General features: G+C 41.8%; 2 protein-coding genes across 2 annotated transcripts; one reads left to right on the forward strand and one right to left on the reverse strand.

The window, feature by feature from the left end:
* The first annotated feature begins 9,084 nt into the window (after window positions 1–9,084).
* Window positions 9,085–44,074, forward strand: SSC4D (scavenger receptor cysteine rich family member with 4 domains). Its single transcript, XM_087927070.1, has 11 exons — window positions 9,085–9,325; window positions 11,957–11,992; window positions 16,158–16,463; window positions 22,016–22,087; window positions 23,230–23,544; window positions 27,028–27,111; window positions 28,780–28,857; window positions 30,608–30,922; window positions 32,126–32,203; window positions 33,861–34,190; window positions 40,737–44,074. The coding sequence occupies exons 1-10, from the start codon at window positions 9,208–9,210 to the stop codon at window positions 34,175–34,177; spliced, it is 1,719 nt and encodes a 572-aa protein (XP_087783196.1). The 5' UTR covers window positions 9,085–9,207; the 3' UTR covers window positions 34,178–34,190; window positions 40,737–44,074.
* A 13,155-nt stretch (window positions 44,075–57,229) lies between these two features.
* On the reverse strand, window positions 57,230–63,280 carry LOC148127512 (uncharacterized). The gene is made up of 2 exons (XM_087927111.1): window positions 63,159–63,280; window positions 57,230–60,264 (listed from the first exon to the last, which is right to left on the reverse strand). Exon 2 carries the CDS (start codon window positions 60,060–60,062, stop codon window positions 58,875–58,877), a length of 1,188 nt encoding a protein of 395 aa, XP_087783237.1. The 5' UTR covers window positions 60,063–60,264; window positions 63,159–63,280; the 3' UTR covers window positions 57,230–58,874.
* Window positions 63,281–72,089: the final 8,809 nt, after the last annotated feature.

Here is a 72,089-nt window from a genome sequence, read left to right on the forward strand (position 1 = left end):
GTAAATCCCAATCTGGTAGTTAACCCTGTCGTATCCCACCCCTGGTTAAGTGATTTTTGCCCTGTTTTTGCCCCTTTTTTTGTACCACAGTTGTTAAGTCAATCAGTGCAATTATTAAGTTAGTAACATGGTTAAGTGAATTTGGCTTAACCAGTCAGAAGGTGGCAAAAGGAAAACACATGACTTCAGGACAGTGCAACTGTCATAAATAAATACCATGTGTTGAGAGTATGAATTTTGATCACATGACGATGGGGGGGGCGCAACAGTCATACGTGTGAAAAATAATCATAAGTCACTTTTTTCAGTGCTGTTGTAACTTCAAATGCTCGTAAGCTGAGGACTATCTATAAAGAGGGGGAAATGGCTTCTTCATCAAATAATGGTAAAAAAAAATCTATGAAACATAAAAGAATTGTTTTACAATTCTTTTAAAGCCTGGAAGAGTTACCTTTCTCCCCTAGAAATAAATATTTCTTCTTTTTTTCATATGAATTATTTTTGGTTTGAGAATGCTGTGGTACATTAACGGTCTCCAATATTTATGGCTTGGTAGCCTGCTGAGAGGGGAGAGGGGAACTGGCCCTTGCAAGTGGTGGGCTGGCATGTGTGAGTATGTGTGCACACCCTGGCCCACTGCTTGTGCAAGTTGAGCTGTGCATGTTGGCCCAGCATTCATGTGAATCAAGCTGCATGCGTGCAATGTGTGACCCACTTCTGAACCAGCTGCTAGTGGGTGGTGGGCCAGTAGGGGTTGGAGACCCCTGTGATAGACAATAAAACAAAACCAATTTTTCCAATATATTCCTATGCTAAACCCCTTTAATTGCTCTTTTAAGCAGCTTAGTCTGAAACTATACAGTACTTGTATTGTGCAATTAAAAGCATTAGCAGACTGAGGGCCACCTACCGGTGCACAAGAAGCTAATCAATGTTTTTAGAAATGTTTAAAGATTTCACTGTCTCTTGAACTGACAACTATCCTCATGTGATACAAACTTGTGCACTGGGAGAATTTAATTTTCATCAATTAGCACTGAGATTTAAAGTAAATTAACCATTTGTTCTCAATATTTTGTCAAATGCATTATAATCTCTGAACATAATTTATTTAATCTATTATGCATTTATTTGAGCTACATTCCACCTTTCCAATTGTTGGTTCCAATAAAAAGCATAGGAAGACATGAGCCATGAAGTTGCAAAGACTGATACTGTGGAGTCCTTGGTGCTCTATTCAACTTGCAGATATTTCATTACCTGACTAGATACTATATCATCATCAGTGTTAGTAGGTGTTGGATGTGCTCCCTGATGATATACAATAGGTTGCCTTGGCAGTGTTGATATTGACGTATGCAAGTTCAACCATGAGTTACATATATTCTCTTCTATTGAAAGCCGACATTGGTTTAAACTACAGTAGCAGCAGCCTATAGCAGCTCTAAAGATTGGGGAGAAGGAAGATAAATTCATATTATCACAACCTTCTTATATTAATTGTGTTTTATATTCTCTATCATATTCAGTGTTGGAATAAACAGATTGAGGTATAAAGCTATTCATCTACTAGATTCACTAACCACAGTATGAGCAGAACAAGTCTGCTGCCTAGCACTAAGCCATGAAGTGGAGCAGGAGGACAAAATGGCAGCAGTAGCATGGCTTCCATTGACCTATGCAGAAAAAGGTTGCCAACCCAACTGCCACTTTAGAAGATCTTGCACTCAGTGCAGTTTTGGGACACATGGCCTTTGCAGTGTTGGCACCTCAATTGAAGGCAGGAAAAACCTATCTAGTGGAGAGAGAAAAAACTAGGAACAACCCCACCCTCCCAATAAAAGTCAGTTGGGCAGTAGCCAATACCTCCCTTCTAAACTGTTAAATGAGTGCAGATGAGGAAGGAGCAGGACTCAGGAGTGCGAAGAAACTCTTTATTTTAAACCCGGAATCACAAAGCCAACAAACGTGGTAGGCGCTGGCTTTTATAGCCGGTGCTGTCCAACACTTCAGCCACTGATAGGATTCAAATCTTCCCGCCAGTGGCTGAACCAATGAGTGGAGTCTGACATCAGACTCCACTTTGCATATCACGTAACACATGTAAATACAGCGTCATGCATATTTAACATAAACATGCTTCATTCCTATAGTACAGAGCTATTAAGATAATATGATGGAGAATACGCTTGATGTGCAGAAAGACCTAGGTTCAGTTTTCAGATTAGGACAGGAAAAAAAGATAGCCATCTGATACCTGGGTAACAGTAATCACAGATGTCTGCAGAATCCACCATTTTTATAAAAAAAATTAAAAGTCACATTGTGCCATTACAAGACAAGCTCCAACCCTTTTATTCATGCATGCATAAACATGAAGCTCATACCAGAGTTAAATAGCTATCATTTGCCTTTCCTTTCCTCCCTCTGTGGACCTCACTGGTAGTGGGCACTCAGGGCAGATGATGCCTGCTTGATGGAGCAATTATTCCTTTTGCTGCAAGGCAATTTCTCTTCATCCTGAAACTCCTCCACATACCCTTTTTCATTTTTTAATATGGCTTACAGGAGCATCAGAAACTGCACGTAGACTACACTTGGCAGGGGAAAATGCCACAAGTACTGAGAGAGGGGGCGTTAGTGGCGGAGAAAGGCTAACCTTATTAACAAACTAGAAGTGTATTTTGACTTTTTTGCAATGTCATGTAACTGGCAGCTATTCCAACACCAGAGGAAATATTCAGGATTTCACAAGCAGAAAAAAAGAAAGTAAAATTTAAGCAGGAATTTATCAACTCCCCCTGACGTCCATTCTGGTTAAGAAAAGCCACTTGGCCTACCCAGGAGCCGCAGGAAGTATTTCTTGAAAAACGCTTTTATTTAGAATGTCTCTCTTCTTACCTTTTTTCACCCTGATGTAAAACTGGGACAGACCATAAAATTGAATGGCTAGAATGGTCTAATTCTATGCTAATCTGGTTCATGGATGATATTGTGGCAGCCACTGCTAGAGATAATTATTTTACAATAACAAGGAAAGCATGGAAAACATGGCTTCTGGAACATTTCTGACCCCTTAATAATAGCTCTGCTGTAGGAACAAAGCATGTTTAGAAGGGAGGTATTGGCTTCTGCCCAACTGACTCTTTTATAGGGAGATACTGGGTTTTTTGTTCTGTAGGAACTTAGCACCCACCCCTCTCCTAGAAAATTGAAATAGCCTAGGAAATATTAAAAAGGCAGAATATTTCCTCTAAAAAGAGTAGAAACTCAGAAGCAGAAACTCACCTCAGAAGCAGAAACTCACCCCTACCTTTGTTAATGGGTGGGCCATTAAGGCCTGGGCCAGAATACTTTACATAACAAAAATCTCCAGATAAAGCTATAGCAATTGCCAAAAGCCCTTTTAAGGGCATAATCATACAGCAAGGCTCAACCAAGCCTGGAACTCAGGACAGCCTTCAGAGTTGCCCCTGCATGGCCCCATAGGAGTCTGACAACCAATCAGAATACAAGCTCAAATTCAAATCCCAACAGAGGGTATAAAACCCAGGCACTCTCAGGCACTGTCCCTTCTTTCTTGATCTCTTCCTTTTCACTCTGAAGCTCCAGGTCATGTGGTCCTGATATTAAACCTTCCAAAAAGCCTCCGTGTTTCCAGTGTCTTTTTCCCCACTTGGAACTGAACCCAGAAGGATATTTCTTTCAATAGTTCCTATTTGTTGTTCTCCACTAGGTAGGTTTCTCCTGCCTTTAATTGTGGTGCCAACACTGTGAAGGCCACGTGTCCCAAAACTGCATTGAGTGCAAGATCTTTTAAAGTGGCAATTGGGTTGGCAACCTTTTCCTGCAAAGGAAATGGAGGCCATGCTACTGCTGCCATTTTGTCCTCCTGCTCCATTTCATGTCTTAGTGCTAGGCAATTCTGCTGATGCTGAGGTAGTTGGTGAATTCAGAATAACCACTGAGGAAGCAACAGACTGGATGAATATATTTCTTTTGGGGATTATAGACCGGATGATTTTAGATGGCAGACCAGATGTGAGCCATGGATTGCTGACCACTGCTTTAAAGTGTTCTAAGCATGGTCTCCCAGCTGATTTTAGCCATTGGTGCAAAGTACAGCAAACTGCATGTTAATTTCCACAGGATAGCATGAACACATTATACCTGTGCAATAGGCCCTGCACTGATTCCCAATTGGTTTTCAGGTGTCCCGTGTGATTTGATGCTTTCCCAGCTAGCTTCCAACAAGCAATGAGGGAAGCCAGATTTGCTTAATAATTGTATGATTCACTTAACAACTATAGCACAAATGATCGCAAAATTGGATGTAACAACCCACTTAATAACAAACAGAAATTCTTATCAACAGAAATTCTGGTCCCAATTGTAGTTGTAAGTCAAAGTTAGAGTAAGTATTAATCAAAAGTCACATAATAAAAAAATAGATTACAAAAAATAAGATCTATTCACCACTATTGCAATGTTTAAATCCTTGTCGGCTCCAAATTTCATAATCTCTTTCTATGTTTACCCATCATAGAGGCAGGCAGTCTAAGTGAAACAAAATAAACTCCCAAATGAAAATAGGAGGTCTCTCTTTTTTTTTTACTGGCATGAGATTGGTATGCAAGAAATTTCAGCCAAGCTGATTGCAGCCAAATGATCATTAACAACTTCCTCCCAATTTAGATTTTCTTCCTGTTTAAAAAAGATGCCTCCGCCCAAAACAGCAACAGTACCATCAGCACCATATTTTTCTCCAAAGAATTTCTAATCTGGCATTCACTTTCTATCAATAGCTTTGAGAAAACACCTCTTGCATTTCTTTTGCCCTCTCTGGAAATTTGACCCATTCATCAGAGAATTATGTACCTTTAGAGATGTCTCTGCTGAAATATTTCCCAATCACTGCCTCTTTGCTTATGGTTATGGCCTTTTTTTGAAAAAACTAAAATGAAGATGGCTTCCTGCGTAAAGAAAATGATTGCCATACAATTTAATTTTAAGCCTTAATTAGCCTGCTTTTCCACAAGAGAGACTGGAACCAGGCGATTAATAGATGAGACTTTTTTCTCCATGCTTCTTCAGAATTTGCAAGGAAAGAAAAAGGACAAAGAAAAAGGGGTTGGTTTCTTTGGCATACAGACTGCCCTTCAAGAATATATTTTTATGAGTTGCTTTTTTCCCTTTTCCTTCAATCTTCATAGATTTTGGGATGTAACCCTGATGTTGTTTCGACAGTGGAAAACAGAATAGCAAACAGGTAGGTGATCTTTACAAATTTTTCTTTCAAAATGTACATTTGTGGAAATACTACCTTATATAATATAAGAAAAAGTAGCCATTCTGCATGTCCTGAGTACAAGGTATATCTACTGCTAGAGTTGGACATAAAAGGAATAGAATGGATATGCAATATTTAGCATGGGTATTTATTTTCCATAATCTTGGACTATATTTTACTTTTCGAAAAATATTTTAAACATAATAATTGCAAATAAGTATTGAAAAATACACTGGTGACATTTCATCATAGGAAAACATTGTTCACTTGTGAAATAATTTGTCGCTGGAGGTGACATTTAACAGGTCAATCTTATCAATTTATCCTGTATTGCACTTGATCCCAACAAAGCAATTCTCACTTTCTAATAGTTGAGTATTGGTATAGTTTAGGAATGTTTATTGGAATTCTTAGAATCAGGTTCTCAATTCAATTTTCCAAGAATGTTAAATGCGTATGTGTTGAATTTTCATACATTTAAAACCATTTAAGGCTTAACCAGCTGACTAACTATAGAAAGGTAACAAAAATATTGAGAAATCTGGAGTCAAGCCTTCTGAGGCAAAACTGAAGGGCTGGATCTACCAGTATGAATCTTGAAGGTGAGATCATCTCTAGATGTTTATGTATACTTGTATTTGATTAGTTGTAACCTAGACCAAATCTATTTGTTTAAACAGTTAGGATTCCTCCCTTTTCTGATAGGGATAATTGAGCATTTAACCCTCTGACTGCATTTTGAAATGGAACAGAAAGATTGAATGCTTAATTGTGAATTATGCTTAAATGCTTAATTACATTACAGCTAACATTCTTACCATCCTCATTACCTGTGAACAGTAGTGACTGGGGTTGAATGGGTTTTGAAATCCTTATATGTGGGTGTATGATGTATGTATGGTATGTGTGTACTTATACATATATGTAAACATATACACATACAGACATATGCTCCTTTCAAATTACCTACTCAGGATTGGATTAGTAATTCACCTAAACCCCATAAAGCTGTTTAGAGTTCCATGATTTAGAGGATTTTAAAAATTGCAGAAGGGTCAAAACTCAGCCAATAGAACCATTCCCCAGAGAATCACACCCTGTCACTTAAACCTAGATTGACTTAATAAGACATAGTTGACTGGGTTTTCACACAACAAACTGAATTATTTATTAGCAGATTATCAAAGTTCACGCAACACACTGAGGCAAAAACAAAGAAAGCTTATGATGTGCTATCACAATTTTAGCATCTGCCAGCCACAAACCAAAAAGACACACAACAAGTTAAAATGTAGTCTGAAACTAAAGAACTAAAAATCAGGATAGTCACATTCATCCAGAAATTCTAGAGTTGTGTCATTTACCTGTTAATTATGTAGTCAACTTGTATGAAAACAGATACACATGGATCTGTAATTATTCAGGAGCACCCTCCTCTATCAAGTGACATAGCTTGAACTAGAAATCGGTTTTGCTAAGCTTTCTGTTCATAACCAAAAACTGTAATTGTGTGATTCACCAAAATGTGGGTCTACAGATTAAATAACAAATTCATTGCAACAGATTCAGTCCAACAAAGAAAAGGGAGTCTCTTCACAGAAACATGTTTTTATCTCAAAGGTGCTTTTTCAAAAGGCAACTGGACTTTATTTTAAAATAAACAATAAAAAACAATAACAAAGTCCAGTTGCCTTTTGAAAAAGAACCTTTGGGACAACTATGACCTGGATGACTGAGAATCTCCATAGACATTAAACATGTTCTTAGATATTCGGTGATGTATAAATCAATAGCATTTTTATCACCCTATCTTTCACTTGAAAAAAGATCTTTGGAGTGGCCTATTAAAGATCAGATGTTAGGATTACCAGCTAAAGGACATGTCACAAACCAGAAAATATTAAAAGGTGGATAAAGAAAATCTGAGTGTTCAATCTCAGTCCCAGAGGACAGAAACTTCAGGCCTTCTAAAGATTTCATTCTTATCTTCCCTGAGGTACCTAGATAGTAATGCAGCTTGAAGCCTTGGTCAGATTTTGTAGATTTTTTTTATCCTTCCTGCTGTAGCACAAAACTGAAAGGCAGAAAGGGGAAAAGAGAAGGCATCAGATGCCTGAAATATAATTCAGGTCTGTATATTTTTGGCAGATGCTTCTTCTACTTAATTTGCCTGAGAATTTGGCTAATTCCGTTGAAGTCCAAACATGCCACAATAGTCATAAGTATGAGGCCCAGTCGTAAGTCACATTTTTAGTACCATTGTAAGTTCCAACAACAGTAAAGAAATGGTTATAAGTCGAGGACTACCTGTACCTTAAAAGATATACCTATATACAGTATGTATGCATTGAACGATTCCAAAATAGCTCCCTTTGAAATCTGGTAAAATATGCAGATCATGCAGTCAGTTCACTTGCATTTGGCAAGGTGAAGATGCTTCTCCTGTTGCTATTCTGAAAGGGAGGCAGGTGAAGTAAAACATGAGGCCAAGCCACACACTTTCCTTAAGCCAGGACAGGTTCGCGCCGCTGGCTTGAGGCCAACTCATCTGCCATCACTCAGTCTTTCTCAGTGGCCAGGAGGAGAGGGAAAGGCAGGTAAGGGCCCTGCAGGACAAAAGTCGACATTATTTGCAAAGGAGAGTCCACCGTGTGAGGGATGAATAGAGCATTCAAACACACACACACTGATGAGGTAGATTGTTTTTCATTCTCAGGTGCCATTGGTCTGCCAGTGTGCAGAATTCAAGAATGAAGAAAGTGCGTGTGAGAGAATGTGTAGGCGGTGAGGGGGGGATTTCTTGCTTTCACGCTATCTAAAATAGTCCCTGTGAGGCTGGATTAATGGAAGTTAAGAGGAGGTGGGAAGCTTTAGGGTTAGAGCAGTTTTTCCCAGCCTTAGCAATTTAAAAATGTATGGATTTCAACTCCAGAATTCCTCAGCCAGCATGCTGGCTAAGGGATTCTGGGAGCTGAACTTCATGTATGTTAAAAGTAGCCAAGATGGAGAAGCACTGGGTGAAAGCAACCTTCCCAGCAAAAGTCTGTACAGATTCTTAGTCATCCAGGTCATGGTTGTTCCAAAAGTGCTTTTTCAGGAGGCAACTGGACTTTCTTGGGTTCTTTTTCTTTCTTTGAAGACGTTTTGCTTCTCATCCAAGAAGCTTCTTCAGCTCTGACAGGAAACACTTGGAAGTTATCTCTGTCCTCAGGGTCACCTGAGTAGATGAACACCCTTTGAATGATGTGGGAGTAAGAATGGATTTCCAGGGGGAAAAATACTGCAGACTACAGGAACTATTTGCCCTACTCAGGTGACCCTGAGGACACAGATAAAACTCCAAGTATTTCAGTGACCTTCTAAAAGGATGCAAATGATCAGCTGTCTGCAAGGAGTATAAATCCTTCCATTCCCCACTATCCTGTCAGAGCGGAAGAAGCTTCTTGGATGAGAAGTAAAATGTCTTCAAATAAAAAAAAACAAGTCCAGTTGTCTCCTGAAAAAGTACCTTTGGGACAACCTTCCCAGCAGTTTTTCACGGTCCCAGAGATTGCTCCGTAACTTTTTTGAACTGTGGAATTGCAGAGATAAGTTAGATAGATGTTGGGTAAAATTGGTGCATTGAGTCCCACCAGTGATGTCCCACCATCATACAATCTGCGATTCTCAGAAACGGAAAAATGACTGGGCGGGGGAGATTCCAGATTGGGGAAGATTGGTGTATAAAGAAATTAATCTGGATTAATTTGCATTAAAATACAACCTTCATATATTTCTCTATCGTGCCAAGTTTCATGTCTTTTACATGATGAGAGAAGGGTGCCCTGGCACTATTTTTCCCTCTTCCTGGTGTGGCTTGGCAGACGTCCCTTGGGAGAACATCAAAAATCTTCCACTTAATCCTGCAAGAAGCAGAAATGAACTTTGGACCTTGGCCAGGTTACAGGAAGAAAGATCAAAAGCCAGGACTCTGCGTACCACCTGCCTTACTGACCCTGCCAACACTGGCTCCATTCTTCTTCCTTTTACTAACAGGTGAGTAATCCCCTCCTTTTCCTCCTTTTCAGCTTATTATTATGCCATCCATAGTTATGAAATTAGATAGCATACAGATGACTGTAAATGGACAAATACAGGCAGTCCTTGATTTATTACCATGATTGAGACCAGAATTTCCAGAACATTGTACCCATATTCGGTCGCTACTATATAAAAAAGATGTTGAGAAATCAAATTCAAATTGTTAGTCACCTTCTCATCCCCTTGCTTTTCTTGTTGCTTTCAAGATTAGAAGACAGATTTCCATTTCTACTTTTATATGAAATTCCCAAATGCAGTATCTTTATTTAGAACTGGGGCAAGTTAGCTACTGTGGAAATGTTTATGCAAATCTCAAGCATCTAATCTGTGTTTCATGATCTTGAATAGGCACAGAACCGTAAACCTAATTCTCTTCCCCAAAGAATGTAGAACTCAAATGTTGGGGGCTTGATGATGGAACTGGGCACTTGATGTACCTGTATGGCAGATCATGAGGACTTAGAAAGAGGATGAATGATGTGCAAGAGCCTTTTCCTCCTATGGTACTGTAGCTATGGTAGACTTTGGTTCCCCAAATTCCAGTGAAAGGTTAATCAAATGCAATTGTACGCCAGTATCTGGTTCTTCTCCATGTAGATGTTATTGCTTCCTGCCCACCAAACAGCTGTTGGGAAGACTGTGGGAGAGCAGTCTTTCTTGGCTAAAATAGAGGAGAAAATACTACTCTTATCTTAATAGCAAGAAGTTTTAGAAACTGAAAAAGCAGGTGTGTATGTGTCCTTGAATTAGACAGCATTTGCTGTTCTCCAACCGTGGCCTGAAGTTTTTCTTGAGCTCAGCACAACCAGAAGACTGTGAAATTCTAGTCTTGCCTCAGTCATGAAAGCCAGTGAGCCCAACTCAGCTCACAGAGGTGCTGTTGTGGGCAAAAGAATATCATTATGTTTGCTGCCTTGAGATACTTAAAATGTTAAAAATGAATACATAAATGCACTGGAGGAAAATATGTTGCTCAGTCTTGGCACTAGGCCAGAAGTGATGGATGTTTGCCTAAATCCCCTTTTTGCAGCCATAGAGCCGCCTCTCACCATCATTGCAATAAATGATAGCATAATTTCTTACCCACATTAAGCTCAGAACAAAACATGAAAAAGATAGCATAAGCTACAAAGTAAGAAAATCACAGTTAGAAAGGGAAAAAAAATCCTAATATATCTTTGGAAACCCTAGCCTCACACATTTTCTGGCATTTATGCCTCCCTCCCACAATAATAAACCTAGTCCTTGACTGTGAAAAGATTACCTAGTCCTTTGTTTTTTAAACTTAACAAGATGCAGCAGAATAACAGAGTTGGACGGGACCCTTGGAGGTCTTCTACTCCAACCCCCTGCTCAAGCAGGAGGCCCTATACCATTTCAGACAAGTGGCTGTCCAGTATCTTTTTAAAAGCCTCCAGTGATGGAGCACCCACAATATCTGGAGGCAAGCCATTTCTCTAGTTGATTATTCAGTCAGGAAATTTTTCCTTAATTCTAGGTTGGTTCTCTCCTAAATTAGTTTCCATCCATTGCTTTTTGTCTTGCCTTCAGATGCCATGAAGAATAGGCTGACTCCAGGGGTGAGATTCTACCAGTTCTCACCTATTCACTAGAACCAGTTAACATTCTAAGCAGTTCAGAGAACCGGTTGTTAGAAGAAATTACTGGCCTAATCCGGTAAGGAAGGCAGGAAGGAAACATTCTGGTGTTGCTTACAGAAACTGCCTCTCCGTTAACCCTTATTACATTCTTGGCAGGACTAGACTTCCTGTCTCTGGAACATCTCTGGAGGTTTTTTCCCTCCTTTGCTGGTACTTTGCTTGTGTGGAATGACCATTCAAAGTTACAATGGCACTGAAAAAAGTGACTTATGACCCTTTTTCACACTTACAACTGTTGCAGCATCCCCACAGTCATGAGAGGCCAGGGGAGGAGATGCATGTCTTGATGTGAGTGATATTGAGTTGGCCACACCCAGCCAATAACATGACCACCAAGCCATGCCCACCCAGTCACATGACCACCAAGCCATGCCCATCATCTAAGCCACACCCACAGAACCGTTAGTTAAAAATTTGAATCCCACCCCTGGCTGACTCCCTCTTCTTTGTGGCAGCCCACCAAATATTGAAACACTGCTATCATGTCGCCCCCTAGTCCTGATTTTCATTAAACTAGACATAACCAATTCCTGCAACCATTTTTCGTATTCCCTGAAATATGAACGGTTCCCTCAAGGTCATCTTTTCCCCCATATATGCATACATACATAGTTGTGTGGATTTCATCTCCCAGAAATCCCAACTCAATCTTGTTGCTTTCCACTGCGCTTTCCCTGTCATCCTACAGCATGGGGATTCTGGAATGTGAGTTATTAGAATCCTAGAGGTGGAAGGGAACTCCAAGCTGGTAAGACTGCTTGGTGGAGGATTTGCTAAAGAATTTTAGACAAATAGTTATACAGCCTGTTGCAAGTCTTGGCACACCTGAAAGTCAGCAGATGGAAAAGGTTATCCAGGTTCAATTTCCTGATGTGGGGATATGATTGAATTTGCATGAACTTATATTATTCTTTTATTGTTGCAGCTGGCAGCACTGGGGCTGCACCGATGACCGTTCCAGGTGAGACTCTTTTATATGGAGATGCATATAGAATTTTAAGGCTCTTCCATATCTCGCCTCTGTGCTGATTTAACATCAATACCATCCCCTTCCAGCTCTGTTTCCTACTATATCATTCTTTCAGCAGCTGATTTTCTTCCTCCTTTCCTGAAGGGCAGCTAACATAGCAAGCTTTCTATTTTAATATTTGCAACCTGGGACTCCCCAGTTTTGTTGGTGCGTATGTGTGTGTGTGAATGTGCCATTTGCTATTTCTTAGAACTCTAAGAAAATCTATTTCCCCTCTACTTGTTTTAAGGCCCTTATTAGATTTCACAGGAAACTTTTATCAATAAATTCCGTGTTAAGTCCTTCTGCCAGTTTACCAATATAATGGCTAAAATTCAGCACAACTTGATATCCCATAATCCATCAATTACATTTTGTCAATTTCTTAACCTGTACGGGTTTAGTTGGAAGCTCAGGAATTTTGATCAAATGAATAAAAGCTAGTTTATCTATATAGATGCCAATTAGGAAATAGTTACAGTAATTCAAAGTAAAATACGTTTCATCAAAATAAATGCTTGACTTGTGCACTTAAAGCTCAGCCTGATAAACAGGTATTAAAATAGCATTCTTATGGCCCTTTATCTTGAAATTGGGCTTAGAATAGAAAGCTCAACTTAGCAAGAATTGACCCTTAACAAGAAAGTGATGGTTCATTACATCTGAGCGCCCAACTTATTCATAATGGACATAATGTACACCTAAAGTTAGCAGGTGTCTGCTAGGCATCATAGCAGTGCCTGCAATACAGCTGTGGTGGCACAATGGTTAGAATGAAATATTGCTGGTTAACTCTCTGACTGCCAGCAGTTCGATTCTGACTGGCTCAGCCTTAAGGTCAGTAAAATAAGGACCCAGGTTGTTGGGGGCAATGTGCTGACTCTGTAAACCACTTAGAGAGTGCTTGGATCATGCCCAGTATTTCCTAGTCGAACCACAGAAAACTACAATGATCTAATACATATCGATTTTACAGAAGACAATACTGAAAAAACACTACGCAATCTAAAACCATCTCTATCTATTGGACCAGATGGAATATGTGCCCACTTCTTAAAAAAGCTATCCACTGCCATAGCCAAACCTCTAAGCATAATCTTTGAAAAATCTTTCAGGACCAGCTCTTTGCCTAACCTATGGTCACAAGCCACTGTCATCCCCATCTTCAAAAAGGGAGACCCCAGCCTAGTTGAAAATTACAGACCAATCTTCTTATCTGCATCACCTGTAAAGTCATGGAATCAATTATTAACCAATCCATTATCCTACACTTAGAGACAAACAACCTACTCTCTATTAAACAATTTGCTTTTAGGAAAAAACTATCCTGTAATCTGGAACTCTTACACTGCAAAAACATATGGACTATACAACTTGATCAGGGCAAAACAATAGACACAATCTACATAGACTTCTGTAAAGCCTTTGATTCAGTGGTACACGACAAACTACTCCTAAAATTAAAATCTTATGGTATCTCTGGACAACTGCATAACTGGATAGAAGCACTCCTGTCAAACAGACAACAAATGGTCAAAATTGGGAGCATCCTATCTAATTCTGTACCTGTCAAGAGTGGTATCCCCCAAGGCAGTGTTCTAGGACCAACTCTTTTCATATTCTACATAAATGACCTCTGTGATCATATCAAGAGCATCTATGTTCTCTTCGCTGATGATGTAAAGCTATTCAACACCACAGACAATACTGCTACCCTTCAAAAAGACCTCGAATATGTATCAGAATAGTCAAACAAATGGCAACTTCAAATCTCAACAAATAAATGCTCTGTCCTACATATTGGCAAAAAAATCAGAAAATAAAATACAGGCTGAATAGTCAAGACCTTGTTGATGACCCAAACTCTGTCAAGGATCTTGGAGTACTCATCTCAAATGACCTAAGCGCTAGAGCCCACTGTAACTAAATAGCCAAAAAGGCGTTAAGAGTTGTTAACCTAATCTTACATAGCTTTTTCTCTGGTAGTATTACACTACTAACTAGAGCATACAAAACATTTGCTAGACCAATACTCGAATACAGCTCATCAGTCTGGATCCTACATTACGTATCTGATATTAACACAGTTGAGAAAGTCCAAAAATATTTCACAAGAAGAGTTCTCCGCTCCTCTACTCGTTGCAGAATACCTTATGCCACCAGACTCGAAATTCTAGACCTAGAAAACCTACAACTACCCTGCCTTCAGTCCGATCTAAGTATAGCATATAAAATCATACATTGCAATGACTTACCTGTCAATTAATACTTCAGCTTCAACCATAACAACACAAGAGCAAACAACAGATGCAAACTCAAGGTTAATCACACCAAACTTGATTGCAGGAAATACAACTTCAGCAACAGAGTGGTCAATGTCTGGAATACTCTACCTGACTCTGTGGCTTTTTCCCCAAACCCCCAAAACTTTAACCTTAGACTGTCTACTATTGACCTCATCCCTTTCCTAAGAGGTCTGTAGGGGGCATGCATAAGCGCACCAATGTGCCTACCCTCCCTGTCCTATTGTTTCTTTTATTTATTTATTTATTTATTTATTTTTCTTATATTTATTTATTTATTCTTATGTGTATCCATGTATTCATAACTATGTTTTTACTTATACCTATTATCTTATAAGCAATGGACAAATAAAAATAAATAAATAAATAAACTATGAAGCTGAATATAAGTCTAAGTGCTATTGCTAACAGCTGGACATAAAAGCAGGAGCCAATGATGCTCAATTGCATATCCCAAAAATTCTCTTTCAAGAATTTGTACTTTAAGCTCTGGTTGGGCACCAGAACATGTGGGTAGTTTCCTCCCAGTTGATGGTTGCCATCTCTTGAGGTTTGGAAATTGTAAAGGCCCAGACCCAAGGCCAGCTGAGAGAATGCTTCAAGGGACAAGTTGAATGTAGGAAACCATCAAGCTGAAACTAGAAATTATATGTGAGCCTAAGAAAGCAGAGTTGCAAGGTGAGAGCCAGAGAGCATGCCTGAGAATTATAATATAGCAGGTTATAATTGATAATAGATGTGGTGCAGTCTGGAGGGTGAGGCCAAACCAGAGAAACCATCTCTCAATGAAAATACTCCATCTGTAGTCCCAAAGGTGCTTTTTTCAAAGGGCAACTAGATTTTTGGTTTTTCCTTGAAGAAGTTTTGCTTCTCATCCAAAAAGCTTTTTCAATTCTGACTGAATGGTGGAGAATGGAAGGATTTAATTCTCCGCCATTCGGTCAGAACTGAAGAAGCTTCTTGGATTGAGGAGCAAAATGTCTTCAAGGAAAAACACACACAAAAAGTCCAGTCATTTTTTGAAAAAAGCACCTTTGGCATAACCATGACCTGGATGACTTAAACTCTCCATAGACCCCCTGTCTGTGGAGTTCCAATAGTTTACCTGAAGAAATAGTGATCCACAAAGTTTGGGATTGATGGCTCTAATCCTAGCAGCCGCCCTAATTGTTTCCCTTGGTGGACTGAGTACAAGAAGAATTTGCACTTTTACTGGGCTATAGCTCCATTCCAGATACATTTTCATTTTAGCAGACCTACTTTCCCTTAGTTCAGTGCCTCAGGGTGCAATATAACCCTTTACATTCTTGAATGACCATCCCTAAAGATTTGAATGGATGCCTCAAAAACCATGAGCTGCTCCCAGTTGAACTATTAGTTGAATGGACTCAAAAGGGAGATATCTTCAGCATGCAGAGAATAATTATATCAACTGTATTTTATAAATAGGATAGGCAAAATATCCTGTCACAGAATATTCCAATCCTGAAATTTGTTTTGATGTCCAGCTACTTTCAGAAGACTCAGACTGGCCCATTTTGAATTGGGAAGTTCCATGGTAGAAATTTGTTCCCACGCTTTAGTTATTACTGTCTATTTAAATAAAATACAATTTTTGTCATGGCCCCACTTAATTTCTTGATGCCGATCCAGTGTACCTTTTGGATTTTGAATTCCGATATGTAAAATTATCCCCAGATGATTTGCCTGACCCTACCCTAGTTGCTCACTGGCCATGATGCAGCTGTTTCTCCCCCGCTGAAGTCCTTCTTCTGGAGTTTTTCAAGACAGTAGCTCTGCCCTTTTCTTTCCAGAGGTACGGCTGGTCAATGGACGCACCCGGTGCCAGGGACGGGTGGAGATCTTCTACAACAACACCTGGGGCACAGTGTGTGACGACGACTGGGACATTGTGGATGCCAACGTGGTGTGCCGCCAACTCGGTTGTAGCCATGCCATCGGCATGCCACCGGCCCTTTCTTTTGGCAGAGGGCAAGGACCCATTTTTCTAGACAATGTGGACTGCAAAGGAAGAGAGGCAGCCCTCAGTGAATGCAGCAGCCGTGGATGGGGCATCCACAACTGCTACCACTATGAAGATGTGGCCGTCATGTGTAATGGTACAAAGGTTTGGGACTGATGGATTGCAGTGGTGCTGGGAAAGGGATTGGTGTCGAAGTAGATCAGTGGTGGGATTCAAATTGTTTTACTACCGGTTCTATGGGTGTGGCTTGGTGGACATGGCAGGGGAAGGATAGTATAAAATCCCATTCCCTCTCCACTCCTGGGGGAAGGTTACTTCAAAATACCCATTCCCTCCCCACCCCACTAACCTGCTTTCCAGCTCCGTTCTCCTGTCTACGGCAACAAAAGAAGACCCAGCCAATCAGCTGGGACTTGGAAGGCAGAGAATAGATGGGGGTGGGGGCCAATCAGAGGTGGTATTTGCCGGTTCTCCAAACTAGTCAAAATTTCTACTACCAGTTCTCCAGAACTGGTCAGAACCTACTGAATACCACCTCTGGGATTAGTGTCAAAATTTGCAAGATGATGGCGCAAAGCCTACTTCTTTATGTCTTTGTGCACTTAACGTGCCAAAAGTTTAGGTCTCTGATTATGATCCTGCACTGGTCATCTTGCAAATTTTGACAACCTCCCCCTGACGCCCTCCCCACGCCCCCCCAGTGGTGGGATTCTTTTTTTTTTTTTTTACTACCGGTTCTGTGGACATGGCTTGTTGGATGTAGCATGGGAAGGATAGTGTAAAGTCTCCAGTCAGAGGTGGTATTTGCCGGTTCTGTGAACTACTCAAAATTTCCGGTTCTCCAGAACTGGTCAAAACTTGCTGAATACCACCTCTGCTGCCCCCACCATGTCACTAGTGTGGACAGTTGTGACCTAGTTTCATTTTTTTCTGCTCCATCCTTATCTTTTCTTCGACTTGTGAGAAAGGCAATGACTTGTTTCACAGATTGTGCTAAGCCATAATAGAGTTGCAAGCAAGCTTGGCATAGCACAACATGTGAATCCAAACACTGCACTTTTTAAGCCACAGTTTCTATCTTGGCACAATATGCAGATTTATACACTTGTAGTAGTTTATTTAATTCAAGGAAGTTCAGATGTTTTCTTTAAAAGGTATTAGGGGTTTTTTTTTTTTTAGATTTGCCTCTGTTTGGTCAAAAGGCTTGTGCGTTGAGTCTTGATGTTTGAAGACTGGAATTAGCTAAATGCAAATCATTTTCCTCGTAACCAAGAACAGTTACCCTCCAATCTGATTCATTTGTTTATTGATCCAACATTCGTGGTAGGTTTCAGGTGTCTTTCCATTAGGAGATCATGGTGCTGAGTGCAGGTAGTCCTTGACTTATCACAGTTCATTTAATAACCATTTGAAGTCACCACCGCACTGAAAAAAAAAGCGACTTAGGACCCCTTTTCACCCTTACGACCATTGCAGTCTCCCCATCCAAAATTCAGTTGCTTAGCAAACGGTTCATATTTATGACTGTCGCAGGGGTCATGTGGTTCCCTTTTTGCAACCTTCTGACAAGCAAAGTCAATGGGGAAGCCAGATTCACTTAACAACCGTTTTATTAACTTAACAATTGCAGTGCTTCACTTAACAATTGTGGTATGAAAGATCATCAAATGGGGCAAAATTCACTTAATAGCTGTCTTGGTTAGCCAAAGGAATTGTGGTCGTAACTCTAGGACTATTTGTATAGAGTCCTCCCCCCAGGGGTGGGATTCTACTGGTTCTGTCTGGCTCTGTAGAACCGGTAGTCTGAAGAGCAGCAGACATAGAACCGGTTCTATGTCTGCTGCTGTTTTGGCCCACCCGCCTGCCCGGGCTCTTACCTGACCTTTATTTCCTGCTTTTTCAACCTCAGCTGCTGTGCGAAGCACAGCTGCGGTTAAAAAAGCAGGAAAAAAGTGCTTTTTCAAACGCTGCTTCCCTGCACGCAGTGCTGTTCAGCTGTCCGGGCAGCAAGCTGGCAAAGATTTACACGCGTATAAGGAAGCACATTGTAAATCACTGAACTGGTAGTTAGCCCTGTCAGATCTCCCCTGCTACCTCCCCCTGTTTTTTTGGAAATCCCATAGACAATCCGAAAGAACCAACATTTTAGGCTGAGAAATAATCCTTAGCCTTAAGTTATCCAGGCAAACTCCACAGCTGAGTGAGATTTGAATCTTCTCCTCTGTCTTCTTCTGCAAAAAAAATGCAGCATGTGTAGTCGGAGGCCACATGCAGCCCACCAGCTTCCGTTTGGTGCTCCTAAAGCCCCTCCCCATTGGGCATAATCTAGTAGAAATGGATCAATAATTAAAAAATATATAAATCCAGAAATTACACATTATTCTAGTCGTGTTTGAAAGCCAGAACAGGTAGAGGCTTTACTATATCCCTTGAAATATATCCCTCGACCTACAGCATTGGGGCTAGAATTTCTGTCAGGGAACAAGCTGGTTATTAAATACAATCCTTGTTGCCACGGTTGTTAGGTGAATCGCAGTTAAGCAAATCCAGCTTCCTCCATTGACTTGGCTTAGCGAGAAGCTGGTTGGGAAGGTTGCGAATGGCAACTACATGTTTCCAGGACACTGTAACCATCGGAAATACATGCCAGTTGCCAAGCAACCAGATTTTGATCATGTGACACTGGAAATGCTGCAACAATTGTAAGTTCAAGAAGTAAATAAGGAGAAAGTTTCAGACCGGGAGAGCAATCAACCAAGGGAACAGAAGTTGCCTCCGGAAGTTGTGGGAGCTTCATCACTGGAAGCTTTCAAGAAGAGACTGGGCTGCCATCTGTCAGAAATGGGGTAGGGCAGTGATGGCTAACCTTTTTCCTCGTTGCATGCCAAAAGTGTGCGTGCATGCCTGCACCCATAATGTAATGCACACAACCCCCCTGCCTCCTGTACATGTATGCGCGACCCCTGCACACGTACTGCACACCCCTGCGCATGTGTGCATGACCCTACCACATGCGCCCCGCCCCAATCAGCTGGTTGGCAGGGGCCCGTACGCATGCACAGTGGGTCTTTTCCAGGCAACCTCTCGCATGCCAGCAGAAATGCCTCTGCATGCCACTTCTGGCACAGATGCGATAGGTTCGCCATCACAGGTGTACGGTCCCCTGCTTGGGCAAGGGACTGGACTAGATGACCTACGAGGTCCCTTCCCACTCTGTTCATCTGTTACTCATAAGTCACGTTTTTCAATGCCATAGTTATTTCAAACAGTTGCTAAACAATGGGTTGTAAATTGAGGACTACCTGTATCCCAGTCACCACCAGAAACACCATACTTTGCAATATGCCGTAATGTGGATTTCATTTTGGCTCAGTGTATTATAGGAATCTGGTCTGTCTCTTTAAGCCAGATCTTCAGCAGATAATCCTCTGTTCGTTTCAAAGCTGGAGAGAGGTCAGAGCATAAGGTATCAGCTTTGGGCTCTTTTGCCAGGGAAAAGTTTGGTGATTTCACCATTTTTGCAATTTCAGTCAAGAAGTGTTTGGCGCTCTATTAGTCCCAAAGCTGTATTTTCCTAACCACCTCTTAAAAGAACTTGCATTAAACTAGGACTTGCCTTCTCATTAGGGAATCAGGAAGAGTTTGGTAGCATATTCTCCAAGTATGAAATGTCATTCAAAGATATATGATGCACAGGGGTGGGATTCAATTTTTTTAACAACCGGTTCTGTGGACGTGGCTTGGTTGGTGGGCATGGCTTGGTGGTCATGTTATTGGCTGGGTGTGGGCAACTCAATATCACTCACATCGAGGCACCCATCTCCTCACCTGGCCTCTCATGACTGTGGGGATGCTGCAACAGTTTTAAGTGTGAAAAATGGCCATAAGTCACTTTTTTCAGTGCCATTGTAACTTTGAATGGTCACTCCATACAAGCAAAGTACCAGCAAAGGAGGAGGGGAAAAACTCCAAAGAAGGTCCTGAGACAAGAAGTCTAGTCCTGCCAAGAATGTAATAAGGATTAACGGAGAGGCAGTTACTGTAAGCAACACCAGAATGTTTCCTTCCTGCCTTCCTTAAAGGATTAGGCCAGTAATTTCTTCTAACAACTGGTTCTCCGAACTGCTTAGAATGTTAACAACCAGTTCTAGCAAACAGATGTGAACCTGTAGAATCCCACCCCTGACGATGCAGTTCAGGAAAGTTTATGCCTTTTAATAAAATTTGTTAGTCAGAAAAAGATGCTATCGGTCTCCTGTTTTTTGCTCTCATTCAAGGAAGTGCACCGGGTTCAATCTGGGCTTTCATCAATTAATAGATAAAAAAGAGGAAGGCTTGATTAAAAGAGTGGCTGAGTAATAGTAGCTTTAGAAGCAAAAGAGAATTCTATGTTCAGAGCATTTTTAAACAGCTGCTTTGAGTAGACCAGGGACAGTTGTAGTGCAAAAGGAGATCAGAAGACACTAAACTGATCAGGACAGCTGGCACAGTATGGAGCAGGCACAGTATGGAGCGGACACAATGTGTTGGGCTGATTGCATGTAGAGAGAAACACTGGCGTTGTGAGTATAACTTTTATAAGAAAATATTCTTGAGGCTGGTGCATGTGTGAAAGAAACATAATGGTAAGCTTGCTTTTGGTGCTGAGGAGAGCCAGTTTGTTTAGGGGTTGAAGGCATCAGTACTGCCTACAAGTTAAGAGTCCATAATGTGCTTGCCTCCCTTTTATAAGCACAGCATCTGATCTGCACAGGTCAGAGAGAGAAGAGAAAGGGATGGACTTGGAGATGAAGGAAGTGATGAAAATCTTAAAAGGAAGTGGATTACAAAGCAAGTTTTTTCAGATAAGGAAAGGAATTCAGAATTCAGAATCCTTCTATATCTAGTGGTCAGTAGTCACTATCTGTTTTAGAGAATTGACGACAGCAAGATAATTTTTTTCAGAGAGGAAGAAATATGTGAAGAACCTAGTGGCACCTTGAGATATATCTCCAGACAATATGTGATATGAGCATCACATTATCTACCCCTGAAATACAAGATATGTCCATTTAAAGTCTGGATGTCACCAAAATAAATAGTAATAGTAACCTTGCCTATGGATTGAATACTATTTCTAAGGGGAGCATATAGCTGATCTTCTTCTTCTTCTTCTTCTTCTTCTTCTTCTTCTTCTTCTTCTTCTTCTTCTTCTTCTTCTTCTTCTTCTTCTTCTTCTTCTTCTTCTTCTTCTTCTTCTTCTTCTTCTTTCTTCTTCCTCTTCCTCTTCCTCTTCCTCTTCCTCTTCCTCTTTCCTCCTCCTCCTCCCTCCCCCACTCTTCTTCTTCTGGCTTTTTTTTACATCAATCTTCCCCAGCTGGTGTCTTTCAGATGAACTAAGACTAGAGCTTCTTAAAATATATCTGAAGGGCACAAGTTTGGGAAGGTTGTGTAAATTCATCAAGTCAACCAACTATAATTTAAAATAGAAGCTGTAGGGTCATTATGGTGCTCTCTTGAGTTTGTTGGTTTTCTTGCAAACATTTCATTACCATACTGGGTAACACCACCAGTGCTAACAAATAGGATAGAAGTTATAAAACATTGCCCGTACAGAAGAGCTGGGGGCGTGGCACACAGCCATAGTGTTGATATAATTGTTCTATAGTTTTCTTGATCTTCATGCATCTATTTTTTCTGTCTTTGTAGAACTGCTACCCACGCAATCAGCAAAAGACCCTGCCAGCAAAACAACCACATCCCCATTAAAAGATAAGAAAAGTAAGTGCTTTCTAGATTTACTTAAGAAATCATCTTTAGCTGGCTTGTTTATTTATTTTTGCAAGCGCATCACTGGAAAAGGAAGGAAAGGATATTTGTCTCAAGGGCCTTATAACCTAACAGGTAGCATATGGTGGACAGCATCTGAAAGAGGGGAAAATAGAAAGCAGGGGAAAGTATTCATTTATTTCAGATTTATTTACTTAAGCTCTGATAGAGTGGTGTCTGGTAGCTACAATAACTTTTTACTACAGGTACTCAATAGCCATTGCAATTTTCTGCTTTGTTCGTGGAATTTTATAGCACGGGATGAGAGAGTTCAAGTCTTCCATTCACTATTGGCTTTTTTGGTTTTTTTTTATTCTTATTAGAAAAAGTCAACCATAGCAGAGGAGAAGATTGAAACATTGCATAATAGCGGCCTCTTAATAATGGGTTTTCTCTTCCAGATCTTCTTGTTTTTTTTTTCTCTTTTAGTAGACATTTCTGCCTCTTCCATAAAAAGAACTCTGTCATGCCCCTGGTGGAGACTGACTCTGAGGGAGAGGGGGAACAGCCACAGGGAGTGGAAGTGTAGCTCCGGAGGTTATAGAGGAGGCTGGGGAAGGGCAGAGGCCAGCTGAGCAGTCAGAGGAGGACCCAGGCCCATTCCCTCTCCATCCTAGGGAGGAGAAGATAAGGGAGAAAAGTGGTTTACGCGGGAGGAGAGGGCCTTGATCCTCTTCATGGGCTGCAGCTGTGACAACTGGAGAAGAGGACTGACATGCGTTCGGGCCAGTGCTGGAAACGCAGCGTGGAAATATCTCTAGTTTATTGTTCCTCTCTGAGTTTGGCGTCCTTTCCAGTGTGTATTCTGATATCTGTGGATGTCTTCAGGTCCTTGGTTTGTGTTGTTTTTTTACTCTTTATAATTTAAACGGCATTTCCTCCTCCTTGTAACTGCTTGCATGGGAGTTTTTTGTCTCCAGTCAAGAATATTTGGAGCTTGGAAGCAAAGTGAAGGAATAAAAGGGGCTTCACCTGTTTTTTTGTGATTGTGTTTATTTTGTATTCCACCCTGGGTTATCACAAGCTCATTTTTTCTCTCAAAAGCGATAAACAGAGCAAGGCAGATGGTTGGGTGATCCTCTGGTCTCTTTCAGGTAATGGGAGAATCCGGCTGGTGAACGGGGCTAACGCCTGCCAAGGCCGAGTGGAGATATTCTACAAAGGAAACTGGGGCACTGTGTGTGATGATGAGTGGGAGCTGCATGATGCCAATGTGGTGTGCAAGCAGATGGACTGTGGCCATGCAGTAGCCTACAGGACCAACGCCTACTTCGGCTACGGCACTGGGCGGATCCTCCTGGATAATGTGAATTGCGATGGAAACGAGCCCCAACTCTCAGCCTGTTTCAGCCTCGGTTGGGGCATCCATAACTGTGGTCACCATGAAGATGCTGGGGTCATCTGCTCTGGTGAGCAAGTTGGAAAAGATGCCTCAACCACCTAGACAAGGCAGGCAGCTCCCAGAGAGATTTTCAACTGTATAATTAGCGTAACATACCATAATCATAACATACAGTGGTGGGGTTCAAATTTTTTTACTACCGGTTTCTGTGGGCGTGGCTTGGTGGGCATGGCAAGGAAAGGATACTGTAAAATCTCCAGTCAGAGGTGGTATTGGCCGGTTCTCTGAACTACTCAAAATTTCCACTACCGGTTCTCCAGAACTGGTCAGAACCTGCTGAATACTGCCTCTGATAACATAACCCTAACATAATGAAGGGTGATTCCCCGTTAAGAGAATGAGCGCATGCAGGGAGACGTATTTGAGAGAAGTGTTTGAATAATACACACAGAGTACACAGATACACTGTACAGTAAATGTAGGTTTTTACTTCCAGAAAGGTTTAAGCAAAAGTACAAAATAAGCAATCCAAAGTCATTCACAAGTAAAATCAGTCAGTTTTCATCCAGGGATAATCCAAATATCAAATTCCAGTGTCAAAAACAATTCGGTATCAGACTTACATTAAATCCAGTAATATCAGTCAATTAGAAGAAATGGAGGAACGGCAATATTTTCCAACAGAAGGAAACAAAGATACACTCACACTCTCTTCTGAGACTCAGACTAGACTAAACAACCCAGGTTTCTGGCTTCCTCTTATGGCTGTTTGAGAAACCACACCCAATTGCATGCTCTTGCATTCCCTTAAAGATATAGTGCTAAAATGTTTATCCTGGTTTATATATTTCTAACCCAAATACCTGTTAGGTGACTTATATTCCTAACAAAGGGGATGTGTAAACTGTAAACATGGCCAAACTTGGAAGATTCTGTTCTCTTCTTTGAATGACTTTGACTTTGTTGTAGATGTACTACAAGTGGCCTGACCTTGACTCCAACCTTGGAACTGCTGTCTTTAATTAAAACAGGGTGACATTGATTGAAATATTTTGTGGGGAGTGGGGGTGGGGAGGAGAGACTAGGCAATCATCAATGGAAGCTGAAATAGGAAAGTAAGTAGATTTTGGTTCTGTTGATACAGGTGGTCCTTGACTTACGACCACAAATTTCTGTTGCTAAGCAAGACGTTTGTTACGTGAGGCGTTGCCCCATTTTACGAACTTTCTTGCCACAGTTGTTAAGTGAATCACTGCAGCTATTAAGTTAATAAGGAGCCTCTGTGGTGCAGTGATTAGAGTGCAGCACTGCAAGCTACTTCTGCTGCCTGCTGACAGCCTACAATTTGGCAATTCAAATCCCACCAAGCTCAAGGTTGACTCAGCCTTCCATCCTTCCGAGGTGGGTAAAATGAAGACTCAGATTGTTGGGGGCAAGAGGCTGACTCTGTAAACTGCTTAGAGAGGGCTGTAAAGCACTGTGAAGCGGTATATAAGTCTAAGTGCTATTGCTAATAACACAGTTGTTCAGTGAATCTGGCTTCCCCATTGCCTTTGCTTGTCAGAAGGTCACCAAAGATAGTCTCATTGCCCTGGGACACTGTAGCCATCATAAATGAGTCAGTTGCCATGCATCCGAATTGTGATCAGGTGGCCATGGGGATGCTGCATTGGTCACAAGTGTGAAAAATGGTCATAAGTCACTTTTTTTCAGTGCCGTTGTAACCTTGAACGGCCACTAAATGAACTATGGTAAGTCAAGGACTGCATGTAACATGCTGATGATTTTAACATTAGTTCATGAAGAACTAGTAGAAGACCAGACTACAATGGCAGCCTGTGTGTCCTTGAGAACTTTGTTCTTTAAGAAAACATGTGAATGCAGCTTTGGCGTAAGGAGAAAGCTCAAAGAAGCTTAAATGTCCTTTGCTTCACCCAACAAGGAACAGTGTGCAAACAGAACTCCTAATTAGATTAATGCAGCTATGAGGCTCTAAAGCTATATAGTTTAAATATAGATATAAAGCTATATCTCCCCGGGGAATGAGTTGAAATAAGTAAACCTCTAAACACAAACTAAGTTCAGCTTTGCCAGTTTGGGAATTCTGGAAATGACAATCCCAAATCATTTGGGCGTGTTTCATGGCCTAGAGTCAGAGCTCTCATCTCACAATCAGGAGGCTGTGAGTTCGATCCTAGGTAGAGGCTAATATTTGAAATAGACTCTCCTGCTCAAGCAGGGGGTTGGACTAGATGACTTCCAAGGTCCCTTCCAACTCCGTTATTCTATGTTAAATGGAGTGCTAAACTTATGTTTTACCGACAAAGAAATAAAGGTAGACTAGTATAGATCAATTTCAAGCTATTTAGCTCTCATCAGCTAGCTATAACCTTCTGCGATTCAAACCTGGGCTCGGGTTTGAATCCCAAAGGGTGTGGCCAGCTGAGGAGAGCTAAATAGCTTGAAATAGATATATACTAGTCTCCCTTTATTTCTTTGTCGGTAAATCATAAAATTAACACAAAATTAGTTTGTTGTGAAAGCGACTGCCTATGAAGGCTCCTGGATTGGGGCTGAAAGGTGAAAGTGGAAGCAGTATGCTCCTTCCCATAATTGGGTAGACCAGGTTGCCCTGATAGACTGGTCTCACTGGAAAAAACTCACGTGGAGGGTAGGACCCTATTTTCTACTAAGGGCTGAATGTGGGGAGCAGCAGATCGCTCACTCCGAATGGCTCCCTGTGCAGCTCCAGCAGGCCATGTTTATAATCCTCATGGTGGCCTAAATCTATCTGGAGAATAATGCTCTGGCAAAATGGAAAGGTTTAACATGTGATGAAAATGAAAACATAGAATTTGTCCAGGGCATTCTTGAAGGAAGAAGATTCACGAGATGGAATGCAACAGTACAAAAGAACTCATGTTTGGTTCTTGCCTTCTATGATGAGGAAGTTCTTTTACTACTTCTAAGAAAGTTAGATCTAGATAAGGCTTCCGTGGCAGACATTCAAAGACAAAAATGGGAATAGCAGCCCTTGAACTGTCACGATCTCAAGTCAAATCAGGGGTTTGTGACTCAAAAAAAATCTGTGTTTTGAACTAGGCATAGAAATGACAGTGGATATATTCTCACCGCAGAGCTTCCCATAATTAGCAAAGATGTATTCAATTAACCCAGTTTTCTGGATTCACATGACCTATTGAGCCAGGCATTGATCACACAACTGGATTCACCCAACTTGCTGGCTAAAGATGTGGTTAGTTATTTTGTGTAATTTCGTTCGGCATGCAGACATCTATTACAAGATTTCCAGAGGCTCAATTGAAGGACATCAACCTTCCTCATCCTTCTTTGCCTTTTTCCTGATTTTTAGAATTATTAGAAATAATTGAAGTACCCATCAATTGCTTTTCATTTAATATTTTTTTAATGAGCAGATATAGTTCACCAGAAATTGATCGATGGAGTTAACTCCTCAGCAGACAACAAAATCTGTTGCTGGCACCTTTATTTGGCATGGCCAACCTTTCTTACTATTGTGTCTCAACAGGGCTAGGGACAACCACCACCATTATGCCAATCACCACATTAGTGGTAGAGGACTATAAAGAATCATTCACAGATACAGTCACAGGTAAGAGGGACCACTGTAATTCCACTCTCCATAAATCACAAAATTTGAGGCGAGGGAATGTGAGCTAAATTAAATTTAATTTAGTGTGGCTCTTGTGTCTTTCCATGCTGTGGGAGGAAGAAGCTTTAGACTTTAGAGCAGGGGTGTCCAACCTTGGCAACTTTAAGACTTGTGGACTTCAACTCCCAGAATTCCTCAGCCAGCCAGTTGAAGTCCACAAGTCTTAAAGTTGCCAAGGTTGGACACTCCTGCTTTAGAGCATTATACCTGGGCATCCTATTGAGGAAGGCTACCAAAACTAGGCCAGATATGCTACCAGTGATGTACTGAAAAATGAAACAGGCAGATTACAGGAAAGCTAACTCTTGGACCCAGGGTCACCTTTGACCTCTGAGCAGACTGCCAAAGGTTATATTCTAAGAAGTAAAGGGAACCAGGGGTTTCTGTCGGGATGGTTTTAAAAAGTTGGGGGCTTTGAAAATGTGATCTTATTTTTTTTTTTTTACCCACTATCCCTCCAACATCCTTACAGATGCCCTGACAGGTAAAGAATTAGGTAGAACTTAGAGCAAATCTAAATTTTATCTTTATTGTTTAATTTTATTTTTAGCCCTTGGAAGGATTAACAATTACAATTTGGTGGCAATTTGGAAGGAACTGTGGGCCTCCCCCAAGTTCTGGGGGACAGTGTATGAGCTCTCTGGCTTCAGTGTTTGGGGCTAGAGGGTTGTTTCTGTTGTCTCTTTTGCATTGCGGATATGTCCACATCAGGATTATTATTACTATTTCAGGGAGGGCTTTTGAAGAGCTTGATCAAGTCGTGGCAAAACTCAGATGCTCTTCCCTAAAGATTGAGACACAACTCTGGGGGTCTATTGAGAACCTAGTGATTTGCTAAGGCAATGCTTAGAAAATCATTATCAGTTCTGGGCATCATAATTTCAGAAGAACATTGAAAAGTGGAAAGGGCTTAGACTGGATAACTTGAACTGGTGGGAGATTTGAAACTCAAGTTTCAAAGGGGGCAAGATTGAAGGAATTGGGGAATGCTGGATCTGGACAAGCAACCATTAAGAGGAGATATGTATTTTATTCTATTAATACGTTTAGATCAGTGGTTCTCAACCTGTGGGTTGCAACACCTTTGGGGATCGAATGACCCTTTCACAGGGGTTTCTTAAGACTATCGGAAAACACATATTTTTGATGGTCTTAGGAACTGAGCCATATGGTTGGGGGTCACCACAACATGAGGAGCTATATTAAAGGGTCGTGGCATTAGGAAGGTTGAGAAGCACTGGTTTAGATAATAATCAATGAGCTCAATAATCCCCGTTGTCAGTAGATAAGAGCCCAACAATTTAAACTTGGATAAAGGGATTAAACGTAAGAAAATGTTTTTTTTTAATAATATCCTTGCATTTGATCATGGATCCAGCAGCCTTGCCTTCAGGCTGAACCTCTTCCGTGTAAGTTTTTAAACAGAGGCTAGAAGGCTACTGTAGTTGTGGATTTTCTTCATGACAAGAGAGATTAGATTGTCTTTTTCTTTCCCATTCTGTGATTCTATAAACTGGGTTTAAACAACAGAGAATAGCCCACCTTCCTAACATTCATTTCACATAGATATCAGGGTGGGAATGCGCTCACAGTTGAATGTCTTTGCAGTCACCGAGGATACAATTCAACCCACCTCTGAAACTGAGATGGCAATGACTTCAGCCCTTCTTATGTTGGAAAAAAGAAGTAAGTTTTAAGCCCTGGATGCTATGCAAATATTATAGTGCAAATTATAATGCAAATATTGATCAGACACAAGTGGCCCTTTTAATTTTCACATTTCTGGGGGGGGTAGGGTGTGTGTGTGTGATTAATCCTGGAAAAGTAGAAGTTCTCCAATACTTTTTTTTTCAAGCCAAGGGGAAGTATTTCCTCACGATGACTGAATTAAAGCAAGGGAACCCAGCTGTGGTATCTATGGGGAAGGAAAGTTAACAAAATTAAGACAGGTAGAACAAGAGTAGGAGATGAGATAAGGAAGGTAAGACAAGAAGCCAAGAGTGGAAGCTTGCCAGAGGGAGATCCAATCTGGAAATAAGGAGGGAATTCCTGACAATGAGAACTTTTAAATCAGTGGAACACCTGGTAGAATTGTGGGTGCTCCATCACAGGATGTTTTCAAGAAAAGACTGGATAACCATTTGTCCCAAATAGCTGTGGTGGCACAGTTTTAGCATGCAGTACTGTGGGTTAATTCTGCTGACTGCCGCCTGACTGCAATTTGGCAGTTCAAATCCCACCAGGCTCAAGGTCGACAGCCTTCCACCCTTCTGAGGTCAGTAAAATGGGGACCCCGATTGTTGGGGGCAATAGACTGACTCTGCAAACCGCCTAGAGAGGGCTGTAAAGCACTGTGAAGCGGTATATAAGTCTAAGTGCTATTGCTATAATATGAGGGCTCCTCCTTTGGGCAGAGGGTTGGACTTGAAGACCTCCAAGGTCCCTTCCAGCCCTCTAATTCTGTGATGGCAAATGAAACTCTTACCCATTTGCATGGACCAAGCAGATGTTAAAAAGAGTCATGTTTCAATCATGTTGTCACAGCTTTGGTCTTTTTTGTTCCTCCCAGCAGACCATTATGAGATTGTTATACAGAGAAAAATGCTATTCTGCTACCTAGTAACTAAATAGATTGAAAGCATGAGTAAAATCCCTTTCTTTGAAAGAAATCTCAAAAGCAAATTCTTTTGCATCAGATGGAATGATAGCGGGTACAAAACCACACAGGGAAAGTTCTGGGATTGGCTTTGATAACATGAATAAACCCAGGAAAGCGGATAGAGCAGGGCTGCTGAAATTCTTTCCAACCCCTTTACTAGTAGTGTTCAACAGAGCCAATCCTTCCTCCATTCCACCATCCCCCAGCCCCTTACAATGAATGAACATACTATGATTGTATGAGCTGCTGCTTTTTTCTTCTGTTGTATCTCTTGTGTGTTTCAAAAGCCCTGTCTGTACTCCCAGCTGTGTCAAGGTTACAGCTTTGTTTATTTATTTAACTCTGCTGATGCTGGGGGAAAGGCTCAAACAGGGTGGAGGGTGGAAGGAAAGAAGACAGCTCAGGTGCCTGCACTTTTATCCAAGTGGTCTGCTCTTCCACAAGGAGATCTACACAAAATTAAAATTTGTGTCCACCAAAATATTTCTGGAGCCTCAAGTGAATGGAACAACTTTCTAAAAACACACTTTAGCCTGAGTGAATTCAGGATCTGGGTGTTCTTTCTTTCTTTCTTTCTTTCTTTCTTTCTTTCTTTCTTTCTTTCTTTCTTTCTTTCTTTCTTTCTTTCTTTCTTTCTTTCTTTCTTTCTTTCTTCCTTCCTTCTTTCCTTCCTTCCTTCCTTCCTTCCTTCCTTCCTTCCCTCCCTCCCTCACAATTAACTGCAACTCTGAAGATAATCATGTCAGTTCAGCCTCTTTTTTCTCTCACTCTGACCAGGAGGTGGCGGCATACGCCTGGCGAACGGGAACAGCAGCTGCCAAGGTCGAGTGGAAGTCCTTTATGGGGACTTCTGGGGAACAGTTTGTGATGATGACTGGGATTACCCCAACGCACAGGTAGTATGCCGCCAACTGGGCTGCGGCGCAGCCATTGGGGCTACCGTGCTGGGCTACTTCGGCTATGGCAGTGGGCCCATCCTCCTGGACAACGTGGATTGCATCGGCACAGAGACCGAGCTGACCGACTGCTTTAACCTGGGATGGGGACAGCATAATTGTGGGCATCATGAAGATGCTGGCGTCCTCTGCAGAGGTGAGAGATGCAAGGGTCAAGGTTCATCATGATTGGCCCCTCCTATTCAGGAGTGAAATTGCAGAGTATATACAGGCACACTTTACTCTTTGCTCAACTGGGTGTGTTTGTGTGTGTGTGTGTGTGTGTGTGTGTGTGTGTGTATGTGTGTATGAAGTGGATTGCAAACCCCATTTCAGCTTTCTCTCTGGAAAAATGAGACACGTTCTGCCTCTAATTTGCTGTTCAGAAAAATGTAAATGCTCAGTTCCCGGCTAGGCAACCTCTTCTAACATATATGAAATTTTCAGACCGTATTATGAGTACTCTCTTTTGCTGATGCCCAAAACATTTTCTTGATTGCTATGGCGCTTACAAAACAGTCATTTACCAAGGCAAAACTGCTAAGTTGCTGCAAGCAGCTTCTCCAGTTGAGAGCATTTCCTGTTGCTTCAGTTTTACCTTTGATTAAATTTTTCTGGACCAGCGGGCTATAGAAGAAAGCACTCAGCTGCAGCCATTCTCTGTTCTTACATTTGGGGAAAGATTAGGGTGCTTGGGCAGAGATCAGAGGCAAATTTGCAAACCAGAGTGGTGCTAGAATTTACGGATTTGGTTGGCCTGCTTCAGTGATGGGATTCAAATTTTTTGACTATAGGTTCTGCGGGCGTGGTTTGGCGGGCATGGCGTGACTTGGTGGGTGTGGCAGGGGAAGGATACTGTAAAATCCCCATCCCCTCCCTACTCCTAGGGGAAGATTACTGCAAAATCCCATTCCCTCCCCAACCTACTAACCTGCTTTCCAGCTCCATTCTCCTATGCAGGGCAACAAAACAAGACCCAACTGATCAACTGGGACTCGGGAGGCAGAGAATAGATGGGGGCGGGGCCAGTCAGAGGTGGTATTTGCTAGTTCTCTGAACTACTCAAAATGTCCGCTACTGGTTCTCCAGAACTGGCCAAAACTTGCTGAATACCACCTCTGGTCTGCTTCCAATATTGTTACTTTTGAATTAAAAACTTTTTTTTTCCAAAAAAAAGATAGCCAGGCAAGGTGGGAGTGTGAGAGGTCCCAGAGGAGACACATTGGACACCAGTCCTAATTAAGAGTCACCTAATTAAGACATGCCTTTAAAAAAAAAGACGTATCTGAAGATTGACTAATTTAACATGCATTTATTCTGTTCCTCTTCGCTAGTCTATGCCTTTTGTCCTGGATTGCAGGTGCAGAGGAATCAGGGGTTTCCTTGCAAGAAGATACTTTTGCTACCACAACTTCAACCACCACTCGTCCCAAAGAGGGTATGTACACTCCCAGCTGCTCTTAGCACGTGTTGTTGTTCTTGCCTTAGAGCAGGGGTGTCAAACTCAAGGTCCACAGGCCGGATGTGGACTGCGGGATGCTTAGATCGGGCCCATGGGGCTGCCCTACAAACAGCAAAGGACTGGCCTTTGCTGTTTGTAGGACACTGCCACTAGTTTGTCTGCCAGTGAAAACAGAGCTTGGGAGGGCTGTGTGCAGGGGTGGGATTCTACAGGTTCACACCTATTCTCTAGAACTGGTTGTTAACATTCTAAGCAGTTCGTAGAACCTGTTAGAAGAAATCACTGGCCTAATCCTGTAAGGAAGGCAGGAAGGAAACATTCTGGTGTTGCTTACAGAAACTGCCTCTCCGTTAACCCTTATTACATTCTTGGCAGGACTAGACTTCCTATCTCAGGAACATCTGGAGTTTTTTCCCCCTCCTTTGCTGGTACTTTGCTTGTGTGGAGTGACCATTCAAAGTTACAATGGCACTGAAAAAAGTGACTTATGACCATTTTTCACACTTGCGACTGCTGCAGCATCCCCACAGTCATGAGAGGCCAGGAGATGCGTGCCTCGATGTGAGTGATATTGAGTTGCCCATGCCCAGCCAATAACATGACCACCAAGCCACGCTCACCACCAAGCCACGCCCACAGAACCGGTTGTTAAAAATTTTGAATCCCACCCCTTCGCTGGCAGAGGGCTGTAGGAGGCTATTGCTGCTGAAAAGGGAGCCTGAGAAGGCCGTATGTGGCCCCCTCAGGCAGAGGGCTAGCAAAAAAACCCTAACAGCAAAACAAAAAATGTTTCTCCTTTTGCATTTGAGCATGCAAGAAGGGATAGGAAAGGAGAAAGGGAAAGAGGAAAGACAAAGAAAAAGAAGGAAAGAGGAAAGACAAAGATAAAGAACAAGAAGGAAAGATGGGAATAGAGCAAGGAAGGAAAAAGAAAGAAAGAGGGGAAGGAAGAAGAAAGGAGAATGAAGAGGGAAAGAAAAAGAAGAGAAAGGAAGGAAGGAAGGAAGGAAGGAAGGAAGGAAGGAAGGAAGGAAGGAAGGAAGGAAGGAAGGAAGGAAGGAGACAATGGATTCTCCCCAGCCCCACTGGGCCACCACATGTGTCCCCGACACGAGTGACGTCAAGCTGGCCATATCCACCCCCAAGCGACACCCCCGCCCCCACCGAGGTCAAACACAACCCTGATGTGGCCCTCAATGAAATTGAGTTTGACACCCCTGCCTTAGAGGGAAAAAAGTATAGTGTATAAAATTGTGTGTGTTATCTAGAAAAAGGACCCCCAGGGTGGGGAGGGGATTGATGTTCCAGATTGGTTGGAGTAGATGACTTGCAAGGTCTCTTCCAACTCTGCTATTTTGTTCTGTTCTGTTCTGTTCTGTACCGTTCTATTCTATTCTATTCTATTCTATTCTATTCTTTTCTATTCTATTTTACTACATTCTATTCTATCCTATCCTATCCTATCCTATCCTATCCTATCCTATCCTATCCTATCCTATCCTATCCTATCCTATTCTAATTCTACTCTACTCTACTCTACTCTACTCTACTCTACTCTACTCTACTCTACTCTACTCTACTCTATTCCTATCTCCATTCCCATTCCCATGCCTATTTCTATTCCAATGTTTAGGTTTTCTGCGACTGGTCAATGGCAGCCATCGCTGTGAAGGCCGTGTGGAGATGTTTTATCTGTCTCAGTGGGGGACGGTGTGTGACGATGCGTGGGATCTCAAAGACGTGAAAGTGGTATGTCGGCAGCTTAGCTGTGGAGGTGCCTTGGCAGCCTTCGGAGAAGCTCAGTACGGGCAGGGCAAAGGATACATTTTCCTGGACAACCTCAAGTGCAAAGGAGATGAAACGTCTCTCCTGCGTTGCTCTCATATCCGCTGGAATGTGCACAACTGCGATCACTCAGAAGACGCCGGAGCCCTCTGCCATCTGCTGTGATGCTGCACTGGAGGTAAGGATGGGAAGTCTGTTTAAGAACCACCCAGAAAGTGGCTAGTTCCCTTTTTGACTGCTAAGCTCCGTCTCAAGCCATTTCCTGCCCTGCACAAAAGAGAATACGGGTAGTCCTCAAATTATGATCACCACTGAGCCCAAAATATCTGTTGCTAAGCAGGACAGTTGTTAAGTGAGTTTTGCCCCATTTTACGACCATTCTTGCCATGGTCATTAAGTACATCACTGCAGTTGTCAAGTTAATCACGCAGTTGTTAAGTGAATCTGGCTTCGCCACTGGCTTTCCTTGCCAGAAGGTCGCAAAAAGGGATCACAGGATCCAGTGGTGGGATTCAAAAATTTTTACTACTTGGTCTGTGGGCGTGGCTTGGTGGGCGTGGCTTGGTGGGCATGGCTTGGGTGTGGCAGTGGAAGGATACTGCAAAATCCCCATTCCCTCCCCACCCCACTAACCTGCTTTCCAGCCCTGTTCTCTTGTGCAGGGCAACAAAAGAAGACCCAGCCGATCAGCTGGGACTCAGGAGGTAGAGAATAGATGGGGGCAGGGCCAGTCAGAGGTGATATTTGCCAGTTCTCCGAACTACTCAAAATTTCCGCTACCGGTTCTCCAGAACTGGTCAGAACCTGCTGAATACCACCTTTGATGTGATCCCAGGATACTGCAACTGTCATAAATATGAGCCAGTTGCCAAGCCTCTGGATTTTGATCACATGACCACGGGGATGCTGCAAAGATCGTAAGCGTGAAAAACAGTCACAAGTCACTTTTTTCAATGCCATTGTAACTTCAAACAGTAATTATATGAACTGTTGTAAGTCGAGGACTATCTGTATATGCAGATGGGAAATTCCCAGTGAAGTGAAAGAACTGGTGAATAAAATATTCTGAAGTTGATTAGAGTCATCTGTGGGGGAGATGAATTTAATCTGTCTCTCTTAGTCATGATCTTTTTTTTTTGTTTGTTTTGTTCAAAAGGGTCTGTCTCCAAGTACCAATTGCTAGGGGCCATTTTGGGCAAAAAAATATTATTTTTGTATTTTACTTTGGACTTCCCCGAAGGATATAGCCAATCACTCAATGGACTCTTTGGTTTGATCTGCAAAACAGTCCTTCTTCATATAGTTACTTGTGTTTGTATAGAGTAATCTTCCCAAATCTGGCAATCCTAAAATTTGGTGAACTGTCACTTTCATAATCCCAAATGAGGCTTGATGGGGATTATGGAAGTAATTATCAAATATTTTTATGCCACCCAGAGTCACCTTATAGGCAGGGGTGGGATTCAAATTTTTTAACAACCAGTTCTGTGGGTGTGGCTTAGTTGGTGGGTGTGGCTTGGTGGTAATGTGACTGGCTGGGTGTGGCCAACCCAACATCACTCACATCGAGGCACGCATCTCCTTGCCTGGCCTCTCATGACTGGGAATACTGCAATAGTCGTAAGTGTGAAAAATAGTTTTAAGTCACTTTTTTCAGTGCCATTGTAACTTTGAATGATCACTCCACACAAGCAAAGGAGGGAAAAAAAACTCCAGAGAAGTTCAAGAGACAGGAAGTCTAGTCCTACCAAGAATGTAAAAAGGGTTAATGGAGAGGCAGTTTCTGTAAGCAACACCAGAATGTTTCCTTCCTGCCTTCCTTACAGGATTAGGCCAGTAATTTCTTCTAACAATCAGTTCTCCGAACTGCTTAGAATGTTAACAACCGGTTCTAGCTAATAGGTGAGAACCTGTAGAATCCTACCCCTGCTTATAGGGGAGATGGGCAGAATAAAAATTTAATGAATAAATAAATAATTTTGAAGACCATCACATTTAAGAAGTCCAGCTTGCCTGTCCTTGGCATTTGATAACTGGAACCATGACAATTAGCAATAATATTTCCATGTACAGATTAAATAATTATAATGCTCAGATGACCCATGACTGAGTTACTGCAGATGCAAAAGTACTATGGAGAATTTCCAATGCTTTCCTTACATTGTTAGCCCCCAGAGTCAATGGCTGGGTTCCCATAATAAATTAAGCCATGCTTTGTTCTCTAAGCTTCAACTGATTGGCTTCACATATCATACAAAACCCAAAACGACAGTTTTATTAACCAGGATGGCTGGATTCAGACAGTATTCCCAAGCCAAAACAATCGTTTGAGCCCCAATTTGTTGAATAAACCATTGTGACAGGTACAGACCTATTGTTGAGCTATAACAAATAGGTTTAAATTTCACTAGAAGGGTCTGCAAAGGGGATCAAAGTCTGAAGGCTGCTATATGCCCGTCTTCTTGCAGATTTTTTTACCTCTCCTTCTCCTGTGGAGGCTGGTGCATCACACGCTAACAGAAGCAAAGAACATTATGCCATAGTGTGATATGGGAAGTAAGCCAAAAACTCCATCAGCCTTCTCCTCCTTTTCAAACTGAACTAGAGGAGTCAAAACTTCATGGGGTGCTTTGCATGGATGAATCTTAAAGCCCACATCCCCATGACAGCATCTCTGTGCAATGCCGGGGTGCCCTCCTTCCAGCTGGGCTGCTGATGTGACAATAAAGTTCACCCAACAAAGCTAACTGAGTTCCAGTTAACACACCCAACGGAATCAAAACTCTGAGGCAGACATCTTCCTCAAAGTGTAGATTTATTAGGCATGTCATATTGGCACATCTGCAGGACACCTGACTCTGAAGGAGTTTTCCCCACCCAAATCAAACCCCGAAGTTCTTTAGTTTAGTTTACTTTATTGTCATTGCACCTCGTACAACAAAATCAAACACCATCTTCAGTGCTCATCATGACCATGAAAATATACACAAACACACATCCTTCACCCTTCACACATTGAACTGAAACTCCCGACACCACACCAACATGTAAACATGTAAACAAGCTAAATTCACTACTAACATGGGCAACATCCTACCCACACGCTTTTATCATTCTTGGTGACTTCAATCTACCTCATATTAACTGGATCCTAAACGAGTGTACGACTGAACCCATACATGCAACCTTCTACAATGCTGTTACAAATCTGGGATTGGAACAACTAGTAACCAACAATATTAGACTTAACAACTGCCTCGATCTCATCTTCTGCAATAGTTTGAATTAAATTTACGGAATACAAACTAAAGAACTATTTTCCAACAGTGACCACAATATGATTGACTTTTGTCTCAACATACGCCCACACAAAAATCATCACGATGTCGTAATCCCCAATTATAACTTCAAAAAAGGCAACTATGATCTTATAGACAACGATCTCTCATCCCTTGATTGGCAATCTCTATTCACTGGATGCAATACTGTTGAAGACCATTACAACATATTTTTACTTGAAGTCAAAAGAGTCATCAAACTATACGTACCAACATCAACTCCCAAAACAAAACAAAAAAAACAGATTACCCATAACAATAAGGAAACTTCAATCCAAAAAGAGATCACTCTGGCGGAAAAACAAATCTGGTCACATTGCCAACTTCAAAAGCCGATACAAAAATTTATGCCACCAGATAAAAACTGAATGCACCAATTATCCCATTAAACAAGAGGAAAACCTTCTACGCACCAATTCCACCCACACTTTCTACAATTTTGTAAACAACAAACTAAAAGACTCAAGGTCCATTCCACCCCTGATAGTACCTAATGGTAAAGACTGCAATGACTACACCATTAAAGCCAACATCTTTAACACATTCTTTGGCTCAGGATATATAAACAGCAATGGATCATGCCCAGTATTTCCTAGCCGAACCACAGATAACTACAATGATCTAGTACATATCAATTTTACAGAAGACAATGTTGAAAAAGCACTTCGCAATCTAAAACCATCTCTATCTATTGGACCGGATGGAATATGTGCCTACTTCTTAAAAAAGCTATCCACTGCCATAGCAGAACCTCTAAGCATAATCTTTGAAAAATCTTTCAGGACCAGCTCCTTGCCTAACCTATGGTCACAAGCCACTGTCATCCCCATCTTCAAAAAGGGAGACCCCAGCCTAGTTGAAAATTACAGACCAATCTCTTTATGCTGCATCACCTGTAAAGTCATGGAATCAATTATTAACCAATCCATTATCCTACACTTAGAGACAAACAACCTACTCTCCAATAAACAATTTGGTTTCAGAAAAAAGCTATCCTGTAATCTGCAACTCTTACACTGCAAAAACATATGGACTATACAACTTGATCAGGGCAAAACAATAGACACAATCTACATAGACTTCTGTAAAGCCTTTGATTCAGTGGTACACAGCAAACTACTCCTAAAACTAAAATCTTATGGTATCTCTGGACAACTGCATAACTGGATAGAAGCATTCCTGTCAAACAGACAACAAATGGTCAAAATTGGGAGCGTCCTATCAAATTCTGTACCTGTAAAGAGTGATGTCCCCCAAGGCAGTGTCCTAGGACCAACTCTCTTCATACTCTACATAAATGACCTCTGTGATCATATTAACAGCAACTGCGTTCTTTTCGCTGATGATGTAAAGCTGTTCAATACCACAGACAATACTGCTACCCTTCAAAAAGACCTTGACTATGTATCAGAATGGTCAAACAAATGGCAACTTCAAATCTCAACAAATAAATGCTCTGTCTTACATATTGGCAAAAAAATCAGAAAATAAAATGCAAGCTGAATAGTCAAGACCTTGTTGATGATCCAAACTCTGTAAAGGACCTTGGAATACTCATCTCAAATGATCTAAGTGCTAGAGCCCACTGTAACTAAATAGCCAAAAAGGCATTAAGAGTTGTTAACCTAATCCTACGTAGGTTTTTTCTGGTAATATCACACTGCTAACTAGACCAATACTCGAATACAGCTCATCAGTCTGGAACCCACATTACATATCTGATATTAGCACAGTTGAGAAAGTCCAAAAATATTTCACAAGAAGAGTTCTCCACTCCTCTGCTCGTTGTAGAATACCTTATGCCACCAGACTTGAAATTCTAGACCTAGAAAACCTTGAATTATGCCGTCTTCAGTCTGATCTAAGTATGTGTATAAAATCATACATTGCAATGACTTACCTGTCAATGAATACTTCAGCTTCAACCATAACAACACAAGAGCAAACAACAGATACAAACTCAAGGTTAACCACACCAAACTTGATTGCAGGAAATACGACTTCAGCAACAGAGTGGTCAATGTCTGGAATACTCTACATGACTCTGTGGTTTCTTCCTCAAACCCCAAAAACTTTAACCTTAGACTGTCTACTATTGACCTCACCCCTTTCCTAAAAGGTCTGTAGAGGGCGTGCATAAGCGCACCAACGTGCCTACTGTCCCTGTCCTATTGTTTCTTTTATTTTTCTTATATGTACCCATTTCATGTATTCATAACTATATATATACTTATACTTATTATCTTGTAGGCGATTGACAAATCAAAATAAATAATTAAAAAACCCACTGCACTATACAGCAGAATTCAAAAGAGCTACTGCCCTGGGACAGAAGCTGTTTTTCAGCCTATTTGTCCTTGTTTTTATTATTCTCTACCATCTGCCAGATGGTAATAGTTCAAAAAAAGGGTTCCCAGGATGAGATGGATGTTTGAGAATGTTTTGAACTTTCTTAAGGCAGTGGGAGTGATAAACTCTTCCAAAGTGGGGAGAGGGCAATCAATGATCTTCTGGACAGTAACATTAACCCTCTGGAGTGTTTTCCTATCTGCCACTGTGCAATTGCCAAACCATATAGAGGTGCAGTATGTTAAAATGCTCTCTATGGTGCAGTGGTAGAAGGTCACCAGCAGTTTTTCATTCAGTTGTTGTTTTCTGAGAAGTCTCAGATAGTATAATCTCTGCTGGGCCCTTTTGACCAGGGCTGCAATGTGGGCACCCCAGGTCAGGTCCTCTTTTAGGGTAACACCCAGAAACTTAAAACTGGGCACTTGCTCCACTCGGTCTCCATTGGTAAGCAAGGCCTGGATGTCTGATCTGTTCCCTCTATAATCTACTATAATCCAAAATTCTTTCCCCTCAGGTCACATGTCCATGACCTGGTTCAATCAGGTAAGAGCCATCATCTTGGCTGGCTTTGGTCAACACCTCTCCAACACCTGGCAGAGTGTCCTTGGTTCCCACGGGAAAGAATGTTGTTTTGGCTACACATCCCTCAGCTATCTCTGTCACACACACACATACACACACACTTCCAACCAGCCTTGCAGTGGCAGCTCTGAAGATGCTCCTAAAATGGCTTCAACTTAAAAAATGGCTTCAGGGCTGATACTGTATTTTATGAACTCATTTTCTTGACGTCAGGAAAACCATCACACTGGCTATCAAGGGCTTACCTTGACTTTTCCCAGAGTGCGTTGCCTTCACTGTGCAAAACCTAAACACGAGGTGGAGTGCACACCCACAGATGTAAACTACTAAGTCAGAACTGTTTGTGGCTTAATGGGATGAGTAACACAGCCATATTTTTAAAAAGTTTCTTACGTTGTTCTAGTATTAGATCGCAGCTCAAGCTGCTTAGAGCTGTATTTTGTTTTGTTTTCCAGATGAAATTCGTAGACTTCCAGGTCTGCATCAACTGTAAGAATCCGAACTTCCTCCGTGCATGTCCAAAGTCTTCCTGCTGGAATGGTGACTTCTCAGTGACTTTTGTCTGTGTGATTTCCTGCAAACACGTCTCTTTACTTGGGCTCTGCAGCACTTCAGATTCCATTCCAAAAAGTTGCTTCAGAGGATACAGAAGTACAGATACGGCATTTGCCTGCAGCACTTTAAAGCATCCATGTCTTTTCCTGGGATCTCATGGCTATCCCTTGTGCCTACCATGTGATCTTGGAAAAGGATATCGCTGCTTTAAAAGGTCACAGACAAGTGCTATGTTCTCATTCCTGTTTACCCCAAAGCATCGTTTTCAAGTTAAATTTGAAACATGACCATCTCAGTGTGCAGTTAATTTATGAACCAGATACCATATATTTTTCAGAGCAAGTCCCCACACAAGACACTTTGGGCAAATCCACGACAGATCTCCAGAAATCTTTTATCCCAGCATATGATGTATCTTCTAGTCTGTCATTTTGATATTGGGGTGTTTGTTTGTTTTTCCTCTGAATGTAGGGTTTCTTCTTTTGGTGTGTACTTGTTTTTTTTTTATGGTGGCTCCTCAGGACAAATGTATCTTCCTAATTCTTCCAGGCAAAAATAAGTTTCGGGTGTGCAAAGTTTAACTTTTTAATAAGGATGGTTTGTGCTCCATGAATAGGTGGAAGGGTCAGCGTGAGGTGGCAGCTAGAGATGGGAAAACAGAATACCTGGAACAGAATCCTGGGTGAAGCTGGAAGAGGAGAGCCAGACACGCAGAGCAGCAAAATATTCAACGCCTACCTTCCCATATAGTGGAGGGAAAAGTGGCCATAAGAGGTTGAGTTTTTTAAAAAGACATTTTGGATGCGTAGGAATGAAGGATCAAATGTGTATGAAAATGTTAAACAGTTTTTAAAACTTGGTCATGGTGCCCAGCTGCAGCCCAATATACCCAGAAACCAAAATCAGAGTCGCAGTGAGTGTGTGCCTTATACTCACGTTGGAAGAGGGCTAATGTTATTGTGTTAGCCTTTCCCATATTGCGGCTGAGCAGTGTTTCAGCTCCAGATGAAACATGTGACGCCTTACCAAAAAAAAAAAAAAGGCTCTCCAGGGCACCCTCCCCTTTGTCACCAGCTGCCTAATGAAATTCGTATGCCATTATGCAAAGACCCAGCTCCCTTGAGAAGTCCATAATGGTAAGGAAGGAGGGGAGGAAAGAGACAAAGAGGACAACCAGCTATAGGCGTATGGACTTGATTACAGCCATGGATGGATGCACCCTTGGGAGACCTGAAGGGCTAGGCCGGGGACAGATCATCCCGGTGAAGGTCTGTCTGAGTTAATGCTGCATAATCCAATCAATCAATCAATCAAAATAGACATTGCTCCAAGATCCAACTCAGATTGTGAGGAAATATTCTAGCGTGAAGACCATTTCAGCCAAGCTGTGCAATTAGCAGAAATAAGGCAGGTTAGCTGGATGAATGAGGTTGTTTTCTTTGCATTGTTTTCTTATTTTTAAAACAACAACAACAACAACAACCCAACGATTTGTATAAAAGGTGGACAGAATGTAGTTTTGGAGTGAAAGTGGTTATTTTATTCCCCGCTGAAATCCTTGCAAGGATAGGGAATTCCTGGCTCTGCAAATGTTGCTAAGCCACGGGGAACAGAATTTGGCTTACCGCATCTTCTATGCCTAGAGCAGCGGCCCCCAACATTTTGTACATCAGCTCCATGGAGAGAAGTTTTTCCGTGGACTGGAGGAGGCATGGTTCCATGTGCTGCCTATAGCCCGTGGATGGGGCTTCGCTTGTTTGTGTGGCCTGGTTTCTGGCATGGCATGACCAGTGTATTGGTCCAGGGAGCGAGGGTTGGGGACCCCTGAGCTAGAGCTATTCAAAGTAAGTTGCAAAATTCCAGGTGACCACCAGAGGGCCTCAAAGGAATATAGAAAATTCTCATTCTTTTGCTGCTATCTAGTGGTGATTCAAATGTTTGCAACCCAGATTTAGTACCCCTCAAACCACACAGTTCTCATTGTGAAGTCCTTGATGCTCTCTGAGCTTCGTGGTTTGCTTGTAGACCTTTCATTGCCCAACTAGGCAACAACATCCTATTAGAGTATGGGGTTTGCTCCAAACTATCTCATTATTTGAACAGCTCTCAGCTACAAAACATGGCTTAGATCTGCTGAAATAAGATTTGGAATTTTTTTTTGTTTTTGTACAAAAACTGAAGTCAGACCTATCATTCAAGTAGAAAGCAATACTTTAATCAAGGGACTACCAAGGAACAAAAACACACTCCCAGCAAAACATGATGGGTAAATTACAGTTAATCCTCGATTTAAGAATGGTCACTTAAGTGATTGTTCAAAGTTACAAAAAAGGAGATCTCTTTGCGACCCTGATCCAAAGTTCTGATGTTGGGTGGGACATTGTGGGCACTCAGCAACTGGCCCACATTTATGACTATTTGCCAATGTCCTGTGATCACTTGACCACAATTTACTTTTTTTTTTTGTCAGAAACAGGTGTTTACTTCCGATTTCCAACCAAAAACAGCGATTGCAGATGAGTTTGCTTAATGATGGCAGCATTCACTTTATGATTGCCCATGTTTACTTAATTTGGCCCAGTGTTGCGATGACCCACGTCATGACAGGCACGACTTAACAACTGCGTTCGACTTCTATTACAGTCATAAATCAGGGACTACCTGTAAACAGGGAGTTTACAGGTAGACAGGTAATGAAACACCTGCAAGCAAACAACCAAGTTCAGAGGGCTCCAAGGCCCCCCAGATCAAGGCTGTGGTGCATTCTCTTCTATTGGAACCATTCTCATTGTTTTGCTTTTGTCTTCAAAAGGGACTTCCTTTGGAGAACTGAGGCTTGTGCACAATCAAATGTGGGTAGAGGACTGAGTCATTCAATTCCACCAAGGTGCCAGTTTGCGTATAAATGGTGTTTCCATTGTACATAGGACTTAAATTACTTTTCAATGACCTAAACAAAGTCATTGCTGAATAGAATTTGACTACTTTTAAGGAAGACAGATCTGCAGTCTGATGTACAAGGTGGGTGGTAGAAATGAGGCAAAGGAGGGAACAGAATATTACATAGAGTGTTTCAATGCAGGTGTTTAGTTAAAAAAAAAGAAGTTTCAACATCCAACTATGTAATTCTGTATATGTCATTTTGCAAAAGGAGGATGTGAAAAGGTGCTTTTATATAATACAGTGTTCATATTCCATATTGTCATTTTTTTTTCTTACCAGTTTTTGTTTTGAATAAATAAAGGCCCTTGAAAAGGTGGTTGTGATTCAGCATTATGTATTTGCCGCCACACTGGCAGGACTTGAATGATTAGGGCATTGTTCATTTTTATGGTTGTTCAGGTAGTTTCAGAGCAAAGAGGAGGCTGACCTCTGATCCGTGTTACATCCAGATTGCAGTCCTTTCTCTGGTAGAGCAGAGTAGAACATACAGATGATCCTTGACTTATCACCACAGTTGAGCCCAAAATTTCTGCCGCTAAGCAAGACGGGATAAGTGAGTTTTGCCCCGTTTTATGACTTTCCTTGCCACAGTTGTTAAGCGAATCACTGCAGGTGTTAAGTTAGTCACACAATTGTTATGTGAATCTGGAATCTCCCCATTGACTTTGCTTCTGACAGGAGCTTTATCCATTTAATCATTCTCACTCAAGGAGTGTAGTGGTCATGAAGTTACAACACTGGGCTGACGAATCAGTTTGAGACCTGTTTGAGGCCTCATGTTTGAGATCCATTGCTGCTGGGGGTAGGTGAGCTCCCATCACATGCTCCAGCTCTGGTTGACCTAGCAGTTTGAAAGCAGGTGACCGCAAGTAGATAAATGGGTACCATTTCATTGGCAACTTTACAAGGATGCGAAAGGAGCCCCCAGCTGGGCAACAGTGATGCCACTTGCAAATCCTTTCACCACAGAAGCACACAGAAGTAATAGTATCTTTCTCAATGTCAGGAAATTCCTCCTTATTTCCAGGTAAATATCCTTATGATAAGCTTCCACTTCTCCTTGTTCTCTGGAAAACAAATCAACCTCCTCTTCCTTGTGGCAGCCCTTCAAGTATTGGAAGATTGTCAGGTCTCCCCTAAGTTTTCTCTTCGTTCAGCTGAACATAGCTAGTTCCTTAGCTATTCTTCCTTAGCTATGAATATTAGTTTTGGACTTGCGCCCCCCAGAATGATGAAAGATGCAAAAAGTCAACAGAGACAGTGTAGGAAAAGCAGTTAAGGTACACTTTTATTTAACGCATCCTTATTATTGGCCTTTTATTATGGAGAAGGTGTAAAATAGGACACTTTTGGTCCTATCAAAAACCCTTGCTTTGCACATGATGCACTTTGATTTGATTGTGTTTGGACAGCACATGTCAACATTTATCACTTACTTTCTGTCAGCAAAACAGTTCAGACTGACCTTCGGAGGGTAGGAAATATGGCATCCTACACATGTAAAAATTCTCAAATATGCTTCACTTATAAGAGTGTTTTTCAAACTGGGCAACTTTAAGATGTGTGGAGTTCAACTCCCAGAATTATGGAATTCTACACTTTATTTAAAGTTGCCAAGAATGAAAAAGACAATCTCTAAGAAAGCTGGAATACATTCCTTTCTTTAGGATACTTTCCTGATGTTCTTTCAACTAATACAATCATGAGTTAAATGCAGCTTGTCCTGGGACTACCAATACAAGCATGGCTTTCTCCATTTGTATTTGTGTGTGTGTCTGTGTCTGTGTGTGTGTGTGTAAGAGAGAGAGAGAGGGAAAGAGAGAGAGGGAAAGGGAGGGAGCGGGGGGGGGGAGAGAGAGAGAACTACAGCTCCCATCAGCTCCAATTCCTAATTCAGTGTTCTCGCTGACTGTGGATCACATAGTCTAAGAAACAGCTTCTAAATTGGAAAAGGGAGCTCTGGAAAATTGCAGATGGTGAAGGCTATTGCAACATACAGGCTTGGTGAGATTCTATAATTGAAGCTTGATGGAAGAAGAGGGGCTTCATTACATTGCAATAGAACTCGTGTCTGACTGTAACAATAGTTTCTCAGACTGTCCGATTTTCAGGAGACGGTTGTGTAAAGAGCCAGATGCAGGCATCTCCATTATCACCAAAAAAAAAACGGCCTGCTTACTGGATCACTCGAATGCTGTGAGAAGGAAAATCAGAAAGTCTCTGTCTTAAAAAACACAGGGAATGTATTAGTTCTAAATGGAAGGTAGTTGCCAAGTCCATCCAATCAAAACCTGATTTTGCATATAAAAGCGGGCAGGGTTTGCACAGTGTGGCTGATATCTTAACTATTTTTCCTCTTCCCCTCCTGACACCCTTCCCTGATCAGTGCTTTGCAAGGAAAAGAAAGCAACTGATCTAGTTAACCAGCTAACAAGGCTGTAGGAGAAGCATCTTCCAGAAATGGGAAAATGCTGAAGAAGCCAGTGTTCTGCTTTATAATAAAGCCAAAAAGCCCTGGAATGGGATTTAACACTAGAGAGGAGAGAGAGAGAGAGAGAGAGAGAAAGAAAGACAATAGCAGCCAAACTGCAAGACAGCATTGACAAGGGGGGCGGGGTGTACCCCGAATGGGAACAATGCCCATCCCTCCTGGGATTGAACTGATTTTCCCCCTGCATCAGCTTTGATGTCGGCTGCTCGATTTGCCCGGATCAATAGCATCGATTAGTTCCTGCTTCATCATCTCTTAGCAGGAAATGGTGGTTGGGGCAGGCACAGAGGGAGAGAGCAAGGAATAAATATTTCACAAGGTCTGAAGCCGAGCTGGAGGTTATTTTCAGGCTGGATTTACAGCCTGTCCGAAATCAGGACAAGCGAGCGAGCAGGAAGGGGCCCATTAACAGGGTGATTCATCCCCAGTGAGAACCTTGGAACGTTCCAGACTGTCTCCTGCTATTCTCTTCCCAAATGTTCCAGTTTCCAGGTTCAAGAAAGAAGAACTCTCGAATCTGCCTTCCTCTCCTCACCAAAAGTGCAAACCCAGGAGAGATTTAACATAACCTTGGAATAAAGCCAAGGTGCTGTTGCATTTATGTCTCATCCCCAACCATCCACCCTCACCCCTATCTCTACTATGGATGATTCTCCTCTATCTGTGTCTGTGGAGATTCTCAATAATCCAGGTCATGGTTGTCCCAAATGTGTTTTTTTCAAGAGGCACCAGAACTTTCTTATTTTTCTTTGAAGACCATTCATTTCTCATCCAAGAAGCTTCTTCAGCTCTGACAGGATAGTGGGGAATGGAAGGGTTTGCATTCCTTGCAGACAGCTGGTTATTTGCATTCTTTTAGAAAGTCCTTGAGGCCACTTGGAGGTTTATCTGTGTCCTCAGGGTCACCTGAGTGGTGCAAAAGGGTGTGGAACTTTCTTGGAATTGCTGAAAGGACAGTGTTGTAGACAGCAAATAGAAGATATTGTATCCCTCCCCCTCTGTTGAGAAAGGGACGTTCAATTTTGACAGAGATGGCCTCTTTGACCCCCTCTTTCAAACCAGCTGTCCTCTCTGTCCAAAATGTGGTCTTTGCTGTCTTCAAAAGTGTGGCTCTATCTCTATCCCCTATCTTCTGGAAATGCATTTGTGGCTGTTACAGTGACTGTTCATGAACTCGTAAGTGCTTCTTTAATTTAGAATTAGAATTCTTTTATTGGCCAAGTGTGATTGGACACACAAGGAATTTGTCTTGGTGGAAATGCTCTCAGTATACATAAAAGAAAAGATACATTCGTTAAGAGTCAAGAATCATCAGGTACAACACTTGATAATAGTCCTAGGGTACAATAAGCAATCAAATCATACTAGGAAACAGTCAATATAAATCGTAAGGATACAAGCGACAAAGTTACAGTCATGCAGTCACAAGTGGGAGGGGATGGGCGATAAGGAGTGATGAGAAGTTTAACAGTAATAGTAGTGCAGACTTTGTAATAGTTGAACAGTGTTGAGGGAATTATTTGTTTAGCAGAGTGATGGCTTTTGGGGAAAAACTGTCCTTGTGTCTAGTTGTTCTGATGTGCAGTGCTCTATAGTGTCGTTTTGAGAGGAGTTGAAACAGTTTATGTCCGGGATGTGAGGGGTCTGTAAGTATTTTCACAGCCCTCTTTTTGACTTGTGCAGTATACAGGTCCTTGATTGAAGGCAGGTTAGTAGTAATAGTTTTTAAAGTAATTTTAAAAAGTCCAATGCATACAATCTTCAGAAGATTTAATTTTACAATGGATCTTGTAATTACAGAAAAAAGGTTACGGCACAAATACAATAAAAATCTAGATCAGTAGTAGCAAATGCTTGTTGCAACACATTTTTCTCCCCAGCCTCAAATTGGCTGTGTGCGGTGCTTGTGCCCAGGAGGATGTCCACTAAACTAACCATGCCCTTATCAAGCATACTTCCTTCTAACTCTGTCTTCTCTTCATTTTCCACTCTCACTCAAAAGAGCTCCTAAAACACTCCTTAGCCTCTGAGCAGGTAGAATTATCATGTTTTGAAATTTTCAAAGCGTCCCCTAGTTACTCTTAGAGAATATATTAATATATACATGTGAAATTAATCATTAATAATCCACATTGAATAACAGTAGTTGTACAGAAATGTTTTACAGTGCCCACACAAACAAGTCTCCAAAAAGGACTTACGTTTGCATATAACACAGATTAATACATTTTGCATATGTTAAATATTACCTAGCAGTAATTACTACAAAATAAATTGAAGCATCTTGATTTTGCTTGATTAGCCAAGCCGTACAAACTCTGTGCCTGTTTTACGGTCTTTTTCAACATTTTCTGGAATTTGCACCACAAATGGTGAGGCTTTCTGTTTTTTTTTTTTTTTTAATAGCCACTGTAGTAATCCTGTGGATATACAAACAGGCAGATAGGATCAAAAATGACTAGTGTGTTTCAAAGTAAAAACTCTATCAAAGGCCTTTTGGTTCTTGAGTCAGAGGTGGTATTCAGCAGGTTCTGACCAGTTCTGGAGAACTGGTAGAGAAAATTTTGAGTAGTTCAGAGAACCTGTAAATACCATCTCTGACTGGCCCCGCCCCCATCTCTTCTCTGCCTCCCAAGTCCCAACTGATTGGCTGGGTCTTCTTTTGTTGCCCTGCACAGGAGAACGGAGCTGGAAAGCAGGTTAGTGGGGTGGGGAGGGAATGGGATTTTGCAATAACCTTCCCCCAGGAGTGGGGCAGGAATGGGGATTTTACAGTATCCTTCCCCTGCCACACCCACCAAGCCACGCAATGCCCACTAATCTACGCCCATAGAAGGAGTAGTAAATTTTTTTGAATCCCACCACTGCAGGGAGTCCGTGGCCAGGAAAATAGCGAGCTTCTCAGAATATTGTCTTCTGCAGAAATTTTACTTCCACAGTGGCCTTGTTTCACCGCCGATAGTCCCTCCAAATATTTGATTAGAGAAGATTAAAAAGATTAATTCCTAGCATTTACTGAAAAGCTCACAAAATGCTTATGGCAGAATAAATAAGGGAAGAGGTTGAGGATGTGGGTTCTCCTCTGGGGAAACACAGAAACAGCCCTTGGTAGATAAATAGCATTGCTGGGAAGGGGAGCCCCTTTCACATGTAAAATATTGAGATGTATCAAGCATGGGAAATCAGGAAATCCAGGCAGTTCAAATGAATATAAAGGTTTATTGCAAGCTCATGCTCTCTACAAGAACCTGAACTACTAATGATCCAAGCAAATTGGTGGTAGATAATAGTCAATGGAATTCAAAGTGGGATGGACTTAGATACCTTGTGGGCATGAAGGCACTCAAGACTAATAACACGTTTGACTCCTACCTCAGTCTCAGCCTGGTCATCTCTTACAAGAAGCCTGACACAGACCACAATGCACTTCTGAATATTTAAATCTCTTTGTCCCTCCTGTTCTCCTTTCCTCAATCCAATTATTTTGCCAGATCCAGGATTTCCCCCCCAGTTTTCTCTCATTCACCTCTCCTTTCTTTCTACAGCTCTACACTTTCTCTCGCTCTAGCATCTTTCCCACCTTCGAGTTCTGTGGTTCTTTCGTGCAGGCTGGAAGAAAAATGGGAAGAGAAATGCACATGGTGGTTGCTAGGTAACCAGCGTACATCCTCCTGAATCACCTTCCCATTGGTTGTGGGGAAAGTAAAAGGTTTTTACCATGAGCTCAGAAGGACGAACATTTCTATGCTAGGGATGCACAGCTTGATGCTTCTAGTTTGCAATGCATACCTATACAACACACACACACACGCACACGCACACACACACACACACACACACAAATGAAGGTGTCTTATGTGCCAGAGCCCTGCCCAAACTCAATTTTCTGGATTCATACAACCTACGAGGCTAAAACACAATGGATCAGCTTGTGATTTAGTGCCACGGCTTCCGTTATAGAAAGCCTTTTAAAAATTCATTTCCTGGACCTGCACAATACATTGGATCCTAAATGACCCAAAGAGGCTGCATTCACCTAGCACATACACATCTACAATCCTTCCGTTGAAGGTAAAACTAACCACACTGTTCATGTTACATGACCTAAGATAGTATATTTCCTACAAACAGCCTTGGGAGCAGTGCCAGAAAATATTAATATTAGGTACACTTAATTTTATTCTTTGGGTGTTTGTCCTGACCTTACCCAGAATTTGAAGGATATCCCAATATGCCAGTCAAAGGCCTTGTCCAAATAAATTAGCACAAAAAGTCTAATTATGTCATAGTTTGGCTGCTGGAGTTGGATGCTTAAATGGCTTAAATATAGAGAACATAACAACCAAAAGAAACTAATGCAGAACAAAGAGAGAGAGAGAGAAAGAAAAAAGTGCAGAAAAAAAGCTTCCAATTTCCTTTGCAGCATATACACACATAATTACAAAGTTATCCCTAACTTTATGATTACAGTAGAAAAAAAGCTCACTTTCTTCTATTATCCAATTTTTAAAATAATAATCAAAATCAAATCACACATGTATTTTTTCTATTTCATGCAAAATATCTAGAAGGGATTTTCCAGTCAGCCATAAAATATAGATACAGATAGTCCTTGACATATAACAGTTCATTTAGTGACCATTTGAAGTTACAACAGCACTCAAAAAAGTGACTTATGACCGTTTTCCACACTTAAAACCATTGTGACATTCCAACGGTCATGTGATCAACATTCAGACACTTTGCAATTGACTCATATTTCTGATGCTTGCCGTGTCCCGGAGTCACGTGATCTCATTTTGTGACCTTCTGACAAGCAAAGTCAATGGGAAAGCTAGATTCACTTAACAACCATGTGACTAACTTAACAACTGCAGTGAATCACTTAATAACTGTGGCAGGAAAGGTCATAAAATGGGGCAAAATTCATTTAACAAATGTCTCACTTAGCAACAGAAATCTTGGGCTCAATTGTGGTCGTTAGTTAAGGACTACCTGTTTTGTCTTTTTTAAAAATCAAATAAGCATTGTCATGCCCCTGTCAGAGTCTGAATCTGAGGAGGAAGCCAAACAGCTGATAAGGAGTGGGAGTGTGGCTCCATTGGCTGTGGAGGAAACTGGGGAAGGGCAAAGTCCAGCTGGCAGAGCAGGGGAGAGATAGAACAAGGGAGAGGGACTTCAGAGGAAGATCCAGGCCCACTCCTCTTCATCCTAGGGCATGCAGGGAGGAACGTGGGTTGCATGGCTTTCAGGGGAGCAAAGGGCCCTGATTCCCTTCATTAGCCACACCTGGGAATGAAAGTTTATAAGAACTGAATGCTGACTGCAGCAGCTGCTGGGAGCAAACATGACTATCCTGTGTTGTCTTTGCTTATCTTGTTCCTGGCGTCTTCCCAACTGTGTGAGTTTTGCTGTGCCTGCACATCTGGAATTCTTGCTCCTGCCCTGACAAACTAATTACCTCATTTTGGCTTGACTGGACTTAAAGTTGCTGTTTGTGTTGACCATGTTTTGGATGTAATTTTCTGCAGTCAAAGGCTGTTCCTGGGAGAGTTTTTCTCCAGCCAGAAGGTAACCTGGACATTGGGGGCAAAGTTTGAAGTAATAAAGGGACTCATTGATTATCTGACTTGTGTTGCCTTTGTGCCACGCCCCAAGTCATCACAGGCCTCTCTGCAAGTTCTATCATCTTCCCAACCATTTCTCCATTTCCACCTCCACCACTTGTCCTTCATGGATGGTACTGAATTTTTCCATCATTTTGAATACAATGATTTTGCTGCCGTTATCACGTACAAAAAAAAAGTTCTTTGTATTTTTTCCAACTGTTTGTTCATCAATCCCCAAAGAAAAACTTCCCTGTTTTGATTGTACTTTAAAGTTTTCTGAAAGGATGAACCCCATTTTTCCTCCAGCTGTTTTACATGTTCCAGCTGTTTTAACATGAGAATATCTCTCTTCACGTGATTCACATTTCCAGCATTGATTCCTGAAGGCCAGCCAGCACATCAGATAGGTTTCTTAGGTTAATAAGAGTTGAACCAGGATAACAGAGTTGGAAGGGACCTATTATTCTTAGAAAAGTCAGGGTGGTGGTTACAACAATCATACAATCAAAGCCCCCCCTCCCTTTATCTACAGTTCAATAAATGGGCAGAGCTTCGATTGTGGAACCCACAATCCTTTTGGACTTTTTTGGACTCCCATAGACTCTCCCCATTTTGAGGTGCAATTGTTGTAATCAATCCCTATGCAATATAATAATAATGATAATAATGATAATAATGATAATAATGATAATAATGATAATAATGATAATAATGATAATAATGATGATAATAATAATAATAATAATAATAATAATAATAATAATAATAATAATAATAATAAGGAGGGATAGTTTGCTCTTCTTAGATAATTGGGTTGCAAGTCTAATTATTTCCTGCTATTGAATTTATAAAAGCAGCACTTCCAAAAATAGGTGGTTGTATAATATTTCTCCAAACAGGGGTTTGTATTTTCTTTAAAATGCTATTTATTTTACATTTAGTAAGCTCTCTAAAGCTAAAAAATAAAACTAAAAATAAATCCTACAGGCTTGCTTGTTGTGTATGTACCTTCTTGACTTTAAGACATTATGCAAAGTTTTATACACACACACACACACACACACACACACACACACACACCAGCTATTGGTGCAGAAATGTCAGCTATTAAACTCTCAATGACTACATTTAAATTTGAACATTCTGGGGTGGGGAGAGAAGATTACTTAGCATACAGTAATGAAATTTGGCCATATTTTTTTTTTACAGTCTGATATATTGTGCTACACAGGTCAATGCAATAAGTACCTTAAATATATTGTGTGTCCTTTGCAGCAAGGTTTGTTCAAAATGTCAAGAAGGTAGTTGCAACTGTGTGATTATATTGTGACACATGTCAAAAAACAGCAAGTTTTGATTTCGGGGTTGCAGATACAATTGTGACTTTGGTTTTAAACGCTTTCCATTGCCACTGCCCCTTTTGGAAGATGCCCTTGGATTGTGAACTGACTGGGTTATTCTAGGATATTTCCAAAGGTTCTCAGCATTAACTCTCAGAGGACTATCTAAATTCACATGTGCTTTAAGCTCTGGTGGAACATGTTTATCTTACTATATAATATGAACTCAAACATTTTAATTTGAAACTACAGTGCTTAGTTTAGCATGCTGTGTGAAGCCAAGGAATTGTGGTTTATTCAAAGAAACATCACTGGAGGTTTTAAAAAATAGAGTGGACAACCATTTGACTGGGATGATATTGAGCAGGCGATTGGACTACGAGACCTCTGAGGTCCCTTTCCAGCCCTAAGTTCCAAACTATGAATTAGACAAGATGTGAATGGGCAGTTACTGTGTCACCTCATCCTGCCCACTGATGGATTTCAAAGACCAGTCATTGTGCAGGGTGCCAAGATGTCTGACTGCCTGGGCAGTGTTTATTACATTTATAGGGTTTTTACAAGAAGACAACGGCAACATAGATACAGCATCTGGATTGGAGAATAGATCCCACGTGGGTGAAACCTCTCAACCACATTGGTACAACCTCCCAACCAATCTTGAAGACTACCCTGTTTCTCCAACAATATGGCCTCCCCCAATAGGAAGTCCCAGCATGTTTTATAGGCATGAAATGAAATTAAGCCCCTCCCCCCAAATTAAGGTCTATATTAAAACATGCGAAATGGGGGGGAAATGGCGGGGGGGGGGGCTTGCCGTTAGGAAGTACTTTTGTTGCACACCCGGATATGGTGCTGCCTGCGTTGACCCTGATACAAAGTGCCCCACCAATGCCGAGATCAACATCCAAGCCATCGCCGCCTGCCTGCCCGAAGATGCAAGGGGGGGGGGAATTAAGTCACCCCCAAAAAGACAGCCTAGCCATTTTTTCAGGGCTCAAAAAAATAAATAAGACCCGGCCTTATTATATGAGAAACACGGTAGTGGTGATGTTAGTAAAATGAGGTCACCTGTAAGTACGGAAAGTCCGGGACTTCACCAAGGTATAGGGAATGAGATCATGCCAGTAGCCAAGAGGCCCCATATAGGTGTTCTAGCAGTTTGCTGCTAGCATCTAGCACCATCCATAGAATCTCAGTAGCTCCCACAGCCCAAATTATGGTTATGTTCACCCAGAACACTTAACTTGGTGAATGAATTGACTCATTGTCTGAGTTTGGATACTACAACATTATGACATAAATCAGGCAGTGGTGGGATTCTAACAGTTCGTCCCATTTTGGGTGAACTGGTAGTAAAGAATGCTACCGTTCGGCCGAACTGGTAGTAACAAAACAGCTACTGGTTTGGCTGAACTGGTATTTCTTCTTCTTCTTTTCCTCCCCACGATCAGCTGTTCCAACAATCAGCTGTACCAGGATCCCCCTCCCTGTCTTACTGCTTTGCCCAGGAGGCTTCTCTGAGGCCCAGGAGGCAAAAGGAGCATGCAGAGTGTGTGTGCTGTGGCCCTCCTGCACTCCATTTTTTGCCTTCCTGGGTCTCAGGGAAGCCTTCTGGGAGCAAAAACACCCCAACCCCCCAGGAGGCTTCCCTGAGGCCCAGGAGGCCAAAAAATGGAGCATGGGGAGAGTGCTGCATAAAAAGAAGCCACGCCCGTCCAGTCGCATGCCACTCCCATCTAGCCTCGTCCATAGAACCAGTAGTAAAAATATTAGTATCGCAGCCCTGAAATCAGGGGTGACTAATCTTGGCAATGTTAAGGCTTATGGACTTCAACTCGCAGAATCTTTTTTAAAAAAAAAACGAAGAAAAATAGGCCTTCTGAAATTGGTTGTACATGAAGGGTCTGTTTTCAAGTTGAACACAAAGATGAATCATCCCAGATGCTGATAAATATAATTACCCACAGATAGAATAACCCATGGTGAGGTGTGTTGGGTACTGTAGTTTAGCAACATCTGAGAGGTCACAGGTTTCTTATCCTGGGGTCGAGAAAACTGCTATGGTTAAAGATGGAAGAGCAGGGAGGATTGTGAATGACTGGAAGACTCAATCCTTACACAGCTGCTAAACTTACCACGACTTTGGGTTCTCAGCTGCAGTTAGCTGGGAGAGACACCCTAGCTAGCCTTTGTTTCAAATCCTGCCCGATGCCCCTTGAGGTGAAATCTGTTCAGGTATGGACGTTGTCTCTTGGATCTCCTTTTGCTGTTCCCCATGCAGTCTTGCTGAACAACATTACTATTTTAAGGAACTGCAGTGTCACTCATGCCATCAGCTCATTGAATTTCAAAAGCAACTTTGCCTGCTGAGACTGCCTCAGTTTCCCAGAAGCCAAAGGTTTTGGGTTTTTTTGGCACAAGATGGTATTCCTGCCAGGAATGTGGGTTTAGACAGCACAAAGAATTTTTGCAGTCATATAGACCTTAAAAGGAGATGACCAAATGCCTCAAAGTCCATAGATCCTATACATTTGGGTAGAAGAAAGCCAATCTATTTCCCAGAGATTTAGAGGGAGGATTATTGCATTTTTTAAAAAAAAAGACACCCATCTGAAAATTCAGCAATTCTGGCATTAGAACTCAAACTCATCATCAATCTTTCTTTTTTTTTTTACTTTGTTCTACCATCTCCTTTTTTTTCCATCAGGGCTACTCAAAGATAATCATTGGAAATGTTCCCAAGTTAAAGGAATGTTAAAGGAACAATGGTCTTTTTTGTATAAAACTAAGTGTTCAACCATGTTGGTGTTTTAATTTTGGATCTGTGTAGCATCCTTGAAGCAAGGGTCCCAGTGACTCATAGTTTCTTTAGTGGTACCCTAACTACTTGGAGCAGGTTCAAATTATTCTATTTTCAGACACATTACTGTTTGTCAAGTTCTAACTCTTTGGAGAAGACTCTTAATGCTGGGAAAGATGGAAGGAAAGAGAAGAAAAGGACAACTAGGAGCAAGATGGACTCGATTACAGTGACAATGGGGGAAACATTGAAAGACCAGGCTAGGGACAGATTGTTATGGAGAATATCTATGCAGTTGCTAGGAGTCAAAAAAACCTTGATGGCACATAAGCAATCGCTTGTAGACCTGTTAGAAGGTAGCCTATCTTTTTTCACCTTGAGATTCTCAGCAAAACTAAGGTTATATTAATTAAGACATGGGACTTGCAACAATATGAAAAAAAACCCTTTTCATTTTCTTTTAATCAGGTTTTCACTCCTTCTCCATAATAAACACAGTGGTTTGTTTGTTTGTTTGTTTGTTTTGACTATTGAGGATGTTCAGTCCTTAATGGGCATTTTATGGATCTTCCTTTGGTGTTTTTTTTTTAAACAAGTGTTTTGAACATGTGTAAGCTGTAGACTATCCCTGAGGTTTCTGGTGTACTCAGACTACTCTGAACCACCTTAATTCTCCCACAAAGATTGTGTACAGTCAGAGGAGAGAAATGAGCTTGAAAAGACTTATCTACGGAAAGCAGAAAATTATCCAGCCTACTGAACATAAGTCACTGGGCACAATCTTCCCTGATTAAAAAAAAACATTTTCAAAAATTACAGCATTTCCCTCTCTTCCAGCTCATCCTCCCCTCCCCATCTCACATGGCTAGAAATTAGCATTCATGCAAGGTGCGCAAACCTATGTGGTTCTTTGCCCTCCTTGGTAATGAGAGGGTATTTCTGGTGTGTTTTCTCCTTTCTAGTGATATCAAGGTTGCCACCTTGTTGTTAACTAGAAAGGGAACTGATTAAATGATGCTCCTGCAGGATTCAGCAGGAGGCTTCTTGATGCCTTTGGACTCCAGCCAGATCCTTTGGGCCCAATGCTTTAAAATCAATGGGTTGGAAGCTCCACTTCCTGCTTTCCTGGTAGAGCACAGCAGACCTGTAGAACAACCTGACCCCAACCATCGCTTAGAGAATTGCTCTGCTCCAATCAAAAATTGTCCTGGGTCTACATTGTCGAAAGGCAATGTATCTGGCCTCATCCATTGGCAAGGTGAGTAGATTGGTGGGATCATAACCAATGGGAAATGACAACTTCTCCCCCCAAAGAAGACTAGCTTGACATTACAGCTAATGTTTGTTGCTGTATTCCCCATTAGGAGAATGATTGCACTCAGGGAAACGTAGAGAGAGTGATGTCAACCAGCATACAGATACACTGAATAGTAAAATGTAGGTTTTACTTCCAGTAAATGGGTAAACCAAGTCCAACAAACAGTCCAAATCATACATGGTTAAAGCGGTTAGTATCAGTCCAGGGATAATCCAAAAACGAAGTCAAGTATCATAAACAAAGTTCAGTAAACAGAGTTTGCTAACAGTTGCAAGACTCACAGCAATCCAAGCAGAATGACAATCAGGCAAAACGGCAAAACAAGAAATGCAAGAAGAAAGAAACCAGGTTTCTGGCTCCATCTTATGGCCATCAGAAGAACCTCAGCCAATCACAATTACAGCATTTTCTTAAAGATACAGTATTAAATAACTATCCTGGTTTATATATTTCCAACCCAACTGTTAGGTGACTATCATTCCTAACAATGTTGATCTCACACCTCAGCCAGAGAAGAGCAGCAAGGGAACTTGTGGCTTTGTCCTTCCTGCTAGAAAGGAAACTAATAAGAATTTTACTATTTTTCTTCCTCTCAATCTTTATGCCAAAAGACGTTTGATTATATGTTTTTCAAGTAAAACATATTCCACAGACAGGTTCTTTCAATACAGAATGCTACTTTTTTCCTCCTCCCCCTTCATAAGGCAGGGCCTCTTTTAGTATTGACTGGGTAAAAATGTTTTATGGAACAATACCACAACTGACATGCAAAAATATTACAGACCACCAACCCTTATCTAGCACTGTCGTGGGTTAGTCATGGGAGCTGTTTACATAATGACCCTGTTAGAAAAGATCAAAAATTCCATCTGATTTAACATGTCATCTCCAGGAACTGCCAGCCAGAAATCTTTGGACACTCAAAAAAAAGGGTGACATCACTCCTTTGCCAAGGAGAAGAAAACTCATAGCTCTCCAGATGTTTCTGGAGAGCTGAACTGGAGTTCTCAGCATCTGCTGTATAGTCAAAGTAGTTGGAGATGTTGGTCGTGATGGTTCAACAATGTGGAGGGCCACAAATTTTCCAACCTTGCCTTATTTTTGAGATATATATATATCACTCTGAAAAGCACAGAGCTGAAGACAGAAGCCTGAAGATGATGAATGAGACTTCATCGAAACGTTGCCTAGATACTGCGAATCTTACGCAGGAGAAAACCTGAACAACCAAAGATCCACATACAAATACCCGCGAGAACCTCAGAAAACAAATATATACATACATACATACATACATACATATACATATACATATACATATACATATATATATATGGCAAGAGTCAGGCTTTTATAGTGGTTTCAGATTTAAATTTGGGGCAGCCTATTGCTGTACCAGAATGGTTTTTTCTTCACCTTGATTGGTTGAGAGTCTTGTTCTGTGTTTATTGGTCTTGGAGTTTGCTGTGTTCTGCTTGATTGGTGTTTCTAATATCTTCTGTCTGTTTTTTGGCTCTTTTTGTATCTTGATTGGCTAGCAACATTGTGTTGCTTTATTGGAGGCCTTTAGTGCAACTTGGCTCCGGGTAAATGGACGGCTATCATTAGTTAGGAAACTAGGTTTCATCTGGGTGCCTGGTTGGGGTGTGTTTGAGCTGGAGGTATCAGGGGGGATCTGTCTGTGCCCAGGTGTTTGCCTGGCTTGTGGTGTGGAGATTTTTTTGTTGGTGAGTGCAGGCTTCCAAATGATTGACAGTCTGGTGGAATCATCTCTTCTATTCATGCTTTCTGGTCTTTTTTCAATCTCTATGGCTTCTCTGATGATTCTGTGGCTGGGGTTTTCTATAGTGGCTAGGGTTTTGGTGCCATTGAAGTTGATGCTATGACCTGTGGCTTCCATGTGTTGGACTAGTGAGGAAGTGTGTTCCAGCTTTTTTACTGCATTTTTATGTTCATCCAGGTGGGTACTTATTCTTCTATTGGTCTGTCCAATGTATGTGGCCAGGCATGATGCACAGGGGACTTCGTATATGCCTTGGTTTTCCAGGTCAGTTTTATCTTTGGGGTTTCTAAGGATGGCTGCTATTTTTCTCTCTGTTTTGAAGGCAGTCTTGATGCGATGTCTGTGTAGTATCTTACTAATTTTGTCTGTAGTACCTCTTATGTAGGGCAGGACAGCTGTTCCATAGGTCTGTTCATCTTCTGGGTCTCTATTATGTCTCAATGTGTTTTTGTGGATCAAGCTGGTGATTTTGCTTTTGTGGAAGCCGTTGGCTGTCAGTACTTTAGTCAGGGTGCATAGTTCAGTCTTAATGTGTGTCTTGTCTGCCAGGCGTTTGGTTCTAGCAATTAGTGTTTTAGCCACAGAGTTTATCTGTGCTGGATGGTGGTGGAATTGGGCATTGAGGTAGCGGTTAGTGTGTGTTTTCTTCTGGTGTACGGTGTGTCCTAGTGTGCCATCTGTTTTTTTGTAGATTAGTACATCTAGAAATGGTAGTTGTTTGTTTGTTTCTGTTTCCATGGTGAACTTGATTTTGGGGTGTGTGCTGTTTAGGTGTGTTAGGAAATGGTTTAGGTTTTCTTTTCCATGGGGCCAAATCACAAATGTGTCATCGATGTATCTTAACCATAGTTTGGGTTTGTGGATGGCATTGGCCAGGGCTCTCGATTCGAATTCTTCCATGAACAGGTTTGCAATGACGGGTGACAGTGGTGATCCCATAGGGGCTCCTTCAATTTGTTTGTATTTTCCGCATCAGTATCTGTCCTTCCAAAGAACAATCAGGGTTTTGATTTCCTTTACTGTATGTATAGATATATAAATAAATCTTGGGATCTCACCCTGAATTTTATGCATTGTTTTTCTCTTACACTGAAGTCAATTTCAGCTGGAATTCTGCTCAGGCTATCGTTCTGCTGATCGGCTGAGATTAAAGCAAAATAAAATCTAATTAGCAATGCTGCAATTAATACAATAAAACAAGTGTTTGTTAATAACTGCTAGCAGATTAAAATAATGCATAAGATAAGGAGCAAACAATAAGTGGATAGATTTTCAAAGCTTATCTAAATGCGAAGAATCAGATATTAATAAACAAAAGATTTTAAAGAGGGCTTCTGGCTTTAGGTAGTATCCTTGGAAAGGACAGGTTCTACTGGGAATCCCTGACATGTGAGAAATCATTAAAGCTGTGCTTTTTTAAAAACATCACTGATAAAATATGACAAAACCGATTGTAAAATTTGGATGTCCTTCCAAAGGCAAATTGGAGAAGTAATGCATGACTTTTCTGGTCCCACAGAACTCTTCCATCAGACAAAATTGTAAACAAGACCATCAAGGAAGGGTAAGGATATGTTTTGCTCAGGTTCTGGGCTTATGACTATAACTATAATAGATTAATAAAGTTGGAAAGGACCTTGTAGGTCATCTAGTCCAACCCACTACCCAAGCAGGAGACCCTACAGTTTTAAGTTCCTAACTCATTGCCAAGTAGGATCTCTTAAGGAATTTTAATCATTTTTTTCTCCTCCTCACTTCTTTCTTTCCTTTGAACATGCTCTTCCCCAGGGTGAAGTTTAAAAGTCTGTCATATTTTTGAGCAAAATAAACAAATTAAGATTGACCCTCATTAATTTAGGATAGATTTTCAAAGAGCTTATCCAAATGCGAAGAATCAGATATTAATAAACAAAAGATTTTAAAGAGGGCTTCTGGCTTTAGGTAGTATCCTTGGAAAGGGCAGGTTCTACTGGGAATCCCTGACATGTGAGAAATCATTAAAGCTGTGCTTTTTTAAAAACATCACTGATAAAATATGACAAAACCGATTGTAAAATTTGGATGTCCTTCCAAAGGCAAATTGGAGAAGTAATGCATGACTTTTCTGGTCCCACAGAACTCTTCCATCAGACAAAATTGTAAACAAGACCATCAGGGAAGGGTAAGGATATGTTTTGCTCAGGTTCTGGGCTTATGACTATAACTATAATAGATTAATAGAGTTGGAAAGGACCTTGTAGGTCATCTAGTCCAACCCGCTACCCAAGCAGGAGACCCTACAGTTTTAAGTTCCTAACTCATTGCCAAGTAGGATCTCTTAAGGAATTTTAATCATTTTTTCTCCTCCTTTGAACATGCTCTTTCTTTCCTTTGAACATGCTCTTCCCCAGGGTGAAGTTTAAAAGTCTGTATATTTTTGAGCTAACTTAATAAACAAATTAAGATTGACCCTCATTAATTTAGAAACCTAAGAAGGATGGACTTAGATGTGGCTCCATCAGGGAAATCCAAGGATGCAAGTCACAATGACGTAAATACAATTTAAGGGAAATTTGACTTTCCTACAGAGCTAATGAGTGCTTCTGTGCTGAAGATAAATTCCTTGTGTGTCCAACCACACTTGGCCAATAAAACCTCTTCTCTTCTCTTCTCTTCTCTTCTCTTCTCTTCTCTTCTCTTCTCTTCTCTTCTCTTCTCTTCTCTTCCATTCCATTCCACTCCACCCCATTCCATTCCACACGCTACACCAGGGATCCCCAATCCCCAGTCTGTGGGCTGGCACTGGTCCACGGCATACCAGCAGCCAGGCCACACAAACAAGTGAAGCCCCGTCCATGGTATTCACACAAGCATGCAAAACAACACCCCTTCTGGTCCCTGGAAAAACCTATCTCCATGGAACCGGTTCCTGGTGCCCAAAAGCTTTCTAAACTACACTCTACCCTACTCTACCCTACTCTACTCTACTCTACCCTACCCTACTCCCTGGGTTCACATAAAATGCTATTCAGATGTGGGTTTTTTTTACTGTCTCATTGCATTAGTGTGCCATGAGAGCTAGTTCGGTCTATTGGTTAAAGCATCAGGCTAGAAAGCAAGAGGCAATGAGTTCAAGACCTGCCTTGGCCATGAAAACCCACTCGGTGACTGTGGATCAGTCATTCTTTCTCAGCAGAACATCTCACAGGGTTGTTCTCATGTTGGATATATTCACTGCCTTTAGTTATAACTTATTTGTACAAAATAATAAAGGTGGGATGTAAATAAATAATAAATATCGTGCAAACGCAGCCCATGTGTTGGTATGAACCCAGACAACTGAGCTATTTTATTAAATTATTATTTTATTAACCATGGTTGGTGTGCTTTCAAACATAGCTATTATTTTGATACAGGTAATGGCCAACCTGATCGACTGATGGGTTCTATATGAGCATGAACTCTGAAAATGTGACCTTTGAGAACATCTAAACTGAACCAGATAGCAGAGGATAGCTAGAAATAAAGGGAACCAGATACATCTGGAAGAGTTTGGTCCAACATAAAGCCAGGATAGAATTTGGAAGCAAAGAGGGAGAGCCAACATGCTATTATGGGTATAGTCAGGATGGCATCTGGCAAACCAAGAGTAAAAGCCATAGTTTACCATCTTCCTAGTTTTTATTGGAGAGACATTTTAGTGCAGTGGTTAAGGCACCAGATTATAAAATGGGAGACAGTGAATGTTAGCCTTGGCTAACCTTGGTTAACAAGGTTAACCTTAAGAACCGTGGTGGTGCAGTGGTTAGAATGCAGTATTGCAGGCTAAATCTGTCATTCTGGAAGTAAAATCCTACATTTACTGTACAGTGTATCTGTGTGCTGTGCTCAACACTTCTCTCAATACGTCTTCCAGTATGTGCTCATTCTCCTAACGGGGAATTACCTCAACAGCAATGACAAATCATGTCTGGAAAACCATGCCAAGAAAATGGCAAGGACTAATCCAGGCAGTTGTCAGGAGCCATAAACACACACACACACACGTGTACATACATGTCTATGGAGATTCTCAGTCATCCAGGTCATGGTTGTCTTCAGAGCTGAAAAAGCTTCTTGGATGAGAAGAGAAACGCCTTCAAAGAAAAACCAGAAAGTCCAGTTGCCTCTTGAAAAAGTACCTTTGGGACACACACACACACACACACACACACACAACCTTTCATTACTGGTCATATGACTGAGCCATTTGTTCTCTGGAATCAGTCCAATAAATGGATAGATAATATTAAACTTTCCCAATCAGATACACTTCACATCTGCTGGAACAGCACTTCTAGAATTCCCAACTAAGCCTTCAGGGACTTGCCCTTCAAACAGGGGTGGGATTCTACCGGTTCGGACCAGTTCTATAGAACCGGTTGTTACAATTCTGCACAGTTTGGAGAACCGGCAATTCACACCACTGGCCTAAGAGTGGAGCTGAATCTTCCTTTGGACTGAAGCTTCTATTTTTCAGTGCAGACTCAGGCAGCAGATTGCAGAAAGTTAGATCTGCGAGTGACTCTGTGATTCTGCAAGCAACTCAATTTGCCTGCCTGCTTTGCCTCGTTTTGGGTAAAAGTTGCTCTTTTATTAATAAAAAAATTCAATATTTACATAAACATTTACAATATTTACATATAAGCCATGCCCAGCCAGTCACATGACCACCAAGCCACACCCACAAATTAGGGCACGCCCACAGAACCGGTTGTTAAGAAATTTGAATCCCACCCCTGCCTTCAAACACATCTGCAAGATTCTGATTGAAAACACCAGCATCACTGGGCCATTTTCTTGATTGTCCCTATAGAAAGATGGTCATCCATTAAGTTGCCCTGGGTGGGAATTCTACACAGGTAACCGCCACTTACGACCACCAGAGTCCAAAAATTTCTGTTGCTAAGCGAGACAGTGGTGAAGTGAATTTACCCCATTTTACGATCTTTTTTGCCACAGTTGTTAAGTGAGTCGCTACAGTTCTTAAATGAGCAACACTGTTGTTAAGTCATGGGTGTCAAATTTGTGACGTCACATTGCCGTCACGTGGTGTTTTACGATGCTTTTTCCCCATTCGCTGAGCTGGAGTGGGCGTGGCCTGCAGCGTGTGATGCATCCAGCCTGTGGGCTGCCAGTTTGACACCCTTGTGTTAAGCGAACCTGGCTTCCCCCTTGACTTTGCTTGTCAGAAGGTCACAAAAGGGGATCACATGACCACGGGACACTGCAACCGTCATAAATAGGAGTCAGTTGCCAGGCCTCTGAATTTTGATCATGTGACCATGGAGCTGCCGCAACGGTCCTAAATATGAAAAAATGTGATAAATCACAAAGTGCTGTTGGAAGAACTATCCTTCTAGGTTCAGTTCCAAGTGGGGGAAAAGACACTGGGAATATGGAGGCTGTTTGGAAAGATGGTTTAATGGTGGACAGGACCACATGGCTTGGAGCTCCAAAATGAAAAGGACAATCACATGCTTCAAGATGGTGGGTGAAGGAAAAGATGGGCTGAGATGTTGAGCGACCCTTAATTTTATACCCTTTGTTGAGTCCCACCTTAGTGTTTCCTGTTCCTGTGTAAGAAATGTATCCCATTGGCTGTCAGACTCCCAGGGGCAGGGGTCTTATTTAACTTTGTAGGCTTTGTCTGGACCACATGGCTTCTTCACCTGAGTGCTGGCTGATGCAATCTTCCCAGGCCAGGTGGTGAGATGGGTAGAGGTCTTTGTTATGCAGAATACTCTGGCCCAGGCCTTAATGGCCCATTAGCAAAGGTGGGGTGGGGGGTGGGTTTCTGCCTCTCTGAGGTGACTTTCCGCTTCTGAGTTTCTACTTCTCTTTTTAGGGGAAATATTCTGCCTTTTTAATATATCCTAAAATGTTTCATTTTCCTAGGAGAGGGGTGGGTTTTAACTTCCAACAGTGCCATTGTAATGTTGAACAGTGACAAAATGAACGGTTGTAAACCGAGGACTACCTGTTTAGAGTTGTGCCCTGAAAAAAAAAAAAAAAAATCACAGGCTAAAAAAATCCACTTATCAAAGCCCGGAGCTACCAGGGAAGGTTTTGAGGATCCAAATCAAATAATAATACTGTAATTTTTTTAAAGAAAGGATATAAGCATTTGGCAGGATATCCTTAAGAAGCTTATGGTTCGGTGGCTGGGGCTGGAGAGGCGGGACTTCTCCTGCCCGTCCAGGCGCCCGACTCAGGCCTTCTGGCTTCTCTGCTGAGTCACCCTGCAGAGCCCTTTTCCTTCAGACTGCAGCACGCCGATGCCTGCCTTGCCTGCGCCGGACTGAGCTGCCGCTGCCTGCTCCCGCCTAAAATTAATGCGTCAGTTAATTGTGCTTTATGGCCCAAGCCCTTTATGCTTACTCGCTTCTTTCTGCTGGGATCCATCTGCAGAACTGGCAGGTTGGAGAAGGAAAAAAAAAAAAAAAGGAGGGAGGGAAGGAAAGTGCCAAAAGGAGCCTGATTGGAAGCAAAGAGGTTGGAAAGGGAGGGGAAAGCCAAGCGGGGCCGGGCAGGAATTCCTCTGCCCGTGTTCTAACTCTTCTCCACCCCCATCCTAAAAAGCCAGGCTCAGAAGAAGCTGGGAGGCTGGAGGAGCAAGGCAAGAGTTTTGAAATATAATCAATTGACTCAATTGTCAAAAGAGCTCCTAGGTATATCACCTTCTTTCCAAGAGACTTAAATCAATTGGGCAGTGTTTCCTCAACCTTGGGCGCTTTAAGATGGGTGGACTTCAACTCCCAGAATTCCGATGCTGGCTGGGGAATTCTGGGAGTTGAAGTCCACCCATCTTAAAGCGCCCAAGGTTGAGGAAACACTGCAATAGGGTGTGGCCTGTTTTAGCTCCAACCTCAGATAGTCCCGGGGAAAGGCCCAGGTAAGAAATGGCATTTTGAGAGAAGACAAACAACAATATTTAAGGATGGATTATTAAACAATGATTCCTTCTGGAGGAGCAAAGCATTTTCTTTATTCCCTTGTGATCACTGAGGAGTTTTTCTTCTCCTCCTCCTCCTTGTAAAGGAGAACGTTGAGTTTTTGTGTACTCAGTTGCTGCTTCCGTGCTCCGACGCTCCCTGTTTATTCAAGAGATTTCTCTACAGTATTTCCCTGCCCTACTTCTGCTCAGATAACGCCGGTACCAGAACACCCATCGTGCTCGGGCTGCGTTTGGTGGGAACTGGAATCCAGCACGTTTCCTGTGTGCGGTACTTACTGTCTGATCTTGTACAATATTGTTTTTCTCCCTTGCCTGCTTTTCAATCACATAAATGGGGCAAAACTCAGTTAACAGCTATCTCACACGAAAGCTAGAAATATCTAAAAAAGTAGTGAAATAAGGAAAATATCTGAATAGAATTAAACATGGTAAGAAGAGGATTGTTATAATGATAGATATACTACTACCAAGTGAAGATCTAAACATGTCATAGTGTAAGAGATATATCTTAATAACAAAATAACAATGGAGAACTAATATCAATGTAATCAATAATTTTGATTATTGTTGCCCAAGATATCTCTACCCAGATGACACACGGTTAAATGGAAGATGAATTGTTTGTACTTATAAAAAAAAAACTTTCATTAAAAAAAACTATCTCACTTAGCAACAGAAATTTTGGGCTCAATTGTTTTCATAGGTTGAGGACTACCTCTATTTAACCCTCTTTAAGTTTATGGGGGGAATCTCTCTCTCCCTCCCTCCCCCCCTCTCCCTTTCCCCCTTTCATTCTCTAGTTATCTAACTATATCAAGATCTCCTGACTGAGCAGTGGGTTGGACTAGAAGACCTCCAAGGGCCCTTCCAGCTCTATTGTGATGGATGGATGAGTCTAAAATAGCAGGAACTTTAAGCAGCCCTTTTTAAGCAGCAGTGCTCAGAGCAAAATAAGTCTTGTGTCATTGGGAACATCACTGCAGCACATAGACTGTTCTCTGGGTGGCTACTCTATATTGGGGTTCAAAGTTCTGAGATTAATATTTGCCACCCCCATGAGTGAGTCCCAGTTAGGCAGATATCAATGTGTATTTTACCCTTTGATCTTGCAAGTTTCCTTTGCTGACTCAGGAACAGTGTGGGTCTAAATCCCACCTGTATCTGTGCACAGGTGGTTTGGTTGCTTGCCAAAGGCGCACAGCTGTGGTAGCTTAGCAAACTAGCCCTGTCTCCCATTGCAAGCAAAGGCAGCTTGCATTTGGATGCACATTTAGATTTTTTAAAAAAGAGGGATTTTACCTTGTGGGGACTTGAAATCTGTGCAGATGTTTGGATTCCATTGCAAGGAAAGAGCCTTGCATTTGAAAGAAAAAAATCAGATAGGTCTGCAGCTTTTCCAAGATATTTTAATGCTGGAGGCTAAAAACCAGTCAGTGCCTCAACTCATTCCTGCCCTACGCCCCTCTCCGCCCTAATCCTGAGCCTCTTCTGCAACTAGTGATGGGAACAAGCAAAGTCCACTCATGAGCAGAGGGCAAGTCACAGGTCATCCACAGCTCTATCCTCAGCACTTGGCCTCCACTTAGCTTCTGCCTATTCAAGAAATGCTGCAATGCAGCTGTGATGGTGCCAGCATGTAGTGCTTTTGCCAAAACAGTGCATGCATACCTAGGACACCCACTTCTCCCTGCCTGCCTGCCTGTAATCAGGAGTCCTTCCCCATAGCCTGTCTTGGGATCTCTCAGAATAGGCACACCAGGCCGGTAGGAAAGAGCCCCTTAAAGTTAAGACATCTTGCCACTGCAATGAGCAGAAAGGCCAGGGGAGGATAACAGCGGCCTCATTCCTGCCAGTAGGAATACTGCTGTCCCCATGCAGTAGCCCTTGATACAAGAGCAAACTAATTTTGCATTGCTGCCAAGGAAACAACTGGGCACAGCCATGTAGTTACCAGCAAGAGAGCTCAACTCTGAGGCTTTCCCTTTTAATAGCAGCAATAACACTAAGAGTTTAGTTTCAAGAAAGCAAAAACTTGGAAGAGAGAAAACGTGATGGGCAGGGAAAAAAAGAGGGAGGTTTTTTTTCTCATTTGCTTCTACCTGCTCCCATGGCAGGAGGAACCTTATAGCTTCTCAGGCTATAAAAGGCTGGCAGATTTATTTGACACTTTGAAGTTCAGGTAAACTAAACCCTAAACCTAATGTAACATCATGCCATGCCAAGAAAAATCCATCACAGCCTGGCTTAATGTGAAGGGCTGGTTTGTGCAACATTGTAATGCGCAACCTCAAATGCCCAACCTTGTTTTAGTGACTGTATTATGCAGTGGGAATCCAGCCCCTCTGAAGGGTTGTTGTTGTTTTTTGCAAGAATCAGAGATCCCCTCTGTAAACCTTCTGCAGGTTGGGCTTAGCCCAAACTCCTCCCTCTGTTGTTCCTCTTTGACTTGCATGTAGTCCGTGCAGCAGTCTTTCCTCTCCGTTTACCTGGGTGAGTGCATCTTAAAACACACACACAGACACACCTGGTGTAAGCTGTTCCAGAACCACTGTTTTATGCTCTCAAGCTGCAGTGAATAGAGAGTAACAGTTCTTGCTGTTGGCAGCCACTATTGCAGTCCTGGAATTATAATGACTTGCAAAGGCACCAGCAATTCCCCTGCAGTTTCAGAGATTGCAAAAGAGATGTAAAAACAGGGATTTCTCAGCCCATGGACTGCAGCGAGCTTGGTGCGGTGCTGGGAAAGGCTGATTTGAACATAAGAATGAGACAGCAATCCTGCACGGACCTCCTGAAATAAAACCCACCGAATGCTTTTGAGGCATACCCCTGGATAGCTATGCATTAAAGATGACATCACCAAAGGACTTTGTGGTCTCGTATAGCTTCTGACCTTTTGCAGCTGGAAATATTCTACCCTTAGCTTCAGCCACTGATCTTCTCCCATTTCATGTGGGCTGCATTTGCAAATCACCCTAAGCCTGGTTAGTTTTAACCCTGATTAAGGTTTTGCCGTCTTAGTAATGTGTTATATGAACTCCATCCGAGCGACTAATTTGCAGCCGAGAAGGTTGTGCAAAGCCAGAAAAGTGGGTTCATGGAGTAAACCAAGGTTAACCAAGGATAAGCAAACCAAGCAAACAAGAGTTATGTCTGAAAGCTTTTCTCTGCTATTTGGTACAGAATGTGTATGTGGCTCAGCAGTTGTAGTATGTGTGTAACATATGGAAAGGAAAGCAGCTCATTGATATGTTACAATGGTTCTCCTCAGTGCTGAAAAGGAGATTCTGGTTGGGGGAAAAATAGATCAGTGGTTGCTCCAGTGTGGGTTTTTACTACAGCGTCTTTTCCCCATGTTATTTGTTTTATGTAAAACTTGTATGTAGCCATCCATCTTATATTGACAGCTTGCTCAACGGTTACATAAAACCACTGCAGGAAGTCATCTGCTGATTTTGGGTATATAACCAATATACCCTTGAGGCTTAAATATATATTATTACTCTAGACCGGACTGAAGAGATGAAGCATGAAGGATTGGAAGGGACAAAACAAGCTTAAATGGAATCCCTGCAAGAAACTCTGAAGTTCTGAAGCTAGTTCTAGATGAGATTATATACTCCCTTGAATAAGCCAGCTGTGGTCAAGAAAGTCTTTGCTGAACTTCTACGTATCAGTTGTGGGTCTTTCTAGACTTGGAGTCCCAAGCCACAATGACTCATGCCCTCATCTTCACATTTAAGTCTTCTGCAATGCAGGCTCATGAGCCTGCCTCAGAAGATGACTTGGAACCAGCAAGGCAAGAGCCCAGCTGCTGGCACTGATGGATAGGCTTCCCTATCACTGATAACACTGATACTTTAGCATCGGTGCTGACACTGATAACACTGTGTTATAACAGTGCATAACACTTGATGCATAACAACTGATGCTTTAGCTATTTAGAATAGAATAGAATAGAATAGAATAGAATAGAATAATAGAGTTGGAAGGGACCTTGGAGGTCTTCTAGTCCAGCCCCCTGCTCAGGCAGGAAACCTGCTATCAGGATTCCGGCAGTTGCCCTATTTCAGGCAAATGGTTACAGATTGATTTAACCCGAATGCCTATGGGAACTCACATAGAACTCGCATTCTAAGCCAAGATTGCTTAACCATGACTGATTGAATAATTGGCTGGGTTCTCACATGATGCAGAGCTAAAATCAAACAAAACATGGCTTAGTGCACTGGGGTGTGAAGATCTTGTATCCCACTTTTCCCCACCTGGATACCCTTCAACAGGTTCTGACCAGTTCTGGAGAACCAGTAGCTGAAACTGTGAGTAGTTCAGAGAACCGGCAAATACCACCTGTGACTGGCCCCGCCCCCATCTATTCTCTGCCTCCCGAGTCCCAGCTGGTCAGCTGGGTCTTCCTTGGTGGCTCACCACAGGAGAACGGAGCTGGAAAAGAAGGTTAGTAGGGTGGGGAGGGAATGAGAGATTTTACAGTATCCTTCCCCTGCCATGCCCACCAAGCCACACCATGCCCACCAAGCCACACCCACAGAACCAGTAGTAAAAAAATTGAATCCCACCACTGCCTTCAGATATGATGGGGAGGGTCCACCTCCCATTAATGGCCCTGTTGACTAGAGGACACCTAGACATTTCATTCCATGAGCCTTAAAGGCACAAGATATCTTGGCTGCGGCTTCACTGGAGAGGAGAGGATTTCTCCTTGATTCAAAGAACCTTGTAATACTCTTTTCTCAGCCTTTCATTGCCTTTTACACCATGTTTTTTATTTTATTTGCTGGATGCCAAATTTGTTGATTGTGTGGGCAATTTCCCAACCTCTGCTGCAGAGTAGCATGTTTGCAAAGTGCCTGTGACACACAAAATCAAGGATGGATCACATTATTTTTTTTCTTTTTGAGGGAGGAATTTTCATGTGAATAATCTGTTTCAAACCACATGCAGTGGGTGGGCGAGGTCATGTCCATAAGTCAGCCAAAACAGTGAGTAGGGCCATCCCCAAAGAAGATGTGTCCATGTATTCTCCTTATTTTTAATATTCATTTTTATCTTTGGGGGGACTGTTCCCTATCTCTCATATACAAAGACACATATTCTTTCTCCCTCTCCCCTGGCAATTGTAGGAAGCAGATGGGTGACTTTAAAAGTTATAGGTTGCCTGAAATTAGGCTATGGGCTACATGTGGCCCTAGGACTCTCGGTTCTCCCCTGCTCCCCAACTGAAAAATAAACATACCCTCAAATTAATAAAACAATACTCAGTGACCTCACAAGATGAAAGGGTTGATGACTAAAAAGGGTTTCAGACATTTATGGATGTTTTCTTGGATAGCATTTCATGTCCAAGACAATGCATGGTAAAAAGCAACAAGCAAGGGTTTCTGCCGACATGCTTGGGAGCATCTTGAAAGCAACTGCTTGCCCATAATGGGAATCAGGAAACTGGACTGAAGAGATCTTTAGTCTGATTCAACTCTTTATGACAGTGTTACTCAACCTTGGCAACTTGAAGATCTGTGGACTTCAACTCCCAGAATTCTCCAGTCAGGATACAACTTCAAGTTGCCAAGGCTGAGAAACACTGTTGTGATCTCACGGACTCTGAATGGAATTGAGCTCCATGATTAAAGGTGGCCCACCCTCATTTCAAGGTAGAATTGCAATTAGATATTTAGTAGATAGGAGTAGAATGATGGCTCAGTGGTTAAGATACTGGCTTTGTTGGCTGGAAAGCTGGCAGCCCAGGTTTGAGACTTGATGCCATGCAATGGGGTGAGCTCCTACCCTTGCCCCAGCCCAGCTCCTGCCAACCGAGCAGTTCAAAAATGCGCAAATGCCAGTAGATAAAGAGGAACCACTTCGATGGGAATGTAACAGTGCTCTGTGACATCAAGCTGGCCATGTGACCACAGAAATGACTTTGGATAGCTCTGCTTCAATGGTATTGAAATGGAGATGAGCACCACTCCCCT

The sequence above is a fragment of the Pseudonaja textilis genome, chromosome 1 (genome assembly GCF_049901715.1).
Source record: "Pseudonaja textilis isolate UNSWEBS1 chromosome 1, rPseTex1.2, whole genome shotgun sequence".
In the NCBI taxonomy this organism is placed as follows: Eukaryota; Metazoa; Chordata; class Lepidosauria; order Squamata; family Elapidae; genus Pseudonaja; species Pseudonaja textilis.

Excerpts from the sequence above, each read along its gene's own strand:
- SSC4D (XM_087927070.1), top strand. The coding sequence starts at position 9,208 with ATGAACTTTGGACCTTGGCCAGGTTACAGGAAGAAAGATCAAAAGCCA. Across the intron at positions 22,088-23,229 it reads CCCATTAAAAGATAAGAAAA|GTAATGGGAGAATCCGGCTG; the intron begins GTAAGTGCTTTC and ends GGTCTCTTTCAG. Across the intron at positions 30,923-32,125 it reads TGCTGGCGTCCTCTGCAGAG|GTGCAGAGGAATCAGGGGTT; the intron begins GTGAGAGATGCA and ends CCTGGATTGCAG.
- LOC148127512 (XM_087927111.1), bottom strand. The coding sequence starts at position 60,062 with ATGGGATCACCACTGTCACCCGTCATTGCAAACCTGTTCATGGAAGAA.